General features: G+C 39.2%; 1 protein-coding gene across 1 annotated transcript; it reads left to right on the plus strand.

Moving 5' to 3' along the window:
* Positions 1-50,347: 50,347 nt before the first annotated feature.
* On the plus strand, positions 50,348-53,617 carry LOC143620838 (uncharacterized). Its single transcript, XM_077092434.1, has 2 exons — positions 50,348-51,574; positions 52,123-53,617. Exons 1-2 carry the CDS (start codon positions 50,409-50,411, stop codon positions 53,033-53,035), a joined length of 2,079 nt encoding a protein of 692 aa, XP_076948549.1. The 5' UTR covers positions 50,348-50,408; the 3' UTR covers positions 53,036-53,617.
* The last annotated feature ends 18,472 nt before the right edge of the window (positions 53,618-72,089 follow it).

Genomic DNA, 72,089 nt, shown 5'->3' on the forward strand with positions numbered 1-72,089 from the left:
TAAGAGGGCTCGAAATTGCTTGGATCGACAAGTTTTGAGGGTTCAAAAATGGTACATTAAGAGTTGTAGGACAACACTAAAATGCAAATATAACCATTTTCCTCATTATATGCCACGTATTAGGTTTGGTCCAGGTAAGTTTAAGTTTCGGTGGTCTGACCCATTTGAATGTTTTAGATTACTTTTTAGTTTCATTATGTGTTATCTGATTAAATATGTTGGACGGGTGGAACTAAACGGGTTAGATCGGGGTTGGATAAAAGAAAAGCTTCCTGATTGAGATTTGAGGAGCGAGTCTGGCTGAAGAGTCTTCTGTAAACTTAGCGCTTCCCGGGAGGCAACCCGGTAGTATGTTTTTGCTTTATTTTTGTTTTTATTTTTGGGGTTTCTTGCTTTCTTTTGCTGGCCGTATGTTTTCTGGTTTTTTTTTCAGGTTGCTCCAGGATTGCTTGTGAAAGTTTGATGATACATGGTTTGATTCAAGTGTGGGGAGGCTATTTGCTTATTGATTGGCGCTTTCGTTCATAAGTGACAACTTGTTAGAGAGCACTTGAGTGTGAGGCTTTCGTTCGAATTGGAGGGCACGGGACACGACTCGCGAGGCAATATCGTCATATTTACCAGGGGAGTCTGTTCCACTTTACTTATATTTGAATGTGCTTTAATTTTTGTCTTTTACCTGTCTCATTGAGGACAATGTGACATTTAAATGTGGGGATGGGAAACTAACGTTTTTATTAAAAAAAAGAAAAAAGAAAAAAATTATAAAAATAATATAAAAAAAAGTTTTGAAAAAAAAAATGTCTCGAATTTTTATTGAAAATTTTTGCAAATAATGGAAAATGATAGAAAAATTTGAGATTGGTTTTTAAAACTATTATTATATATGAGATTAAATAAAAGATAACACACTAAGCTTGGGATGTGTCGGTAGGCCCAACTAGCTTTGATATTCCTCTTTAGCAGATTTCTTATAACCAATAATTTGAAAAACGGTGAAACCGAATTTCGATGCTTAGGGAGGATTACCATAATCTAAAAACTTTGAGATGGTAAGACTTAGATGCACTCAAACCAGCACACCACCACATGTCCATCTTTTTACGAGCTTAGAAAATAGTTATATATTTAGGGTGATATAAAAAATATGTTCAAAAAAAAGAAAAAAAATAAAAGAAAAGAAAAAAAAAGTATGTTATGAAAGTTATAAGTATTCCGAAAAGTTGGTCCGAAAAGCAAAAGAAAGAGAAAGTTATGTATTGTAAAATGCCAAAGAAGCATTCTCAAAAATAGAAAAAGAGGCCAAAGTTGCACATACTAGACGGGACTAAGAGTTTATGCGTTGCTAAGGGGATATTGACTCTGAGGTTATCACTATTGGGGCTCAAGGTTCTTAGTCAATAAATATTTTTTTTAGGTAATTTATAGGACAAAGTCCAATGATATTTAGGAATTGCTCGTAAGGCCTTCACATGACCATTCATCCATCAAATTCCACCGAGTGCATCTACTTAGTACCATCAACGAGTCATTGGCTTATGGTGATTTGTCGAGCCAGTTTTCTTCGACTCTAGTTCTTCTAGCTCTCTTTGTCTGAGATGGGGTAGGTGTAGCCGTAGCTTTTGAACTTTAAAACGCTTAATGCAATTGGGGGCTTGAGAGGCTGGTGGCTGGGTTTAGGTGGACAACAATATCGGGAATCGCGGTTTTTTCGTTTATCAATGCTTAAAAATTAACCTATATGTTTTAAAGATCGGTCTTGAATTCTGATTCCATTGCATTATATATTTTTCGAGGACGAACAAGGTTTAAGTGTGGGGATATTTGATGTGGTCTAAATTATATTCATATTATTATACATATTTCCTACACTTTTAAGTGTTTAATTGAATATTATTCATTATTGGTTCATATTTATAGTCTCATAACATATGAAAGGATTCTACGTAATAATAATAATAATAATAAAATATAGATGATAATAACAATAGTAAACTTAAATATAATAATATACATCAAAATAGTCATGTGCAAGTCAACTTCTTGAGATTTAATACTACTTATTATTATCATTATTATATTGTAGGCAAATCACTATTAATAATTCTCTCGACCCAATGAATTGAAGAATATGGTGGCCTTTGTTTAACCCTACAAAAAGGGTATCCAGAAGAAAAGAAGAATATAAGAGATGATTATTATTATTGTTAAGAGGATGTGAGGTTTTGGTGGAGCCGCAGACCACGACAACCTCCATACAATATTATTGTTATTCTTGTTGGAGGTTTGGTAGACGAGAGGCACAGCAACAAATGAAAGAAGAATATTATTATTATTAAAGCAAGAATGTCACTTTTGATTTATTATTAAATGAGTCAAATTGTTTATTTTATTTTGTCTTCGTTCTTGAACATGATTATTGGCTAAACCTTTTTAGTTATCTAGGCTTGTAATGATGTTTTGTTGACTGTTTTGGACTTCTTGGCTTTCAGGTTTTGTTTATGGGATTTTGATTAATTAAAAGTTTTGATTAGTTTTATTGGATGTGTCATGCGTATTTACTTTTGATTTGTGCTTGAATGAATGTTTCACATGTTGCTTGATTGATTGTTTTTCGATTATAGGTTGCATGTTAGGGTTGTTTACTGTGTATTTGCAACTTGTTTATGGTTTATTGAGCTCATTTACCATAGAAACTGATTTTTGGCATATTATTAAAAGTTTATATTCTTACTAGCTTAAATATCCGACAGGTGATAAGTTGTCGGGTTTTTCTGCGTTGTTAGGGTTTTAGGTTATATTATATGACATGAGGTTTGCCTATTTTTGCCTTAATTTCATTGTTTACTCGTATCCTTTAGACTATTCAAAAACCACCCCGTGTACTTAGGTGCATTGAGATAGTGAAACCGACGGGTTAACTATTTCTAGGGTAATTAATCACAATTGGTGAACTGACAGGTGAACCAATAAACCGGTGTTTTTACATGATCTCTAAGATTTCTTTTTCGGTGACACCTTGAGAGTGATTAAGGATCCATTAAGTTTCCTAGAGCTTCATATCTTTAGCTTCCCGGTTCCCAAAACATTTTCCCGTAACCGATAAAAGCCCGAGTCTTCACAATTCGGATTCCTTGCCTAGGTAACTCTTGCTCTCATTTGAATTTGCTAAAGTCTTATTCGGTAATTTAATTTTCTAGTTTACTTTAATTTAATTAAGTAATTAGTTTAATTAATTATTAGATTTTAAAATAAAATAAATAAAAATCCAAAAATATATATTTTCTTAACTATTAATTTAATTAGCTTTTAGGACTAGTTTTGTTAATTTAATAAGTGTCTCAAGGGTTCGATATTCCCGGTCTTCCCATAGCTATTCTACACCCGATACGTTCACTTGCCTGTTGTTAGTAGTTTGGTTTAGGGTATTCTAGGTTTTTATTACTCGTTGTGCTTGGTCATTATTTGCTAAAATTTTATATACCACTTTACGCACATCACCTGCTCTACTCTCTTGGAACTTACTTGATCTGTTTCCGGTTCTGTAAGTACAAGTTCCTCAGTAGCAGCTCCCTCATCCATCACAATATCTATCTGTACATCAATGGCTGTCATTATATATGTCATAACATTAGTTGGTACATCATCAGTAGCAATATCTGTTGTAGCCACTTGATCAGCATTCAGATTTTCCACTTCATCCTCCATATCCTTCTTCTTTCTCAACAAATCATCATCAACATCTTCAACTACAGTATTCATTACTTCATTATGCACATTGTAGTTCTGTTCACCTTCATCATCAGATCTATCACCTTCATAATCTTCATCAAATAGCATCCTTTCACCACTATCTTCCTCATCTTCAGTATCCCCATAGGCACTCAATATGTTTTTCAATCCATCAACATCAACTGCCTTATCAACTGTCTCCACCATCAGTTGCCTCATTATCAGCATCAGTTGCCTCATTCAATGGAATATTCTCCCCCTTTTTGGGGCAGCTGAGGTCTTCTTAACCTCCTGCTCTAGGGTTTGAATTCTTGAAAGTGCCTGGGCCAAGTGAGCTTTTAAGTCATTATTCTCTTTCAAAACCTCCTCATTCCTCTTCCTCAAAGTGGCATTTTCGAACAAAAGATCCAAATTTCTGTCAAACAAATAAGTACTAGAGGGAGGGGTTATTGGTGGTGAGGTAGAGAAAGGTTCTTGTATAGGGTTTGTGGTTCGGTTTGTGGGCTGGGTATGGGGTGGAGGAATTGGGTTAGTGGGAGGGCTTAGGTCTTCAATTACATTTTCACTTGTTGAAGGTAAAGGATTAATGTTTGGTATTGTAAAGGTTTTGGTTTGAATAATTCTGAATGTAGGTTGAATGGGTTGGATGGTTTCAGGAATGTATGGTTAATGGTCATGGGTTTAGGTTAGTGGTTAGGTGATGGTGTGGGATGGGCTTAGGCTTAGGTTATCAGGTGGGGTTTGAGGTGGGGTTTGGGTCAGTGTAGGTGGATTTTGAGGTGGGGTTTGGGTTGGGGTTGGTAGTGGTGAGTGAGGTGGTGTGCTAAGGGTGTGGTTGGTGGTGTTGGTATGGGTTGGTTCTCCCCCTGAACTTGTACATTTTAATCAACCAATGCTCCTCCAGCTCCTCCTTCATCACCATCATCTGCATCTCCTCCATCACTACTGTCATCATTATCATCATCATCTGACTCCATCTCATCCTCATCCTCCTCTAAGGTTAACTCAGGTACCGACATAATGTCAGCATCATGGTTCACCAACCATGGTAATATATCAAGTTCAACATTAGGATTGAACCTTCTTGTGCTACTCAGAGGTGAAATCCTTTTATAGGTGTTCGGATTTTGTAACACAGGTGTTATACCAATTGTAGGCAAACCTTCCAACTCCTGGTTAAATATAATTTGAAGAAATCAAGGATAGGCTAAAAATCTTTTATTTTCATCTTTCTTCAATATGTCCACCATGCCCTCAAAGATCATTCTTGAAAAATTAAATGGAAGGTCATAGACTATGGAAACAGTTGCGTTGGCCAAATCACGACTCATTAGAGTCCATGAACCCTTCATAGGGGCAAATCCCTGAAAAATATGGTGAATTAAAAACCTGTACAAATTTGGGAATATTCCTTTCTGAAATTGTTATTCGTGCACTATCCTTGATATCCCATTGTTTGCTCAAATATTCTCAGTAGATGAGCAGTGTTGAAGTTGATTGGATTGTGGTCGCCACCATGCAACTGGATACATCTTCTAATCACTTGTTCAGTCACACGTATTTCTTGCCCTGCCACGGTAGCATCCAATCGCCTACCGTTCACATCATCATACAATCTAGCTGAGCACCAGAAATCTAGCGAATGATTTCTATAAATGACTGGGCACTCTGTCAAGGCAAAACGAATATTTGATCTTATCATCTACCTTATCATTAGAGCCACCTCCTTATTCTCAGGAGTGATTTGCAACAAGGCACACATTTTGTGCTTGTGTTCAAATGGATATCTCGGATTCTCTTGATCAGCCATATCTGAACACATAAACAAACATATTCAAAGTAGAAATTAGTCCTAAAGTTCACAGCTTTAAGTAATTTCAAGTTATAATTTTGAAGAAGATTAGAAGAGATTTCATTAAGAACCTGTTCTTTGACAAGTTTATAACCTACATACAAAATAAAGAGTTAGTAATCATGAATAATCAAAGGCCATTATCACATAATCGTGGTCGGAAAACATTTAATTGATGCTTACCGAGTCGGATTGTGAGGGCTGACAAATTAGGGTTAGGATTATTAGATGAAAGCGATAAGTCGGTTGGGTGTCTGAAACGAGAGCAAGTGTGGAAGGAGAGAGAAGTGAGAGTGATGAAAAATTTCACTAACTCCCTCTTATATACCTTTTTGAAAGTGGGTTTTAAATGCATTTTATCGTTTAGTGAGTTAATAGCTGTCAAATAGTAACATTATCCATTAAATATATTCACATTTAAAACCTTGCCCGATAAAGTTCATTTAGCAAACCTTGCTCGGAAAAGTCAGTTTTTACAAAGCTTGCTAGGTATATTCCACTTTCTCAAAGCTTACTTGTTTCAGAGTAATTTCAGAATATAAAGTAATTTTAGAAATAAATCTAAGTAAAATGATGGAAGCTTACTTGAAATACAAGATTGCTCAAGAAATAAATCACAAGACTAATAATCAAGTATATATAGGAAACCTTGCTAGGAATCAATTAAGAATCCCAAAATAATATCTCAGACATATTCCTAATTGACAACCTTGCTCGAATGTCTGACTAACTCAAACCTTACCCAAAAATGTATAAACAGTTAACAAAAAATCAGTCAAGTACACTGTTATACATAGTATGCCCGACACACTGTTGAATCAACAAAGTGTGCTAGAGTTGAGTTCTAGTCACAAAGTGTACTCGTAAACAAAAATTTGAATAATTACCAAGTATGTTAAGAGAACACTTGAGGATTTCAATGTGTGCTCGAAACATAAAGTGTTCCCCGGAAACTAGGTTTGCCCGAAAACACTTGTAATTTCAAAGAAACATATTCATATCCACATAATCATTAAGTGTGATAGAATTTAAAGTTTGCTTGTGCATAATAAGACAAATTCAAGAACACACTCAAAATCACAAAGCTTGCTAGAATAAATTCAAACAGTCAAACACTCACATAAGTGTGCTAGATAGTTTAAAAACATTTAAGCTTGCTGGAATAAACATATTCATTCACAAAGTTTGCTAGACTGACTTAAACAACCTATAAAACAGTTAAGTTTGCTAGAATGTTTAAAGATCACAAAGCTTGCTAGTGAACACTGTATATCAAATAGCTTGCTAGAAACAGTTATACTTTCAATCAAGATACAAAGTATGCTAGAAAGTCTTAACTATATGAAAGCTTGCTTGAATAAGTATTCACACATAATCAATTATCAAGCCTGCTCGGAAGGTTGAAATTTCAGATAAAATAGTAAACTCTACCCGAAAAGTATAAAAACTTCAAAGTATGCTCGATACGGATAAACTTAGACAAAAATGACTAAGTATGCTCGAAAAGGTTATAAATCATCAAACCTTACTCGAAAATACATATTCAAACCTTTTGAGGTAAAATGCAACTCTTTTTGAGTTAAACCAATTATCAAACATATTTTTCATTAAATATCATTGTTTAAGAGCATATGGTGCATTTAGAGATCAAATTTCAGTCATGTTTCCTTTCAAATCAGTTTCTTTCTTTTTCTGAAAAGATCTCAAGTATGGGATCATATTGACTAAGAAGCTTTCTCAATACTTCATTCTCAGCATTATTATGACAGTATAGACATGTTAACAGCAGGTCTAGACTTAGCATGAATTTCATTTCTTTGGTGATACGATTAATGTTCAATTAAGATGCATAATACTCAATGGATAACACATATTGTTTTTTGATGCTCCATATCTATTCTCAAGGCTTATTTGGCTTTCTCCAGATCACCCGATTTGACTTTGACCCCCTGGTTTTGGTTTAAAAACTTTTAATGACAGAACTTATGATTTTTTTTTAAAAATTGTGAGCACATAACAACATTGTGTTGTTTATACTATACTTTTTGCTCAGCATTTGTTCTTTGTCATTTTCATATAAATACTTCATTTTGGGAACCAAATACCAACGGGCTCGTGTGTGACTGGATAATCACTTTTCTGCCTATCATTCGGAAAGATTTATCTTGGAACATGCATAGACAACAATGTAACTCCACATAAAGCTTAGCAGTTTCTTTATGTTTATATCACCTTAGATTTTACACATCATGGGAAAGCAACCATACATGTTAATGACTGTACTAAGTGCCTTTTTAGCCTATTAAATCCATATGATTGGCTAAGTAGTCAATGCACTATCATTTCCCATATTTAACATATTCAATCACCCCACTTACTCTTAGCTTCCAGGTTAATGGCTAACCTGACTGTCTACAAGTAGTCAGCAGGACCAAACACATAAAGAAATACATGTCCTTTTGGCTTAGAGCCAATGACATAATTTTAAGTGAAAGAACAAATTACAATTGCCCCAAATGCTTTCAATCTTTGGACTAATGGCTATCCCTTTAAATCTACAAGTAGATGACAGGACCAAACATATACAAGTATATGCTCCTCAGACTTGGGCAAATGACATAGTTTTAAGCAATAGTAATTCTTTTGAGATATTTTATTTGAAAACTTCTTTTAAGCTTCTATAAAGCTTGAACTGAATAGTATTATCATATCTCTACACCATTAACAACTTGCTCTGTGTTATCAAAAATTGTTTTGATCAAAAGTTTTCTTAACAGTTTCAATTGAGAATAACATCTTGACACACAAACACATTTTGACACAAAGACTAGCAACATATTCAAATCATAATCATTATAGACATCATTAAAACAAGCAGACTTCACATCATGCATAGTCTAATTTATCCTAACAACATCATCAGATCAGATTACTCACATATTCAAACATTCAAATATGACATCAGATAAGCATATAATCAAGTATTTCAAATCAAAATACTTATCATGACATTCTACTAGTCAACTGATAAACAAGCATAAGCATTAAAGATACCTAAATTTGCACTATAATCAGTTAAGCGCATATCAGTTAACATCAAAAAGTATCATAATCAAACACACACACACAACATCCATTGAGACTTTGAAAAGATGTTCAGTTTGCTCAACAAGCACACATCATGAATCAGACTTCATTAGAGTTGATCATCCCCAGGGCTTTCAGAAGAAAGTTGAACCTGGTTCTATCAAGTGGTTTTGTGAATAGGTCAACCAAATTATCACTTGTATCAACTCTTTTAACTTCAATTAACCCTTTGTCACTACAATCCCTTATAAAGTGATGTCTGATTTCAATGTGCTTAGTCTTGGAATGTTGTACAGGATTCTTAACAATAAAAGATGCAGCAGTGTTATCAATGTAAATAGGGCTGTTTAAGAAATTCAAACCATAATCCAGCATCTAATTCTGAATCCAGAGGACTTGTGCACAGCAAGCAGATGAAGCTATATACTCAACTTTTGTAGTTGAGATTGACACTGTGGTCTGCTTCTTGCATTGCCATGACACCAATCTATCACCCAAAAATTGACAACCTCCTGAAGTGGACTTCCTGCTCTTATTGCACCCATCATAGTCACTATCTGTGTAGGCAATCAGATCAAATGACTGATTCTTTGGATACCAAATACCCAAATCAGGCCTTCCCTTCAAATATCTAAAGATTCTCTTGACTGCATTCATGTGAGAAACCTTAGGATTTGACTAGAATCTTGCACACACACACACACAACAAACATGATGTCAGGCCTTGAAGCAGTTAGATACATCAGTGATCCAATTTTTGCTCTGTATTCATGTTCATCCACTGGCTCCCCCTTTCATCAGCTATCATCTTTTCTTTTGAATCCATAGGATTTGAAGCAATCTTGAGATCATTACACTTGAATTTGTCTAGTATGTCCTGCACATACTTAGACTGGTAGATGAAAATCCCATACGCCTTCTGCTGAACTTGCAATCCAAGGAAGAAGTTCATTTCTCCCATTGAGCTCACACTGTACTTGGACTTCATTACCTCTTCAAACTCCATACACATCTGTTCATTGGTTGACCCAAACATGATGTCATCCACATAGACTTGCAACAAGAGCAAATCTTTTCCTTTCTTCTTGTAAAAGAGGGTCTTGTCAATAGCTCCCCTTTGGAAACCATTTTCAAGTAGGTGATTTGACAATTCATCATACCAAGCTCTAGGAGCTTGATGAAGTCCATACAAGGATTTGTTTAGCTTATAAACCCTGTTAGGATAAATAGGGTCCTCAAAACCTGGTGGTTGAGAAACATACACCTCCTCTTCTATTTTTCCATTTAGGAATGCAGATTTGACATCAAGTTGGAATACCCTTATATTCTTTGAGGCAACATAAGCTAAGAAAATTCTTATTGCTTCAAGTCTTGCAACTGGTGCAAAGACTTCCTCAAAGTCAATCCCTTCTTTTTGTAGGCATCCCAATTCTACAAGTCTTGCTTTGTTCTTAATCGCAATACCTCTTTCATCCCTATTATTTCTGAAAACCCATTTGGTCCCAATTGCATATCTATTTCTTGGCCTGTCTACTAGTTCCCAAACTTGCAGATCTCTGAATTGAGCCAACTCCTCTTGCATAGCTTCTACCCAACTGTTGTCCTTCAACGATTGAACAATGTTATTTGGTTCTATTTGGGATAGAAATCAGGAGTATAAACAAATGTTTGCAGATTCAGAATGACTTCTTGTAACTCTTTCATTAATGTCTCCAATGATGTTTTCAGAAGGATGATTCTTTTCAACATAAGAGGTTTGAACTATCATATCGGCAGACACAGTAGTGTCAAGATTTGATTCATTGAGATATGGTTCATCAATGACCAGATCAGTTGTTGTATTATCAACTTCAGGTGCTTCCTCATTGTTCTTCCTTGAGGTAGATGCACCATTGTTTCCTAAATTTAATTTGTCAATCAAATCTTGAAACCTTGCTCCTACGGCAGTTTCTTCTTCACCAGTTTGGTTGTTGGGATCTTCCCCATTTTGAACTTGATCATTTTGCACAACTTGATTGTCCTGAGTATTATTTGCTTGATCTTGTACTGGACTTTGATTGTTCTCTTGATCATTGTCTTGAACTTGCTCAACATTTGCACTTGATAGATCCTTTATGAATGTATATTCACTTTCTTTACTTGCAACCTTTTTCCACAATTTTTCCAAATCCAATGTTTTTTTATTTGAATATTCAATCACACTGGTTTTGTTAAATGAATCATCAAAGTCTTCAGGATATATCTTGAAAGACTTGATCAATTTCTCAAGGTCAAACAGCCATGCTGCACCATTAACTATGTTGAACTGATTTTCATTAAAGACTACATCAGATGATTCAATCACACTCAAATGATCTTTCACATATACCCTGTAGGCCTTTGAGTGTGTAGAGTAGCCAACAAAGAAGCAATCCAAGGATTTAGCTTGAAACTTGTTTAAATAATCCTTGGTGTTCAAGAGTGAACATTTGCATCCAAAAGGCTTGAGAAACTTGATGTAGGAGTCTTGTTGTGACTTTTATTAAGAAGTACCATGTTTGGAACATAGCAGGCTGTGTTAATGGCTTCTGCCCAAAAAGTAACAGGTAGATTAGCATCCGCTAGCATGGTTCTTGCAGCTTCAATGAGTGTTCTGTTTCTTCTTTCTGCAACACCATTTTGTTCAGGAGTTCTAGGAGTTGAGAATTGTTGAAGTATTCCTTTTGTGTTGCAGAATTATTCAATAACTTCATTTTTGAACTCAGTACCATTGTCACTTCTCATTACTTTAACCCTTTTATCCAGTTGATTCTCAATTCTATTTACACAATTCATAACCAACTCAGTAGTCTCATCCTTTGTACTTAGGAAATAAACCCAAGTATATCTTGAGAAATCATCAATGATCACCAGACAATATCTTTTCTTCCCAATGCTTGGTACACTCACAGGACCAAAGAGATCCATGTGAAGCATCTCAAGCACTTGATCAATTGATTTGATGAGTTTAGTCTTATGAGAAGACTTGTGCTGCTTTCCCTTTTGACATGAGACACATTTTTCATCCAACTTGAATTCTCTAGAAGGTAAGCCAATGACAAGCTCACCCTTGACTAGTTTGTTCATATTCTTGAGATTGACATGACACAACTTTCTATGCCACAATTTTGACTCATTTTCAGAGGCTTTAGAACTAAAACATGTACCACCCCTTGAAACAGCTTCTTTCATGTTAAGTTCGTATAAGTTGCCATTTCTTGGGGCCATCATCATGATCATATCAGGTAGGATCACAAATTTAGGTCTTAAGATGAAACAGTGTGAGTCATCAAAGCCAACTTTATAACCCTTATCACACATCTGTGATATGCTCAAAAGGTTATACTGTAGTCCCTCCACATAGAACACATTGTCAAATGAGACTTTACCATTTGTCAAGATACCCTTTACAACAATTTTACCTCCATTCTCATCACTACCAAATGCCACTGGACTTCAAACTTCTCTTCATAGTTAACAAGTGACCTTTTGTCACAATTCATGTGCCTAGAACATCCACTATCCATATACCATACTTCATTCAGTGGAGTGGACTGTTCCTGCACATTTCAAAGAGAGTAATTAGTTAGATGATGAACTGCAAGTTGATTCAACTTGCAAATCATCAGAATCAGTAACAATGGATGCATTGGTTGTGAGAGTAATGGGCTTAGGATCTTCGTGTGTAATTTCAATGTTATCTGAGTTATCTGTTTCATGTCCACACTCCCTAAGAGTTTTAACAAAAGGTGTTGTGCTTTGGTAATCATTTACCACATAGTCCTTTGTGTCAGAGTAATCTCTCACATCAATATTCTTCTCCTCCTTAACTTCAACCTTAGGTTTCCAAAGAAATCCTTAAGGTTCAAATCCATGCTTCAAAGGAAACTTTTCATCACCAGTTAGTTCAATTGGTTTCTTTCTAGGAAAGACACCTTTGTTTCTTATCTTTTCATTGTTTGGTGATCCTTGAGAATCATCAGACTTAACTGATTTTGTGTCTTGTTTGAGGATAATTCTCAAGGGTTGAAAGTTCTTCTTGACAACAGTTTCAGATTTCTTGGGAGATATACTTCTTTTGATTGGTTCAGCCACATGTTTCTTTGGTTTCACATCAACTTTCTTTTCCTTCTTAACCTTCTCTGCAACTTTCTGATCAGATTCACTCATAATCTCCTTTCCACACACTTTTCCTTTTCCCAAGTATTCATCATACTTCTGTTTATAAAGCACAAAATTTTGACCAAATTTTGTCTCATTGGGAACATGAAAAGGCTTAAAGTTGAATCTTTCATTGCAAGAATCAGTGTGGTGACCATATTCATCACATTTCTTGCACCACACCTTTCCTTTGAAACTTTCATGAGCACTCCCTTTCTTGAATCTCTCACTTGGTCTAGGTGGTTTAACCCCAAGTGTTTTATGAGTCTTCAGACCATCAAAGTCAATTGAAAAAGGAAAAAACTCTTCAATCTTAATATCTTGTCTTTCAGTCTTGCTCTTAACAAAGATGATTTTCTTCATATTCATAGGCTCTTCATCTAGGATTCCCTTATGCCTTAACTGCCTCTTCTCATATTCTTCCATAGTTTAAACTTCCAAAATATCAAACACTTCATGGCTTGAGAAAACTGGGTAAACTGGAAAGAAGTTGTCACCAACAATTATTTCAGTGACCTTTTTCTTGTTGTCACGTATCCTTTTCAAAATACCCTTACTTGGTGGCCTTACTGCATTATAGCTCACCTTTGTCCTTTCACATATGTCAAAGGACACATGTTCTCTCTTCATTCTTTCATTTTGTTTCTTCATCTTTGGTGTCATAGGTGGCAACAATGGAAGTTTGTCTATTGAGTTTGGTTTCTTCAGTATTCTGTTTCTTTCTGCAGCCTGAATCTCTTCATATGTGATCTGATCACTTAAGTCACTTAAGTCATCTACATTCTGATCATCATAATCAAAGTCATACTCAGAGACTTGAACTATTATTGACTTATCATCTCTTACTTCTTCCTTTACTACAAACTCTCCCTCTTTACTCACTTCAACTTTCTTGTAGAGATCAATGAATTCTTCTTTGTCTTGAAAGACATCTCTAAATTGTTGAAGATATCCCTCTCTCTTTTCTTTGTCAACTTTTAACAAATAACTGTTGTTGAATGGTGGTGGAACAACTTTGTATTTATCTTCCTCTTTCACTTGGTTCAAGATAGTATAAATGTTTCCTGTAGAAACCAAGTTCTTCAGAAATTCATTCTCAACTTGTAACTTGGTATTCTTCACCTTCTCTTCAACAATGATTTTCTTTAAACCATCAATCTCAGTCACATACCTTGACTGAGTCCTATAACTTCTCACACAGTCATCTTCAAGACTTATTATCTTTTCTTCATTAATTAAATCACTTGCTTGATACCCATTAATGATGCTTTGTTTTCTAAAGAATTCACTCTCCAACTTACCTACCTTCATATTCAATGCATCTAATGTTTCAAGTAAATCAGTTGTAGGGAGGGAAGGTACCTGTGAAGAAGAAGATTCAGCCTCATTCTCAAACTTTGCCATCAAAGCAACATTAGCCTGTGTGATGTCATCTACATGATCACTTCAATCAAAATTCCCTGCATGTTGTGCAGCAACAGCTACATTCCCTTTATTTTTGGGTTGATTTTGATTGTTTCTGTTGGGGTTATTTGGAGCAGTTTGAGGGCATTGGATTCTTTGGTAGTTTTAATTCTGAGGCACAACTTGTTGATTATTCATTTGGAGCTGTTGATGGTTGCTGAAGTTGTTGGGATTGTTGTTGAAGTTGTTGTTTCTTGGCTGGTTCTGTTGGTATTGCAGCTGATTTCTAGGTTGTTGGTTCTGGAACTGATTCACCTGAAAGTTTCTAGGTTGGTTACATTCTCTAGCAAAGTGTCCAGGTTTTTGGCAATTGTAATAAATTTCCTTGGACTTATCAAAGCCAATCCTCTCATTTGGACCAGAGACTAGAGTCCTTCCAGCCCTGTTAAACAGCCTTTTGCTTCTGAGTGCAAGCATTGCAGCCTGCCACTTCAAGTCCATATCTTCAAGATCATCAGCATCTATTTGGTCCAAATCATCTTGAATGACACCTGTGTGGATCATATTTTTGGCTACAAATTCAACGTATGACTCTGTGAACATAGAGAACAATGCTTGAGTTTCATTTCCATGACCACTATTTCCACCAGAATAAGGTAAATGTCCACTTGCCATGGAGGCAGAGTCATTGTCATTTATGAGTTGAACATTAAACCTTGACTGGTTTCCTTGGTTACTTGTACTACCACCAACAAATGCTTTAGGTGTATCAACACTATGTTCATTTTGTTCCTCTATGATGGGAATCTGTTGTTGGTTCTTGGTGGACAAGTTTCTCATAGGTGCAATAAGAGCATTGGACACCTGGAAACATGGCTTCTCTTTCTTTATCATTTCATTCTCAATCATCTCTATCTCAGCAGCCTGAAGAACGCAAATTACATCATCCAACTTGAGTTGATCAAAATTTGGTTTTTGAAAGATGAATTTGCTGGTTGTATACCACTCCTTTGGCATTGAAATCAGTAACTTAGTGGTTAAATCTAAGTCGGTCATCACATAATCAGTGGTTCTCAGGCCATTCACAATTGCTAGAAATCTATCAAGAATTGATTTCAATCTTTCTCCATCCTTGTACTTGAATCTCTCAAGCTGTTGTTTGAGTCTTTGTTTCTTGATATTTTTCAGCTCAGTGTTACCTTCAAACATCTCAAGGATTGCAACATACATAGCCTTAGCTGTTGTATGATGTGCAACCTTGGTTAAGATTTCCCAAGACAGTCCCAGCTTGATCATAGCTAAGGCCATATCGTCCACCTTTCTCATTCTATCATGAACAGCAAGGTTAGGATTTGCACCATCTTCAGCTACATATGGACTATTTTCGATTGAGTTTCACATATCAACATTGTTATAGCTCACAACAGCCTCGAACAATACCTTCCACTTGGTGAAATTTTCCTGTCCGTACAGTCTAGAAATTTTGTTAGTGGAAACTTCTTGCTCTTCAAAACCAGACATTTTGGTATTTTGAAAAACAGAAACAGAGAATAGCTAAAAAGAGTAAAAATCGTGTTTTTGAAAATAATCAGATCTAAGAGTCAAATCTTCAGATCTGATGTATCTGGTTCGATTAGAGCAAGATTAAGTAATAAAGATGCAAACTCTAATTAAAATAAGTGAAAGAAGACACCGGAAATTTGCAGATCTAGACGAAAAATGAAGAACAAAGGTGCTGACGTCAGTATTCAATGGAACAGTTCTCTGCTTACGTCATTCTTCGTCTTCAATAAATCAGCAAACAACAACAAATCTTCACCAAAACAGCAACGAACAAGATCTGATACCACTTGTCAGGTCCCGAAAACCGATCACTCACACTCACAGTAATGTCATAACCCACACAATAAATGTGTCGACAAATAGGTTAATGACGGTTGCTATTTTGGGTAAGGACAACTGTTTGTTAACAGCGGAATCAGAAACAAACATAGTTGTTGCTTAAGGATTAATAAATATAACAAACACAAACAATAACTCAAAAGATTTCCATTTATAGGAAAGACTCATACAAATGTTAATCGATTAGGGTTTCTTGTAAGGAATGTATTATCCGTACTAATCCTATGACAGCCGTCACGCTCAATATCAGAAAATATTCTCTTAGGTCTGAAAAGTGTAACCCGTGGTAGGCGTGCCCTAAATTATTCTATATATAGGCCTGCCACCACCTAACAGTTGGCATTCCTTCTAGAAACCCTAATGATTTGTGCATAATCATATTACATATTCAAAAACATTCTAGTTGTAAAAACAGGTCTTCCGGGTAGACATTATGTCAGTTGTCTTCTCTGAGTAGGCTTTGTGGCTTTTGTCTTTTACGAGTAGACCTGGTAACCTTGAAGTGTGCTGGTGAACAGTTCTCCGGGTAGACTTTACTTAGAGTATTTTCCTTAGAAAAATACTCACCTAGCAGACTTCAATCTTCTTGACCATAGCAACCTTTGCTCGATATAGTCCTACGAGCAAACTGTTCTTCATGAATACCTTCAACTCTTTGTTAAATAATAACTTATTAAGCAAACCATAGTGTGCTGGTAACGCTGTTTGAACTGTGATGGTAGCACTGTAGCTTGCTCGGAGTTGAACCTTTGATGGAGAAAGTACTTAGAATATTTCTTGATCACTTTCAACAAGCATGCTCGGACTACTATTTATTAATCAAACCTTGCTAGATCTTCCAATTACTTGGCTTCAAGAGCTTGGTTCAGTCAAGGGTTTGCTAGTAAGCAAATTGTACTCGACTTGAAGAACACCTTTTCTAAACAAAGTGAACCCTGCTCGGATCATCACTTAAGAAGACTTCAAGAAGATAACCTTGCCCGATAGGCAAAATACCTTGCTAGGACAAGTAAAACCCTGCTCGGATGTCCAAGTGTGCTCGGTTTCCATACTTAGCCGTTTCAAAGGAGTGTTGAGAAGATTTCAATCTCCCTTAATCATCCTTAAGTCGTTTCAAGTCAAATTCTTGACTCAACAAGGTACCTAACTACAGAGTGGTCAGAATAAATAATTACTTTACTACCCCAGATATAAGACCAGAATTTATCTAGAGCATATACTATTGCTAGAAACTCCTTCTCGGTTGTTGTGTAATTCAATTGAGCATCAGAGAGAGTTTTACTTGCATAGTATATGGCAACAGGTTTCTTGTCAACCCGTTGACCCAACACAGCCCTGATCGCATAATCACTTGCATCACACATTATTTAAAAAGGTAAATTCCAATCAGGCGATTGCAAGATCGGGGCTTCGACTAATTTCAACTTCAAAATGTCAAAAGCTTTAGCACATTCTTCATTAAAGTCAAATGGGGCATCCTTTAACGGTAAATTACATAATGGTTTAGTGATATCACTAAAACCTTTAATAAATCGTCTATAAAACTTGGCATGCCCCAAAAATGATCTAATGTCCTTGACATTCGTGGGATGAGGTAGAGTGGAAATAACTTGAACCTTAGCTCGGTCCACCTCAATCCCACGACTCGACACAACATGGCCTGAAACAATCCGCTATTGGACCATAAAATGGCACTTCTCCCAACTAAGAACCAAGTTCGTTTCAACACATCTTTTCAATACTCTTTCAAGTTGATTTAAACATGCCTCGAAAGATGTGCCGAAAATTAAAAAATCATCCATGAAAAATTCTAAAGAGTCCCCCCACCATATCGGAAAAAACACTCATCATGCACCTTTGAAAGGTGGCGGGGGCATTACATAGCACGAATGGCATTCGCCTAAATGTGAATGTACCATACAGTCCTGATCTTCAGGATGAATAGCTATCTGGTTATACCTGGAATACCTGTCTAAAAGCAATAAAATTTTTGACCAGATAGCTTTTCAACAATTTGATCGATAAACGGAAGCGGAAAGCGATCTTTCGATGTTGTCGCGTTCAGTTTTCGATTGTCAATACAAATACGCCACCCGGTTACCGGCCGGGTGGCGACCTCGTTACGTGAGTTGTCCTTGACGACTTGGATGCCCGATTTTTTCGTTACTGTCTATGTCTGGCTTACCCACGTGCTTTTTTTTATAGCAAAAATAATCCCAACATCTAACCATTTAAGCACCTCTTTCTTCACCACTTCTCGCATGTTCGAGTTCAACCTCCGCTGAGCATCGTGTGCGCGTTGGACATCCGGATCAGTTAAGATTTTATGCATCACAATTGAAGGAGTGATTCTCTTCAAATCCACTATCGTCCACCCTATTGAGTCCTTGTTTGTAACCAGCACCGCCATCAAAGCACTTTCTTGTTCAACATATAAATTAGAAGCTATAATAACAGGTAAAGTCTCATTCTTACCAAGGAACGCATATTTTAAATGCTTTGGGAGCTCCTTCAGCTCGAATTTTAGTGCCTCCTGCAGTGACGGTTTAAGCCCGATGTCTATTTTCTCGGGAACTGATTCCACCTGAACTGACCACGGTGGACGGTCTCCTCGCACAGCTGCAATATCCAAGTTGTCTCTCCTCCTCTTGCAGGAACTTGGTTGTTTCCACCTGTAACCTGTCAAGAAAAACACGTCTCCGTTGTGCCATCCGTGCTGACGACTGAGTTGTATAGCGGGATGCACTCGCCAATGGCATCAGCCATGAATCACTCGTCATCAACTGGAGAATTATTTCCATGTGTGAAATCATTAATCCTTAACTTACGGTTACCAAATGCAATGTCAACAGTACCATTTCTACAATTAATGTTGGCATTACAGTAGCCAAAATGGCCTACCGAGGATAACCGTGGGTTGTTTGGTCCTTTCACCTAAAACATAATCGAGGACCAAAAATTCAACTGGAAAGTAAAAATCTTCCACCTTGACGATAACGCCAGTCAGTATCCCCCGAGGAAGTTTCGGTGTTTGGTCAGCTAAAACAACCGTGGTGGCTGCTGCCCTAAGCAGACCGAAGTCATGCTGATCGTATAAACTTCCCGGGAGAATACTGATGCTAGCTCCAAGGTTTAGAATCGCCTGTGTCGTTTTAAAAACACCCACTTGAATGGGTATAATGGGCGTCCCCGGATCTTGTAGCTTGGGTGGAAGAGCACCCGAAAGGATTGCACTCACATTATCGGTAAAGTCAATCTGTTTTGGGAATCTTATGACTCCTCTTTTGTATGCATAATTCTTTCAAGTACTTCGCGTAGACGGGAACCTGTTCTATGGCATCTAGAAGGGGAATATTAACTTTAACTTGTGTAAACGTTTCCCACATTTCTTCTTGTTGTGGGCCCCTTTTGGATGCCATATTCTCCTTAGATGGTACCAACAAGGCATCGTGATAGGGGATGATTTGCACCTTCCCCTTGTCCTTAGGGTTGTTGGTGTCATCTCTCAGGACCGGTTCATTTATATTATTTCACTTTATTAGATTCATTTAAATTAACCGGTTCCGGCTCGTCATCACTGATGAGATTTTCATCAATTTCTTCCACCACCCCCTCAACAAATGGTGGTGAAACCCCAAATTTATTATCATATTTCTTTCCATTTCTTAAAATACTTACCTAGTTAACGTGCCTTTTAGAACTCGAGCTGTAGTGGTTAGGGTTGACTGTAGTATCACTCGGGAGTTGGCCCGCATTCTTCTGCAATTTTGCCATATCTGTTGCGAGCTGACCAATCTGGTTTAGCATTGCCTCCGCTGACTTATATCGTAAGTCGAACTGTTTCTTCGTTTCAGTCTGATTATCTGTCATAATCTTCAGCAATGCATCCAGCTTTGAGTGCACCGGCTCATCTGCATTTCCCGAGGACACTTTCTGTTGGCCCTGACTACCCAATGAATTTCCACCACGGTTAATGTCACTGTTATACCCTCGATTCTAATTATACGAACCCTGTTGCTTTAACCGCCTTGGCGGTAATTTCCCTGCGATCTGTTCTGGTTCGATCATTGAAAGTTCGGGTTTAACTGTGTAGACGCGTTCCCGTATCGAAGTTTCGGATGATTCCTCAAGCCCGGATGATAAGTGTTTGAATTAAACCCTTGGCCCTTGGAATCCCCGTAAGCATAGTTAACCTCCTCGGGCTCATCCTCCTCGTCATCATAAAACTCGGGACAATTTTCAGACTTATGCCCGAGCTCACCACATTCCTCAAAAACCGGGAATTTTACTCCAACTTTGCCAACCTCTTTCTTTTTCCCCTTTCTGTACCCGGCCAATTCCCGTTCCAATTCAGCAATCCTTTCAGATTCATTAGTCACTGACTTTACTTATCTGGAAGAAGTATCGTGTCTTCGTCTTTCTGCTGTAGCCTCTGCTTTAGAGTCTTCACACATAAACTCCAGAAAATCCCAATTATCTTCCTCGAAAACAAGGAGTATGTGGTCAATGTAATCGTGCAACTAATTTATAATATGATGAAGTAATGAGTTTTAGTGCTGATCACACAAGAAAATAATTTTGGTTTTAGTAATGAATAAGCAATTTCACAAATTCAAGAAATTAACAAAGATGAATAGTTAGTGACACCTTGCTATAAGGGGATGCCAAATAGTCTATGATTTATAGTTATCGTTAATAAGAATACATTAACGACACCTTGCTATAAGGGTATGCCAAAAAGTCTAGGATTTGTAGATCAACCAACCAAAAGCGGTGAACACGTAAACACATGAACATGTAAGCATAGAACACCAAATCGAGCATTTATTTAAGTAAAGTATACAATAACGTTTGTGGTTTAAGACTCAAGTATAAAGCATTTAATTTAAATAAGAATGAAATGTCACCCCCAAAACGAAAGATTGAAAACGGGGTATGAAAGTATGCACGTTCAAGTAACAAACTTGAAAGATTTGATGATTTGGAGTTTAACCGGAACGATGAGTTTAACGAGCAAAGCCTAGATAAAAGAAAGTCTTGAATTAAAAGGTTGTCTTGAAGGTCTTTAAATGAAATAAATATTGAGAAATGTAAACAATTAAAGTTCAAGGTTTAAAATGTAACTATTTAAGCATTTATAATAATAACCCTTTAAAATGTAAGTTTGCTCGAAACCGGGTTAAAGTATCTAACCTTAATATTTACTTAACCTATGTTAAGTAATAAGGTGGGTAAAATGCAAGAATGCAAGTCCCTTTAGAATAATATACTAAAACGGGTTTTAATGATTGTTCGGGTTGTTGGTTCGGGTCTTGATAATTGGTCAAACCCAAAGTCGACTTTCCAAAATAATGAATGTTATGAGATAACTTGATATAATGCTAAATGTTTATGTTTCCCGTGTATATTTTATTTAATATTTTAATAGTTTTTGTTCGTTGTCAGTCGAGATTTGTATACTACTAACACTTTTATGTTTTGTAGGCATTGGAAGTTGATCGTGATAAAAAAGGGCGAAAAACGAGCTAAAAAAAGCCGAAACGGAGATCCGGAACGCGTCAGGAAGGATCAAAACAGAGAACCGGCCAGACCGGGCCGGTCTGATAGGCCCCCTTGGTGAGACACGCAGCGCCGCGTGGCCAGGTTCCCACATCCTGGTCGCGCGGCGCCTAGGAGTTGCTGGAGGGTTTGTATTTCGTTTTTGCTTTATGTTGGGCCTTGTTTTGGGTATTTAAACATCTTTAACTTAAACCTGAACATAACCTGAAGCCACCAGCCGAATTTGGAGTTCTTGGAAGGATATTTTAGAGTTTTGTGTGGATTTTGAAGGCAAGAGGACAGCCGGTGAAGAGTTACACGTTCACGTTTAGAGATTACGGGTTTTATCGCCTTTAATCTTTCGTTCTTTAGATTTTCACCATGCTTTCAATTTTAATTTTTTTGTTTAAGATAGACTTTGTGATGCTAGGCTAAACTCCATAAACTACCTAGGTCGTGATGAACCATAGTTCGGTTTGATTTTGTAAGGATTTCTTTTCGTTATGGATTTTATGTTCTAAGTAAATTATTGAGTTTGGTTTAATTGATGCGATTGGTTGCTTGGTTTTGTTTACTTGAATTTATTGTTTCACATTGCGCTTGTTGATTGTTTCATAGGATAGGGTTTTGTTAGGTCATTTAGTGTGTGTTCTTGACTAGTTTGTGATTGATATCGATTAAAATCATAGAAACATTAAAATCAATTAAACAGATAAAAGTGAGCTGCTAGCCTAGAAAGTTGTAAGGTGATAGGCTATTGATAGATCTTTGCTTGTCGGGATTGCTAGATTTAGTTCTTCGTAAGGAGTCCGTCTAGATTTGATTGTCAGCTTAGTTTATTAAGTTAATTGAGTCTGCTTTGCTATCTTTGATTTCCGCGCTATAAGGTAGGATTTCTTCATAAAAGATACTTAGACATAAGTTATTAAATAACCGTAAGGAAGTTTAATTCATATAGCTGGTGAGTCTTAAAACTTGTTAGAAATCCATAGGCATCTTCTTGAAGTTCAAGGGTCATGTTCGGGTTTTCTGTCAAGGGTCTATTTCATGATCCCAGTTCCATAACTTGAGTTTTCCATTTAATTAATAACCGTTACTTTGGGGATTCTAGCCTAGGTAGTTATCTTTATCATCTGAATCAATCTAAGTTTTCTTAATTGTTTATTAGTTTAAAGTAATTAGGTTTAAGTTTAATTAATTAATTAGTTTAAGGTAATGATTATGTTTTTATTATTATTATATTTATTAGGCTTAGGCTTTTATTATTTTATTATTAGTTTAATAATTAGTTAATTAAAGTAATCATTAGTTAATCACTATTAAGTTTTAGTTATTAGTTATTTATTATTTAGGTATAATTAGTTTAATAAATCCCCCTCAAATATTATTAATAAATAGTCGTGTCTTGTAGTTGAGTCTTGTTTGCTAGTTTCGTAATTTAAAGACTCTCGTGGGTTCGATATCCAGACTTACTTAGTTGTACTAGAGTCGACCGGTTCACTTGCCTTAGGGTCTAGAGTATTACTTAGTGTCAAGTTTTTGCGTATTTTTATTTGACTACTTTTAGCCCATCAAGTTTTTGGCGCCGTTGCCGGGGATTCTTAGCGATTGTGTTATTTGCTTTATTTGGACTTATTTGCTACATACGTGCTATTTGTGTTATTTTCGTTTGAGTCATAGGAGTCCAATTAAATTTTAGTTTATTTTTTGTTTTAGTTTTTATTTTTAGTCTACTTACTTGGTCTGTTGCGTTTTTTAGGTATATGCCACATCTTTGTTCGCAAGGACCACCGCTGGATAATCTGGATTTTTCCCCGTTTAAAATCGAAGCTAGCTCGTCAGCAGAGAAACCACCATCAGAAGCTAGTTCTACACCAAAATCGTCACCACACAGTTCACCACCAGAAAGTCCCAGAAGTCAACCAGAAGTTCCAATGGCCGACGACAGAACAATTCCTGCTCAAGCCTTCGATGGCTTAACCGGAAACCAGTCATGCATATGTCATGAACAACATCGTTCAAACTAATCAGTTTCATTGGCGTGATGACGAAGATGCACCCACAAACATTTACCGACTTTACCGCATTTTGAAAAATTTTAATTTACATGGTGCTACTGAAAATGCTATTTTCTTCCATCTTTTTTCTTTTTCACTTGCATGTAAATCAGCTCTCTGGCTCGACACTCAGCCGCTGGCACGTTCACCACTTGGGAAGCACTACGTTCTGCATTTATCAAGAGATACTTCCCACTGGCTAAAGCGGCTATTCTTCGTGATCAGATTCACTCATTTCACATAGATCCAGATGAACAATATTGCCATGCTTGGGAGCGTTTTCAGAATTTGCTTGCCCGTTGTTCACAGAATGGTCTTACACCATGGGTTTTCGTGGAAAAGTTTTACAACGGGATGACATATGAAACCCAAGTCGTTTTGACACTGCTGCTGGAGGTAACTTAATGGCAAGGAAAAATGTCACCAAATGTAACGAGTTGTTTGAAAGATTCGCTCAATCGGGGCCACAACGCGGGAATTCCACTCCCGTTAGCAGTACATCCTCATTTTCTCGAGGTGTACACCAGGTTAATCTGGATACTACTGTGGCTGCTGCTTTGGAATCATTAACCCGAGAGTGAAGGAACTTAAGACTAAGGTGGACAAGTGTGAGTTTTGTAGAGGTGGACATGGCACATTGGAGTGCCCGGCGATGAATCAACAAGTCGAGTTTGTTGGTGGTCAGAACAGGTTTTCCAACAATTACAACAACAACAACAATCATAATTGGAACACCTACAAGAACCCGAATCAGAACAACTCCAATTGGCTTCCTTCAGGACGCACCATCCGGCTATCAAAATTCTTACAATCAAGGACACGGTCAGTAAAATAATAATAATAATAACAATGGTACTAATATTCAAAATAATGTGCAGGATTCTAATGGAGGAATGGGACGTCTAGAGGAGATGATGAAGCAAATCTTGGAGAGAGATCAAGTTACACAGAAAAAGTTTTCCGAACACGATTTTCTCTTCAAGAATCAACAATCTTCTTTACTTGACCTTCAAAGGTCCGTTGGTGATATTTCTCATCGTCTCGATGAAAGGCCTCAAGGATAGTTTTCGGGTTCTACTCAGCCGCTCAATTGAAAGCAATTACTACTTGTAGAGGAAGGGTTTTGAGTCCCGAGGTTGTTAAAGAAAGGCTTGGAATTGAAGAAGAGGAAGTGGTAGATGAAGAGATTGAGATGGAGGCTCTGGGTAAGTCACAAGTTAAAATACGAATTATTGAGCCACAAGTTAAGAAAAAGCCGGTTGTATTCCGACCACCACCCGAAATTAATATTGCCCATGTTTCTTATCCCGCTCGTCTCAAGAATCAAAAGTACACGCAGGAATACGGGGGATATGTTCCGACAGTTAAAGATCAATCTTTCGTTTGTTGAAGCCCTCCAACACATGCCAAAATATGCGAAATTTTTGAAAGACTTGCTCAAGAGAAAAGATCGGTTGGGAGAGATTTCATCTATTCCACTTAGCGGGGATTGTTCGGCGGTTGTGTTGAATCGGAACCCGGAAAAGTTATTGGATCCGGGTGTGTTTACAATCCCGTGTACGTTCGGAAGTGATATGATGAGTCAAGCGTTGGCGGATTTGGGTGCGAGTATTAATCTTATGCCATATTCGTTGTTTGAGAAGTTGGAGTTTGGGGAACTTAGACTGACTCGTATTTCGTTGTCGTTGGCAGATCGTTCGGTCAAGTATCCGCGAGGTATTATTGAGAATTTTCTAGTGAAAGTTGACAAATTTGTATTCCCAGTTGATTTTGTAGTACTTGACATGGAGGCCGACGAGAAGGTCCCCCTTATTCTTGGTCGGTCGTTTTTTAGAACGGCTAGGGCTCTTATTAATGTGTATGAGGGGAGGATCACACTTCGGGTTGGTGATGAGAATGTTACTTATGATATTGCAAAGTCCATGAAGCACCCGGGTGATAATGATGATTTTAGTGGTCCATGCCATTCGGTGTATTTTCTTAATTCTTTTATTCCGGGTTTGGATAAGTGTCTTGATTATATCTGTTGAACCGATTTGGTTGGGATGGATGTGGATGAAGAGTTGACGGATATTATGGAGGATAGTGAGGAAGAAGTGGTAAATGATGTTTCTTGGTTGGCGGAGATTATAGAGGTTAGTAAGATTATTTGTGAGAAAGAGGCGGAAAAACCTGCTTCATTGGAATTAAAGGTTCTTCCGTCATATTTAGAATATGCGTATCTTGAAGAGGGTTCGGATTTTCCCATTATTGTTTCTTCTAAGTTGAGTGAGGAAGAGAAGTCGAGCTGATAGAGGTATTGAAAATGAATAAAGGGGCGATTGCATGGAGACTTTCATATATTCAAGGTATTAGCCCCGCTTATTGTACCCATCGGATTTTGATGGAAGATGAGTATAAACCGGTGGTTCAACCCCAAAGACATTTGAATCCAAATATGCAAGAGGTTGTCAAGAAAGAGGTGCTTAAGTTGTTGGATGCCGGAGTGATTTATCCAATTTCGAATTCCCCATGGGTAAGTCCAACTCAAGTTGTTCCAAAGAAAGGGGGATGACAATTGTCATGAATGAAAAGAATGAACTTATCCCTTCGCGTACGGTTACCGGTTGGCCGGTTTGTATTGACTACCGGAGGTTGAATGACGCTACTCGAAAAGACCACTTCCGGTTGCCGTTTAATGATCAAATGTTGGAGTGTCTCGCAGGCCAGCAATTTTATTGTTTGTTTTTCAGGTTATTTTCATATTCCAATCGCACCGAAATACCAAGAGAAGACAACTTTTACGTGTCCATATGGTACATATGCGTATCGTCGCATGTCGTTTGGGTTGTGTAATGCTCCGGCTACCTTTCAGCGTTGTATGGTGGCAATTTTTCAGGATATGATAGAGACGTCCATGGAGGTTTTTATGGACGCTTTTTCAGTGTACGGTAATTCTTTCGATCATTGTTTGGGTAATCTTAAGAGAATGTTGAAGAGGTGCATTGAAACGAAGTTAATGTTGAATTGGGAAAAGTGTCATTTCTATGGTGACAGAAGGGATAGTCTTGGGTCATAAAGTTTCAAGAGATGGTATAGAGGTAGATCGGGCGAAGATTGACACTATTAGTAGGCTTCCTCCACCGACAAATGTTAAGGCTATAAGAAGTTTTCTCGGTCACGCGAGTTTCTATCGGCGGTTTATTAAAGACTTTTCAAAGATCACCCGCCCGATGACCCGATTATTAGAGAAAAATATCCCTTTTGTGTTCGATGAGGAGTGTTTGAAGGCGTTCAAGTTTTTGAAAGATCAACTCGTCTCCTATTCTCGTGTCACCGGATTGGAATTTACCTTTTGAGCTCATGTGTGATGCGAGCAATTATGCGGTTGGAGCAGTTTGGGGGCTAAGGCGTGAGAAACATTTTCACCCTATTTATTATGCAAGCAAGACGTTGAATGATGCCCAAGAAAACTACACCACCACCGAAAAAGAAGTCCTAGCCGTTGTGTTTGCATTTGACAAGTTTCGGTCTTATCTTGTGCTTTCAAAAACCACCGTTTTTACCGATCATGCAGCTTTGCGTTTTGTCTTTCATAATAAAGAGGTGAAGCCCGTCTCATACGATGGATTCTTTTACTTTCCAAGTTTGATATAGAGATTAAAGACAAGAAAGGGGCGGAAAATGTTGTGGCGGTTCATCTTTCCTGTTTAGAGGATCCGAAAAGAGAAGAGATTCGTGAGGAAGAGATTGGTGCTAGATTCCCGCATGAGTCGATTGATTTTGTTACGGTCGAAAAGCAAGGTTTGCCATGGTTCACTGATTTTGCAAATTATTTATGTACGGGCCTTGTGTTGAAAGGGATGACTACTCAACAAAAGAAGTAGTTTTTCCGGGATGTTACTCGGTATGTTTGGGACGATCCTTTTCTTTTCAACATTGGTGGTGACCAAATTATTAGAAGACGTGTGTCGAAAGAAGAAGGGTTGAATATTCTAAAGCATGTTAATGAAGGTTTTACGGGAGGTCATCACGGAGCGCATGCCACGGCTCAAAAGGTATTTGATAGTGGTTTTTATTGGCCGTCAGTTGTAAAATATGCGGTTGAATTTGTTAAGACGTGTGATGCTTGTCAACGCACCGGAAATATTTCATCGAAAAACGAGATGCCTCAAAACCCTATACAAACTCTTGAAATTTTTGATGTTTGGGGCATCGATTTTATTGGACCATTTTCCATTTCCGGTGGTCACAAGTATATTCTAGTGGCGATAGATTACGTTTCCAAGTGGGTTGAAGCCCAAGCATGGGCCACAAATGATGCTAGAGTTGTTATGAAGTTTTTAAAGAAGTTGTTTACTCGTTTCGGAACTCCACGGGCGATTATTAGTGATCGAGGTACTCATTTTTGTAATGTCGTCATGGAGAAAGCACTATCTCGTTATGGAGTTACTCATCGCACCTCTACCACTTACCATCCCCAAACGAATGGTCAAGTCGAGAATGCTAATAGAGGGGTGAAGAGAATTTTAGAGAAGACAGTGGGAATAAGTTGGAAAGATTGGTCGGAGAAATTGGATGACGCGCTATGGGCATTCAGAACCGTGTACAAGACACTGTTGGGTACTACGCAGTTTATGTTAGTTTACGGTAAAGCATGTCATCTTCCCGTTGAGTTAGAGCATCAGGCGTTTTGGGCATTGAAGAAGGTAAATGTTGATCTTACTGAGGCCGCTAGGAAGAGGTATTTTCAAATTCATGAGTTAGAGGAACTTCGTGATGCGGCGTATTCTCGATCGTTGAATATCAAGGAAAAGACGAAAGTGTTGCACGATCAACACTTAAAGGGAGGTAAAGACTTCAAGAAAGGTGATAAAGTATTGTTATTTAATTCTCGTTTGAAGTTATTTGCAGGTAAGTTGAGATCCAAGTGGACGGGACTGTATTTGGTGAAGGAAGTATTCCCATATGGAACGGTGGAGTTAGAGAATACGGACAATAGAACTTCGTGGAAAGTAAATGGACATCGTCTAAAGCATTATCTTGGAGGGTCGGAGGATGCAACCGAGGTGGAGGAAACTCCCCTCGATCCATCGAATTAAATCATCGATGGGTTCTTGAGTGAAAACTCAAGTGTAGAGTTTGTAAAATTTCTTTATTTTATTTCCGTTTCTTTGAGTCACTAACTGTAGTTTTTGTAGTTTGATTGCGTCGTCGAGTCAATTCAAGGAATCATCACCATCATAACGAGAGGTTTTACGAGGATTCAAAGGATGCCATGTAAATTTTGCACGTAAAAATAAGATAAAATGGGCATAACAAAGAATTAGAAATTTTCTAAGGCAAAAATGCTCTAAAAAAACGTCATATCTTTCTGTTAAAAGTGCCTATCGTGCGCGGCGGGGGTTAATCAATTTGGCCGCGCGACGCGGAGCCAGGAAACCTCCCAGCTACGCACGCCGCGTAGCGCGGAGGGGGTAGGCCAAAGAGGCCGCGCGACGCGGCTGACCCACAGACCCCATATCCGATTTTTTTTTGCCTTTTTACACCAAAATATCAAGTTTTTCACCACTTTTTCAAATCCCTCTTTCACCCCCAAACCCTAACCCGTGATTTCTTCATCCTCTCCACCAAAATCTACCAATTTTGCAAAATTATTCTTCAAATCAAACCTCACAATCACCTTCCTATCTCTAATATCATAACCCACCATCAATTTTAACCGAATCTTCACTAATTCTATCACTTGCACACACTTTAGTTCTTAATTTTTGCAAGTTCATCTGGGTTTTACACTACTTCAAGGTATGATTTCTTGTAATTTTTGTACTCTTTGTGTATTATAATATTAGTTTTAGCTTTAGTTTTACTAACTTTGTTGTCGGGTTTTGCTCAAGTAAGTTGTATAAGTTGGTTTTTGGGTGCGGTTTGGTATGGTTTGGTAGTTTATTTGAGTTGTTGGGTGCGGTTGGTTGGGTTGGAATATGTTGAAAATTTATTTTTCGCGGTTGCGGTTGGGTCGGTTTGGGATTATACCGAGTGTATTAAGTGTTGGGATGTTGGACTTTGATGTTTTTAGTGGTTAAAACGAGACGAAAAACACTTTTTATGCAAAATATATTTTACCAAAGTGTGGTTTTCCGCTCGTTTTCGACTCAATTTTTCAGGTTGTTGGCACTTGGGTTTAATTGGGACAATTAAAGTGCCGGAAGGAGGTGATGTTTGTTGAGTCGGTATCAATGTTTTCGGGTTTCCAAACTAGTAAAAGTCTTAAAATGTTGGTTTTCCGTTAGCTTTATAGTAAAAATATACACCGCTCGCACGTATGAGAGAACGTCATAGAGATCAAGATCTAGCCGCTAATACGATACATCAACACGAAATCGAAACTTTAAATATAATACTTTATTGATAATTTAGTGTAAATACATTAGAGAGAATAATAAGTTATGGAGAGGATAACTTAAACTATGTACAAGTTCTCTACTAAATTATGAGCATAAGCTCCCTATTTATAGGCTATTTACAATATACGTTAAATACAAAGACTAAACCGCCTATAACTTATTCGATCGCTACGGACACCAAAACTGTGCACTAACAGACTCCCCCTTTTCCGTAGCTATCGAATACTTTATCCTTGAATACTTTAACTGCAAATCACCAGTCACAAACCGTGCACTAACAACATACTCAGTTTTCATTTAAATTAGTCGGTTTGAATTATTTTGTAACCCGGATTTCCAAATTTAATTTATTTTCAGTTTTTAATGTAAAAAAAGTTTAAAAAAATCCGAAAATTTAAAAAATATTTTGTTTTATTCTTTTTAGTTTATTTACTTACTCCCATGTTTTGGTTGCTTGTTTAATTGTGTTTAGGATGTCGAAAGAGGCGGGAAAACGCAAAAGAGGCCCGGTTCCGCGACCGCAAGGTGAGCCGGACCCGGTTATTTTTATGGAGCCGAGTACTTGTGTGACTGAATACCAAGCCGGACCGATTGTGGCAAATAGAAAAGCTCCAAACCTTATTGATAGTTCATTGCTTAAGTTTAAGGAGAATTCACATGAATATGGTCGATTGTGTAAGCTCATCAATTCGGATCTTCTCACTTTTAAAACTATTGATTGGGATTTATTGAATGCGATTGGTCAAAGAAGGCATATTGAGGAGTTATTGGGCTCGAAATTTATGACTATGCTATGTCTTGACGAACCGCAATACCATAAATTGACTTTAGAATTTTTTAGCACTTTTCAATATAAAGATGGTAATTTTGATCAATTAGATGCGGTGTCGTTCGCATTGGGAAGAAAATTGTATGATATTACTATCGCGAAGTTTGCGGTAGTGAGCGGGTTTTATACGGAGGATGAGGTGAAAAATCCGGGTTTACTGACGAGTATTCGAGGTGCGTTCACGAGTAAACAAGAGGTGACTTTTGGTCAGGAAGAATTGGCTGCGTTTTGGAATAAGATTGCTATTTGTCCGTTCTCGGGATCGATTGTGAGCTCGGATATTCGGGATCCGGTGCTTCGTTTTATTCAAAGGATTTTGGTAAACACATTAAATGGTCATGGTTCGGGCGATAACAAAGTTAACTGGTTGGATATATTTTGTTTGTTGGCGATGGTAGAGAAGGTCCCAGTTAATTACGCGAGTCTTTTGGCAGTTTCTTTCCATCGAACGAGACGTGGTGGAAGTAAAAATAGGTCAAAGCTAGACATGGGCCCATACATCACACTCATTGCTCGAAATTTGGGTGTGCTTGAGAAGTTTAAACCGAAATACATGAGATTGGGACCCGGAAGAGAGTTTGTGGGAGTTAAAGATTTGAGAAAGGCAGGTATTTTGAAGATGAGTGACCCGTTACAGTGGAAAAATGTTAAGTTGGGTCCACAGGTTCATCCACCGACGAACACCGAGGCTTCTGCGTCTATGCGAGCCGCTTTACCTGCACGTCATCAGAGGCAACTACACAGATCTAAGAGACCGGGTGTTCAGTTTCCGGTCAGAGAGCCTCGCCCCGAGACTATTACTATGGACTCATTGTTTGACCGGATGGAGTCCGGTTTTGATCAAATTAGGGGTTATGTGACCGAGCAGCGTGATGAGTTGAGACAGATGATGCAAGAACAGCAGCAGATGATAATGGCGAATCAGAGAAGGCAAGATGAGCATATGAGGTATTTGATGAATGGGTTGAGGATTGGTTTACCTGTTTCTCTCCGACAGCTGGATGTTGTGGGTCCGAGCTGGTCGAGTGCCCCGTGTGGTTCGGGGTATGGTTATAGAGCACCGATTTACAGTCCGGTTCATCGAAATTTGATAATGCAGAGCCATTCCCCTATTATGAGCAGGAGTCGGAGGAAGAGGAGGACGAGGATTGAGCTTGGGTTGACGAGCCAGCATGGGAGTTTATATCTTTTAGGATGTTTTTATTTTTTTAAGATGTTTTTATTTTTTTTATTTTTTTTATTTGGTCTGTACTGATATTATTTTAGACTATTTGGTTGGGTTGGTGGTTTGGAAGTTGGTGGATATGAAAACTTATAAGTAACTTTTATTTTTTAGATATTGTGTTTGATGTTACTTAGGTTTGTTGAGATGAGTGACCGTATCCGTTCAGAAAGAGAGAATGAGTTACCAATTCATGTTGAGCGGTCGGTAAGGAGAGCACCCATGGAAATAGACTGGCACATTGACAGTCTCGCATATTATCAGCTAAGTCTTTTCCAGTGTACTTTGTTTTTATGTTTTTATTTTTATGTCTTTGTTTTTATCTTTTTAGGTTTTTGCTTTTTATTTTTATAATTTTTTCTTTTGTTTTAAATTTTGTCAAGTCGTGTTTCCCGTGCCCGCATTGAGTACAATGTAAAATTTAAGTGTGGGGATGGGACACAAGTGTTTCAGCTAATTTTAGTTTTGATTTCGTTTTTATACTTGAGTTTTTAGTAGTTAAAAATAAAATTAAAAAAAATTGAAAAAATGTTTTAAAAATGTCCCTTGAATATAATTTTTTTTTGCGTTAAAGTGGTAGATGATGATATTTGTCAGAAATTGGTATTTCAAACTACTAATAATATGAGATAAATAAAATAAAGCGCACTTAACTTGGGATGTGTCGGTAGGCTCAGCCTTGAAAATGAAAAGGCAATTTATAAAATGGGTCGGAAATCTCTTGTGGGTAAAGCGTTTTGTCCGTGCAAGATAAGTAATGAAAGGTTGGGCCATACTCAAGCCTCAATTCTTGGTATGAAAAGTGGAAATATTATAAAGTTTGAAAAGTTTAAAAATATTGAATACGTTATCATATGATGCTTGGGTAGGTTTAACGTTAGAGTATGTCGTATAGCCTGTGATATAAATCTTAAACTGCTAGTTTTAGTGTTTTATACATCATTGGCGTATGGTTTCATAACCATAAATCTTGTATTGATGGGATGCCCTGGTTCCAGAGACTATGGTTCTATATGCAGTCTATTCATCCGGGTAATCACAATTCCAAATGGGGTTGTGAATATTTAAAATAAAGCTAAAAAAAGAGCAAAGCCACAGATTTTTGCCACATAAGTCTTTAAACATGATCACAAAAAGTATAAAAGTACAAATACACTACAGACTTAATCATCCACGTTGTTAGCCATGTGGGGTCCCCTTGCTCGTGTTTCATTACCATTAAGAAACGGACCACAAGGGACACGCCACATGTAAGCCCTACAGATGAAATTTTGCATACTCACTTATGGTAATGGTTTGGCGTATTGCTTGATAACGGGGGTATGTCATGTTGTGGGGAACACTAGTTATTAATTAATTGTACCTTAATCGTATCTAATGGCTTCTAGGTATTCTTTGATGCTTAAGCTTAGGTGGATAAACAATACCCTTGATCGTCTTAACTATTCATGAAAAAAATAGAGCAACAAAAGTTTTAAATCTGCTAATTTTGAGGTTTAAGTCAAGTTGGGGTGGTCTGGTCCGGTAAAAGCTGAAAATAAGCGGGTCTTAATTGTGTAAACCACTGAGTAATAATATTGTCGGGTCTTATTTGTCCCGGTAAAGATTAGGGCATGGGTTTAAGTAGACAACAATATCGATAATCGCGGTTTTTGCGTCATTCTGAGCTTTAAAAATTAACCTATATGTTTGTAAGACTATATCTTCCAATTCTGATCCAACTGCATCAAACTTTTTCAGGGACGAAAAAAAAATAAGTGTGGGGATATTTGATATAATGCTAAATGTTTATGTTTCCCGTGTATATTTTATTTAATATTTTAATAGTTTTTGTTCGTTTTTAGTCGAGATTTGTATACTACTAACACTTTTATATTTTTTAGGCATTGGAAGTTGATCTTGATCAAAAAGGGCGAAAAACGAGCTAAAAAGAGCCGAAACGGAGATCCGGAACGCGTCAGGAAGGATCAGACCAGAGAACCGGTCAGACCGGGCCGGTCTGACCGGCCCCCTTAGTGAGACACGCCTCGCCGCATGGTCAGGTTCCCACATCCTAGTCGCGCGGTGCCTAGGAGTTGTTGGAGGGTTTTTTTTCGTTTTTGCTTTATGTTGGGCCTTGTTTTGGGTATTTAAACATCTTTAACTTAAACTGGAACATAACTTGAAGCCACCAGCCGAATTTGGAGTTCTTGGAAGGATATTTTCGAGTTTTGTGTGGATTTTGAGGGCAAGAGGACAGCCGGTGAAGAGTTACACGTTCACGTTTAGAGATTACGGGTTTTATCGCCTTTAATCTTTCGTTCTTTATATTTTCACCATGTTTTCAGTTTTAATTGTTTTGTTTAAGATAGACTTTGTGATGCTAGGCTAAACTCCATAAACTACCTAGGTCGTGATAAACCTTAGTTCGGTTTAATTTTGTTTGGATTTCATTTCGTTATAAATTTTATGTTCTAAGTAAATTGTTGAGTTTGGCTTAATTGATGCGTTTGATTGCTTGGTTTTGTTTACTTGAATTTATTGTTTCACATTGCCCTTGTTGATTGTTTCATAGGATAGGGTTTGTTAGGTCATTTACTGTGTGTTCGTGACTAGTTTGTGATTGATAGCGATTAAAATCATAGAAACATTAAAATCAATTAAACATATATAAGTGAGCTGCTAGCCTAGAAAGTTGTAAGGTGATAGGCTATTGATAGATCTTTGTTTGTCGGGATTGCTAGATTTAGTTCTTCGTAAAGAGTCCATCTAGGTTTGATTGTCAGCTTAGTCTATTAAGTTAATTGAGTCTGCTTTGCTATCTTTGATTTCCGCGCTGTAAGGTAAGATTTTGTCATAAAAGATACTTAGATATAAGTTATTAAATAACCGTAAGGAAGTTTAATTCATATAACTGGTGAGTCTTAAAACTTGTTAGAAATCCATAGGCGTGTTCTTGAAGTTCAAGGGTCCTGTTCGGGTTTTCTTTCAAGGGTCTATTTCATAATCCCAGTTCCATAACTTGAGTTTTCCATTTAATTAATAACCGTAACTTTGGGGATTCTAGCCTAGGTAGTTATCTTTATCATCTGAATCAATCTAAGTTTTCTTAATTGTTTATTAGTTTAAAGTAATTAGGTTTAAGTTTAATTAATTAATTAGTTTAAGGTAATGATTATGTTTTTATTATTATTATATTAATTAGGTTTAGGGTTTTATTATTTTATTATTAGTTTAATAATTAGTTAATTAAAGTAATCATTAGTTAATCATTAATAAGTTTTAATTATTTTTTAGGTTTAATTAGTTTAATAAATCTCCCTCAAATATTATTGTCAAGTTTTAGCGTATTTTTATTTGACTACTTTTAGCACATCATAACTCCATAAAACTTAATAAGAATTAACCAAGTATGTAGTTCTATTGTTTTAGAACTAGCAACGCACGTTAGCGAGTGTTCGGTTTTGTCGGTCCAAACTTTGTTATGAGATCAAGTTTTATCCAAAATTTCCAAGTACTTAAAAAAATAATTAAAATCAATTTAGAAAGTATTTTTAAAGATTTATACAAGTCTTGATAGCTAAAAACACACTTGTGTGTCTTAAGCGAGTGAAAATCAGTTTAGTTCGGTTTGGTTCGGTTTTCATCTCACAATAAGTTCATAGATGCACATGCCAAAATATCAAAGAACTTGTATAATAATGTACAAATGAAAATACTTAAGTTTTATAACCAAAAAGTTAACAATGAAGTCTTTAAACGAAAATTCGGTTTTCGGTTAGGATCTTGGTTTGGGTTAAGACCGAGGTAAGATTTCACACCCATAACCATAGAACTCGTAAAAATGATTTTAAAAACTTAAATCTAACAATAAGCATGTTTAAACAATTATTTAACAAAAACAAGTAAACAAAGTTCGGTTTACGGTTTAGAGCTATTTACGGTTAAACCGAGGCTAGACTCTTAGAATCCATAACCATGAAACTTGTAAATATGACAAATAAACTAAAATGAGCAGAATTTAAGCATGGTTAATATGTATAAAAAAGTTATATAAATATATATATATATATATATATATATATATATATATATATATATCAAGGAATCAAAAGTCCTCCATGTAGCATTGCGTTACAAGGTCCGACACTCCACGTACCGAGACCGGGAAAATGACTACCAAAGATAACAACGGGTGTATATTATATATATGTTGTACAAGCATATTCAAGTATTAGTAAGACTACATAAGCTAATTAAAATGAAAGATTTAACTCAATTTGACTTTTGAAAGTCAAACCTTCAAGAACGCTAAAATAACAACCTTGAATCTTTGTATTTGACAGAGAATTTGAAGATGTAGCAGGAGAAAATGAAGGGAAATGGTGGTGTATATATAGGGTAAGAATAAGGGTCAAATATTGGTGTAAATATCAAGTAACTGCATGCAAAATGGATCAAGACAAGACATAAAAATACAAAATACGAGCTTCTGATCTGGGTTCTGGTCGCGATATGCGACCCCTTGGGGTATCCCCCATCGCGTAGCGCGATGGGGTTGGTCACCAGATTTTCCAAACTTTCAAAAATGACAGATTTAGCCCCCGAAGTTCGTTTTAAGTGATTTTAACGTGTTTTAAGAACCGAAAAGAATGTTTTCAAGACCCAACAAGTGTAAAACAATATTGTAACATAAAATCCATCTTTTTGATTATATCATAAGCTTTGGTTTACAAAACGGGTCGGTTTACATAATAAATGGATACAAAACGAATACTAATCGAGACCCGAAATTGACGAATGTCACAGTATCCCCTACTTTAGGAAATTTCGTCCCGAAATTAAGACGAAGATGACGATACAAAACAGGTCAGTTTTTATTGCGTCTTCTCGTTCCCAAGTGAATTCCGTGCCACGCCGTGATCCCGATTGAACTTTGACTAACCAAATACGACTACGCTTGGTTTTCTTCACGTTGCGATCCATGATCTCAACGGGTCGTTCAACCATGATCATTGACTGATCGACATGTACTTCGTCGAAAGGTATATGGAGATTACCCTCGGCTAAACACTTTTTAAGACTCGAAACATGAAATGTCGGATGAACACCGACAAGTTCTTCCGGTAGTTCGAGTCGATAAACTACCTTCCCAACACGCTCAAGGATTTTGAAAGGACCAACGAAACGATGAGCTAGCTTACCCTTCTTTCCGAAACGAACTACCCCTCTTCCAAGGAGATACTTTCCATAGGACAAGGTCATCAACATTAAATTCGATTGGTTTTCGCCTTTTGTCGGCGTAACTCTTCTGACGACTACTAGCGGCTAGGAGGTTCTTACGGATTTAATCAATCACGTCGGTAGCTTCGTGGACCATTTCGGGTCCCGTGATTTGAGCTTCACTGATTTCGTTCCAACTAATCAGGGAACGACATTTACGACCGTAAAGAGCTTGAAAAGAAGCCATATCAATGCTAGAATGATAGCTATTGTTATAGGAAAACTCGATGAAAGGAATTTGAGAATCCCAATTCCCACCGAAATCAAGAACACACACTCGTAGAATATCCTCGAGTGTTTGAATCGTACGTTCGGATTGACCGTCCGTTTGAGGATGATAAGCGGTGTTAAGATCGAGACGTGTTCCCAAAGTTTCTTGAAGTGAACGCCAAAAATGGGAGGTAAAACGAGGATTGCATCGGAGATGATAGATAATGGCGAACCGTGTCAGCACACAATTTCTTGAACTTAGATTTGAGCAAGATACTCGACAGAATACTTCTCGCGGATCAGAATGAAATGAGCAGATTTGGTCAAACGATCGATGATCACCCAAATGTTATCGTTTCCTTTTTGGGTGTTGGGTAGTTTAGTGATAAAGTCCATAGCAATGTCTTCCCATTTCCAAACGGGAATCGGTGGTTGCTCGAGTAGACCAAAATGTCTTTGGTGTTCGGCTTTGACTTTTAAGCAAGTAAGACATTTTGATACAAACAACGCTACGTCCTTTTTCATACCTGGCCACCAAAAGGTAGCACGAAGATCGAAATACATCTTATTCGCACCGGGATGAACGAAATACCGCGAATTATGAGCTTCGTCGAGTATACAAATACGAAGGTCATCGCGATCGAGAACCCACAAACGATTAAGAAAGCACAAGAGGCCATCGGGTTTGGTTTCGAGTTGAAGTTCGGCTCCACATGACATTTCTTCGTACATGTTACCTTCTTTAATGGAAGTACGTTGAACTTGAAAGATACAAAGTTGAAGATCGGTTTGAACAACAACGCTTAAGAGCAGAACGGATTTAACATTAACTTGTCTACTTAGGGCGTCGGCGACAACATTGGCTTTACCGGGATGGTAGCGAATCTCGCAATCGTAATCACTAAGTAATTCAGCCCATCGTTGTTGTCTCATGTTGAGATCTTTTTGGTCAAAAATATGTTGAAGGCTTTTATGATCGGTAAAAACCACACATTTCGTACCATAAATGTAATGTCTCTAGATTTTGAGAGCGAAAACGACGGCACAAAGTTCAAGATCATGAGTCATATAATGCTTCTCGTTGACCTTTAGTTGCCTTGATGCGTAAGCGATGACTTGACCTCGTTGCATGAGGACACAACCAAGGCCTTGATGGGAGGCATCGCAAAATATAACAAAATCGTCGTTTCCATCAGGAAGGGTTAGAACATGAGTATTTCAAAGCAAGTCCTTGAGAGTACCAAAGATTTCCTCTTGCTTCGAACCCCAATCGAATGGTTTCCCTTTATGAGTGAGGGAGGTAAGAGGCAAAGAGATCTTGGAAAAATTCTGAATGAAACGCCGATAATACCAGACCAAAGCGTGGAAGGATCGAATTTCCGAGGGAGTCGTTGGAGTTTTCCAATCCTTAACGGTCTCAATTTTAGCGGGATCAACATGAATACCTTTGTCGTTTAATGTGTCCTAAATATTGAACTTCCTCGAGCCAAAATTCGCATTTGGAGAATTTGGCGTAGAGTCGTTCGTTTCTAAGGTGCTCGAGAATGGAATGCAAACAATGCTCATGTTCGGTTTTGGATTTAGAAAAGATAAGAATGTCATAAATAAAGACAATAACGAATTTATGAAGGAATGGTTTGCAAACGCGGTTCATGAGGTCCATAAATACCGCAGGTGCATTTGTTAACCCGAAGGGCATGACCAAAAATTCAAAATGTCCATATCGAGTACGGAAAGCGGTTTTAGGAATGTCTTCTTCACGAACACGCAATTGATGATAACCCAATCGAAGATCGAATTTTTGAGAAACAATTTGCGTCTTGAAGTTGGTCGAATAGGTCGTCGATTCGTGGCAAAGGATAACGATTTTTTATAGTGAGATTGTTAAGCTCTTGGTAATCGATGCACATACGAAAAGAACCATCTTTCTTTTTCACGAAGAGAGCGGGAGCGGCTCAAGGAGAAGAGCTTGGACGAATGAAACCTTTATCGGAAAGTTCTTTGAGTTGGTTCGACAGTTCTTGCATTTCCGACATGACTAAACGATAAGTAGCCTTGGCCACGGGCATTGCGGCGGGCACAAGATGAATTCGAAATTCAACCGGATGAACGGGTGGAAGACTGTTGACATCATCGGGAAAGACATCGAGGAAATCACGAACGAAATATCTTGGATGTTCCTTTCCTTTTTGTCTTTTGTCACCACGAGAGCTAGAAACGGAACATACTTTTGGCGTAAGTACTTTTGCGATTGGGAGCACGACATGAGATTAAGTCTTCTAGAAGTTGTGTTGACGAAGACTTTAAGAATTTTACCGTTGACAAGCGGAATGCGAATGAATTTATCGAAACAAACGACTTCAGCACGGTGCAAAGATAACCACTCCATGCCTACTATGACATCGAAACTTCCCATTTGCATCGGGATGAGATCGATGGAGAATTTATGCTTGGAAAGAATGAGAGAACAATCGCGATCGACAAAATTGATAGTAATGGAATTGCCATTGGTGACTTCAGCAGAAAACGGTCGGGAAAGCTTGGTTCGAGGCATAGCAAATTTAGACTCAAATTTCAAAGAAATAAAACTTCTATCGGCACCAGTATCAAATAAAATAGAAGCCAAATGATGGTTCACCAAAAACATACCGATCACAACATCGTTTTCCACTTGAGCTTGATTTGCATTCATCATAAAAGCTCGCCTTTGATTTCCATGGTTGACTTGAGGTGCTTGCGGGGGAGGAGGAGGAGGTGGTGCTTGTATGGCTTGGATGGGTTGGATAAGTGGTGCATTGAGTTGAGGAAGTTGGGGTTGGTAAGTTTGAACTTGGTAGGCTTGGGTTTGGTAGTAAGGTACAGTAATGGTTTGGTTAGCAAAAGCGAGGCGAGGACAATTGTTGCAGAAATGGTTAGGGTCGCCACAATTGAAGCAAGATCGGGGTTGTTGGGATTGGTTTTGTGGGTAGGGAGCATATCGGTTTTGGGAATTTTGGGGGATGGTTCTTGGTTGGTTAGGTTGGGTTCGTTGTGCTGATCGGCATGTAGTGTTGAGATGACCCAAACGGTTACAAATGGTACAATGGCGACAGGGCACGTGTGAGGGGTGGTGATGTTGGCAATTGTTGCAGAGCGGCGAGGTACCGGTATAGGGTCTTCGGGTTTGAGGTGGAGCTTGGGTTTGTTGTTGTGGTTGGAGTTGAGTAACGGCGAAGTTTCGGTAGTTAGTCTTGGGTTTCTTTTTGTTGTTGTTGTTGTTGTGACGGGATGAGTTGGAGTAGTTAATGGCTTGTGGTGCGGGTTCAACCTTGGCTTGCGGTGCGGGTTCGGGCTTGGCTTTCTCACTTGACTTCTAAAGGGTTAGGGTACCCGCCTTCACATGATTTTCCGATATCGCACCGGCTAGAGTGATGGCGTCCTCATGGTTCACGGGTTTGCTACTCATAAAAGAGTCCCGGATTTGCATCGGTAGACCCCCAATGTAGTTGTCAAGCTCACGCTCAGCCGGGGTAACCAAGTGAGGGACGAGAATGCTAAACTTGTGAAAACGGAGTGAATAGGTGGCATTATCACCACTGTCTTGCTTGAGGTTTCAAATTCCTCCTCGAGCTTTTGGAGCTCGTGTTTAGGACAAAATTTCTTCATCATAAGTGCCATGAGGTCGGACCATGGGAGAGCCATAGCCGTTTCCGACCCTTGGAGGTGCATGAAACTACCCCACCATGTTAGAGCGGTTTTTCTAAACATGCTTGAAGCGAAATTTGTCTTTTTCGCATCGGGGCATTCGCTGTGTCAAAACACGTTCTCCATTGACTCGAACCATTGCAACTCGAATTTTCCAAAATTTAATATTTATATTAAAACCCGACCCATTCCGATGCTCGGGAAATTTTATCACTTTTACCGAGTTAATTAAATTATCATTATATTATTGTTTAATTAATTTTATAATATAAATATAGTTTTCTTACTTTGACAAAAACCACCCAAAAACCCAAGTTTAACTCCAACTATTTCCATCCTCAAACTTTAGGGGCTTAAATGCAAAACTTAATATAACCCATTCAAAAATATGGTTAGCCCGTATCTTAACCCATACCGTTTAACCAATCCGTAACCCGTACTCGTTTTCACAAACCTGATTTCAATTGGGGTATCTTGGACCTCAATCTTCGTAGAATTTATGGAAAGATGATCAACATTCGCGTTATACTTACCTACTGCGGCTTAAACAACTTCACCAATGTGTTAAACAAATCCGGAATTCGTATTATTGTTAACCGACCCTAGCCCTAGATTGTTTTACAAGTAAACATTCATATACATCCAATAAATTCATCCTTTAGCATCCTCAACTCGTCGCCGTCCAAAACCCCATAATCAATTTTATTATCATCAGCCTCTGGTACACGTTCGTTGCAGGTTTTAGCCGTCGCTATTATGCACGTCGTTCATCGGCCATACAATCTCGTTTAAGGTAATTAATTACATGATTAGGATCGTAATTAATCATTCTCTAAAACCCCTATGGTTAATTAACTCAAAACATATCGGATTGAACGAGATTTGATTGTTAGGGTTCATGGTGTTCTGGTTCACGTCTAGTTTTGTATATAGATGTTCAGTTCTGTACTTTCACCACTTAACACCCTAGCTCTGTTAGCTAGGGTGGTGGTGTTGTTGGTTCAGACCCCTGGGGGGCGCAGGTTCGAACCCCCAAGCCCGCGTTTTTTGTTCTTTTTTTATATATATCCATTTAAACCTATATATTAACATAAATAATCAAATAAATTATTTTATAAATATTTAGAAACTTATTATTAGTTTGATATATTGTTACTGATTGATATTTGTACTTGTGTATTTATATTTTGTATGGATAATTGTTATTTGAAAATTTATTTAATAGATATCGACACTTTTAATAATGCATGATAGTAACCTTGAGAGCTGTGACAATCAGTCCGTCCCGGCATTTCCGCCGTAGGTTGGGGTGTGAAAGATATCTGTCACAACCCAACCTACGGCGGAAATGCCGGAGCGCGAACTGATTGCCACAGCTCTCAAGGTAGTATCATGCAATATTTATATGACAATATCTATTAATTTTATTCAATTTCCAAATAAATCAAATACAAAATACAACTCATTAAACAAACAATAAACACCAATTTAGTTCTTGATTTTATCTTTTCTAACATAATTCTTCACTAAATCTTCACAAAGTCTTGCAACTAATTCAAGCAATACCTGCATATGCGTATAAAATAGAATTTTGTCAACAACACATGTTGAGTGAGCAACACACCAGTTTAAGTGTACATATAGTATAGTATAGTATAAAAATAAGTATTTGCAACAAGTCATATGAGAATAACAAATTAACCAAATGAGCAAGTATAACTGAGATGTCGAGAAGCACAAAGGCTAACGACTAGCATATGATCATACTAGACTGATATTATGTTGGACCTCTCCGAATGCGAAAGCATACAAAGCAAATAAGCACATAAACAAGTAAGGTATAAGTTGTTAACACATAAGACAAAGTTGCAGTTTTAAGTATAAGTATATAATGAGAAATATATTTACACATATGTCCCCAAAACGTAGAAAATAAGTAAAATAGGGGAATTTGGTACTCACCTTAACAGACGGGCGAAGGTGAAAAGAGAATATTAAAAATAACAACCGAGGATTCACGCGTTGACGATAAAGCCTAATAAGGATAATAGAATACGAAGATACTAAGTTAATGAATCAGATATGAGAGTTCGATAACTATAATTTTTATTAAGTTATATTATTAGTTTATAAACCCTTTAAAAGTATATTATAATATAATATTTTGTTATATAAAAATATTATATGAATAAAATACATCTTAAAAAATTATTAGTTTGTTAAAGTATATAAGTAGAGATAAAGTTTGTATATATATATATATGCTAAATCAATTAATTTACGTGGTATTATATATATGTATATATACATATATGTATATCTAAATACACATATGCATACATACACGAACGAAAAGATGCGAGAAAACACAAGTATCATAGTCGGTTTTTAATAAAATGGTTTTAATTAATTACTATTATTAATATTATAGAGTTATTAAGTGTTTAAAAAAATAATTAAACAAAAACCCTAAAAATACGGGGTGGCAGGGGGTCGAACCCACGACCTGCCCCCTGTGACTCAATTGAATTAACCAGTTGGGCTACCAGACATCTGCAACAAAACACATCTTCGAATAGTAATATACACAAGCAGTTTTAACCAGTTTTGATTATAAACCCTAACATTCTTTGATCGCAATCCATTGCTCTTCGTTAACCCTAAACTTAATTACTCGAAGTATTAATGGATGTATCGATTAAAGAATGTTAGGGTTTATAATCAAAACTGGTTAAAACTGCTTGTGTATATTATTATAAACCCTAAATTTCTTCATCATAAGTGCCTTGAGGTCGGACCATGGGAGAGTCATAGCAGTTTTCGACCCTTGGAGGTGCATGAAACTACCCCACCATGTTAGAGCGGTTTTTTTAAACATGCTTGAAGCGAAATTTGTCTTTTTCGCATCGGGGCATTCGCTGTGTCAAAACACGTTCTCCATTGACTCGAACCATTGCAACAAGGTAGTCGCACAGTTCATACCCAAAAACTCGGTTTGGTTGGCACTAGTGAATTGCTTATACGGGTTTGGGTTCAACGGGTGCAACAACAGGTGGAGGTTGGGTAGATTAGATTTGGGTTACAAGTTTGGGAATCACAGCGGCCATTTGTTTGAAGATGAAAGCAGCCATACGTCGGTTGGATTTCTTGCGTGAATGACGGCTTACCGGAGGCATGCTAAAATTTATAAAGACATGGAATAAGTTTGAGGTAAAAACAAATGAATATGAGGGTGTATATAATAAAATAAGATTTCAATTTTTGATTGTGAATCCTATAGTTAGTGAGGAGAAGATGTTAGTGTTAAATAAAATATAAAACTTTGTATATAAATAACAAAACCGAAAACAAACGTAAATGATTTTTTTTGAGAGGTTAAAGCTTAAAGATTTGAGATTTTGAGATTTATAGAGTCGAAAAATCATACATGAACCACCATGATTTGATATTCCGACACTAGACTGACAGAACTCCTTAGTGTTCTTGTCACACCCCGACCAAAGGCGACGGAACATGCCGGGATGTAACGATTGCCATAAGCGCATGACATTATTTAAAGCTACAATATTTAACAAACCCATTTTATTTCACAACATCAAAATGTCACATAACAATATTCATAAGACAAATATAACAAAATATAGCAAATCATATATTGTTCATTTTGCTAATATCCTAAAGGTCTTGATGACGTTTTCTCCACACTCCATAATCAACCTAAATGCAAGCCTGTAACATTTCATAAAATAAAGTTTATAAACACAAATGTTGGTGAGCAATTCATAGTTTTGAGCATATAAGTATATAATAAAAAAAAGCCACAATCTTGTAAACGAAACAATAAATAATAGCAATAATTTGGATAAAAGTGAGGTCACTAATAAGAATACATTAGTGACACCTTGCTATAAGTGGATGCCAAATAGTCTAGGATTTATAGTTATCGTTAATAAGAATACATTAACGACACCTTGCTATAAGGGGATCCCAAATAGTCTAGGTATTATAGATCAACCAACCAAAAGCGGTAAACACGTAAACACATGAGTATGTAAGCATAAACACACCAAATCGAGCATTTATTTAAGTAAATGATACAATAACGTTTGTGGTTTAAGACTCAAGTATAAAGCATTTAATTTGAATAAGTATGAAATGTCACCCCCAAAACGAAAGATGGAAAACGGGGTAAGAAAGTACTCACGTTCAAGTAACAAACTTGAAAGATTTGATGATTTGGAGTTTAACAGGAACGATGAGTTTAACGAGCAAAGCCTAGATAAAAGAAAGTCTTGAATTATAAGGTTGTCTTGAAGGTCTTTAAATAAAATAAATATTGAGAAATGTAAACAATTAAAGTTCAAGGTTTAAAATGTAACTATTTAAGAATTATAATAATAACCCTTTAAAATGTAAGTTTGCTCGAAACAGGGATAAAGTATCTAACCTTAATATTTACTCAACCTATGTTAAGTAATAAGGTGGGTAAAATGCAAGAATGTATGTCCCTTTAGAATAAAAATACTAAAACAGGTTTTAACGAGTGTTCGGGTTGTTGGTTCGGGTCTTGATAATTGGTCAAACCCAAAGTCAACTTTCCAAAATAATGAATGTTATGAGATAACTCAATTAAACTTAATAAGACTTAACCAAGTATGTAGTTCTATTGTTTTAGAACCAATAACGCACGTTAAATAAGTGTTCGGTTTTGTCGGTCCAAACTTTGTTATGAGATCAAGTTGGATCCAACATTTCCAAGTAGTTAAGAAAATAATTAAAAATCGATTTAGAAAGTATTTTTAAAGATTTATACAAGTCTTGATAGCTAGAAACACACTTGTGTGTCTTAAGCGAGTGAAAATCGGTTTAGTTCGATTTGGTTCGGTTTCCATCTCACAATAAGTTCATAGATGGTTTCCACATGCCCAAATATCAAAGAACTTGTATAATAATGTACAAATGAAATTCTTAAGTTTTACAACCAAAAAGTTAACAATGAAGTCTTTAAACGAAAGTTCGGTTTTCGGTTCGGATCTTGGTTCGGGTTAAGACCGAGGTAAGATTTCACAAACCATAACCATAGAACTCATAAAAATGATTTTAAAAACTTAAATCTAACAATAAGCATGTTTAAACAATTATTTAACAACAACTAGTAAACAAAGTTCGGTTTACGGTTTAGAGCTATTTACGGTTAAACCGAGGCTAGACTCTTAGAACTCATAACCATGGAACATGTAAATATGACAAAAAAAAACTAAAATGAGCAGAAGTTAAGCATGGTTAATATGTATAAACAAGTTATATATATATAGGATCAGGATCATGAGAGAACCTTTTTTAAATTGAGAACTATGAGAACCATTTTGGACCATAAAAAACCCAAAAATAAAAAAGTACACAAAAATCAAAAAAGTAAAAAAACCAAAATTCTTATTTTATCATCCCGGTTTCATAAAAAAAATCGGTTTAGCTAAATTATATACACATATGTATATTATATACATATATGTTACATGATTTTTTTGTACACATGTGTATAATTTAAGATAAATGATATTGTACATATGTGTATATTACGTAACTAAATATTATATAAAACTATACATATGTGTATAATACGACATTTTTTTTAAATTTTTTTTTTATTTTTTTAATGAAACCGGAATGAAATATAAGAATTTTGGTTTTTTTACTTTTTTTACTTTATTAAAATTTTTATTATTTTTTGTTTTATGATTTTTTTTAAATATTTTTTTAAATGTGTTTTTAGTGGTCCAAAATGGTTCTCAAAGTTCTCAATTTGCAAAGGGTTCTCTTAGGATCCTTACCCTATATATATATATATATATATATATCAAGGACTCGAAAGTCCTCTATATAGCCTTGCCTTACAAGATCCCACTCCACCGACCGAGACCGGGGAAGTGACTACCAAAGGTAAAAAGGTGTGTATATTATATATATGTTGTACAACCATATTCAAGTATTAATAAGACTACATAAGCTAATTAGAATGAAAGATTTAACTCAGTTTGACTTTTGGAAGTCAAACCTTCAAGAACACTAAAATAACAACCTTGAATCTTTGTATTTGACAGAGAATTTGGAGATGTAGCAGGGGAAAATGAAGGGAAATCGTGGTGTATATATAGGGTAAGGATAATGGTCAAATATGGGTGTAAATATCAAGTAACTACATGCAAAATGGATCAAGACAAGACACAAAAATACAAAATACGAGCTGCTGATCTGGGTGCTGGTCACGATACGTGACCCCTTTGGGTATCCCCCATCGCGTAGCGCGATGGGGTTGGTCACCAGATTTTCCAAACTTTCAAAAATGGCAGATTTGGCCCCCGAAGTTCGTTTTAAGTGATTTTAACGAGTTTTAAGAACCGAAAAGGATGTTTTCAAGACCCAACAAGTGTAAAATAATATTGTAACATAAAATCCATCATTTTGATTATATCAAAAGCTTTGGTTTACAAAATGGGTCGGTTCACATAATAAATGGATACAAAACGAATATTAGTCGAGACCCGAAATTGACGAATGCCACAGTTTTCAACCACATTAGGATGGTCGGGAGTGACCTCAGCAGACACAAAAGTAGCAGAAGAAAAATCTTCAAGTGAAAGAAACTCCAGGGAAGGTGAAGGTTAAACCTAAATAATGAAAGAAGATTAAAAACAAACATATAACATACCTTTATAATCCATAAAAATATTGGGTTCGTTGTGAGGGCTAGGTTACTTGGTACTAAGGCCCAGATAGACTAGAAACTCCTCCGAAAAGGTTCAAAGTTCGCAGCACACCAATCGAAGGCTTTTGAGGATGGTAGTATCAAGTTCCTCAGCTTTTGGTTCATGGGTGTTCAAAGTACGCTCATGGTTCCTCCACATCGGAGGAAAAGGTAGGATGGAGGATGAAACAAAGAAAAACTTGTAATTCCAAGAAAAGTAAGGCCAACGGTGCTTGAAATCAAACTAGGTTCACAACGAGTCTTCTCTACCGTGAACCAATTACCATTTTTTTCAAGTTGAAAAAACCTACGGTACATGGGTAAAGAAGGTTCATAACCAAGAGCACGAAAAATAATTTCGAAATGCAAGATCCTTGCAACACCAACAGGAACCAGTTGACCAAGACAAACACCGTGACACTCCAACAAATTGAGAAAGTATTTAGAAAAAGGATATCGAAGGTTGGATTGGTCAAAATATCAAGTGTAAAAAACGACTTTACCTTTGGGACGGCTTGAAACGGGGGTGGAAGGATCAGCTAACTCAGGCTTGAGATCGGCCCCAATCCCATATTCTAAGCAAAATCGATCAAGCTTCGCTCGAGTAAGCTTCAAAAATTGAGTAGCCATATCACCCTTAGAGCCCATAATAAAAAATAAGAAAGGGAAACGGTTCTTAAAGAAGCAAGAAAAAAGGAAATCACCGGATGAAAGGAGTTATAATGGAGAAATAAGAGGCGAAAAAGATGGAGAGTGGTTTCATTGTGGTCTTATATGTAACTTATAGGTGATTTTTTGAAATTCATGTCCCCAAGGATGGGGATAGGTAGAAGGTCAGGGATTAACCAAGCCACAACTGTAACAACCAGCTCTCTAATGACCTTTTGACGCAGGGGTCTAATCAGTCAGATGCAATAGGTAGCAGCCGTTAAACTGGTATAAGTAATAATGACCTACATGTCATTACGAAACTTCCAGCTTCCGCCTAGAGGTTTCACAAACGAAATAGTAAGGTTGTGTAGCTCCTAGCTTCTGGACCACAAGTTAGGAAAACATTTTCCAGCTGTTGGGCTTCCCCATAACGAAGCCCAACACAACAAAATGGGTAATGCGTTGGTCTATGAAGAGGCATGCCGCTGAGCCCAAACGCATTAAACACCCAGGAGGGCATAATGAAAAAGAGTTTAGTTACAAGCATTCATCATTACAATCTGAATACTTCTGACTGGGGGCCTGATGGCGTGGACACCCTTACCCACTCAAAAGCGTAACAAATAAAGAAGCAACTCACAAGCTAGGGAAGCTTAGGAATAAAAGAATAGCAAACATAAGTTGCTAGATGGGGAAGTTTGACTCTTGCCCAGCAAGATTCTTAAGTTGATTAAGAAGCTCATGCTGCAGTAATGTTAGAAAAAGTCATAAGTGACCAAAAGCTGACGTCTGCCATAAAGTAAAAGTAACTATAAGACAAATAAAAGCTGAGAGAAGGTTAGATGGAAATGACATGCACCCAGTCCACGTGAGCTGACAAAAGAGATGACCTTTTCCATTTAAGATGCTTCAGTTTCCTTAGAGAAGCTTCCGATTGCCTTTAATTAGAACATTTCACCAAAGGTACATTCATTCTCATTCACCCTATTTTCTCTCTACTCTCTCTTCGTACTTATCATTTATTTCAATCAACATATTAGATTACTTATTCTCACGTCAGAAGTTGATCACATGAGATCCCTTTATGCGGTGAGACTAACCAGTGGTGTTTCTTCTTTGATTATTTACACGATAGGAAGATTCGATAAGCACATAATCTTGAACCGTCATGCTATCATTGTTTGCTATATTTGTCCAATCCCTATATAGGATGACAAAATGAGAATCTTGAACATTTAATGAACCTAGGACACCTTTACCTTTGAAATAATTATTATAGTTGACCGTTTCAGTTACAAGAACATCCTACAAATTGTCTAGCAGGTACTAAAAATAGAAAAATAGTCTAATAATTAGAAAATCAAATATAAAACAAAGTAAAATGTTGTAAAGAATATCTATTAAACTAACAATATTTTTAATAATAATCAATATTATCTACTCATAAATAATTAAAAGGTAATCAATAAATAAGAAAGAAAGATAATTTAGAAACGTAACGTCCGAAGTTATCATACATCAAGCCGCGTCGTATTTAATAAAAAATATCATAACGTATAAGACAGTTGAAAAGTAAACTTGACCTTCCATCATATAATTTTAATATTTAATAACACACACAAACAAACAGCTGCAAGCCAGCCCACATTTTCATTTTCATTTCCCCCAATGGAGCAAACCCTCACACCACCACCGCCACCGTCTCTCACCGCCGTCTCCATCGCTCCGGTTCCAGTTCCGGCAGCCACATACCCCGATTCTCTAGACTCCTCTCCTCACTCCCGCAATACCGATTCATTCGGAGAGGACAATATTTACCCTAGCAACGGCGGCACTACGGCGGCGGCGCAGCAAACAGGTTTGACTAAGCTCCGGCTGATGTGCAGCTACGGCGGACACATAGTCCCTCGTCCACATGACAAGTCTCTCTGCTACGTCGGCGGCGAGACTCGTATCGTCGTCGTTGACCGCCACGTCACTCTGTTTGACCTCATCCAACGCCTTTCCAAAACACTCATCCGATCGGCTTCATCTTCGAATTTAGCATTAACACCTGCAACGGCGTCGTTTACGCTCAAGTACCAGCTTCCGTCTGAAGATCTGGACTCGTTGATCTCCGTTACCACCGATGAAGACCTCGAGAACATGATCGATGAGTACGAGAGGCTTAACTCATCCGCACACGTCAGCAAGACGTCACGCCTGCGCTTGTTTATGTTTCCGAATAAACCTGATTCCGCCTCTTCGATCGGATCGCTTTTGGAAAACAGCGTTAAATCGGAGGATTGGTTTCTGAACGCCTTAAACGGATCAACTTCTGGATTCTCGGACACGTCATCGGTGAATTGCTTATTGAATCTAGACGACGACGTTTCGGTACCGGAGAAAAAAGGTGGGATCGGTAAAATTTCAAAAGCGAATGGTTCGGCTCAGGATTTACATTCTGTTCCCGATTTGGAACGGACGTCGTCGTTTGGATCCGCTTCGTCAGCTCCTTCGTTAGCTAGCTTGCCACCTATTAGAGTACATGTGGATGATAACATTAATAATAATCAGAAGGAGAGAATAATTGAGGAGCAGTTTTCTCAGATGTGTGTACATCAACAACATCAGAAGCAGCAGGACGATGGCGGTTACGTTGCTGTGCCTGCGCCTGTGGTTGTTACTGCTGTGCCGTTGAGCTCTAGTTCTACGCCGGTGGCTGCGGAGTACGCTAATCCGGTTTTCTCCGAGGATGAGAGATCGGATTATCTAAAGCAGCAGCAGCAGCAACTACAATATCAGCAAAAGCAATCCTCAGGTTTTGATTTGGCTTCTTCGGATTCGATTTCGAGGTACGTGCAATTTTAAAATTCAGATTATGAATTGTCTATTGTTTATAGAGACAATGCATATCAAGTGTTTGTGGAAATGCCTAAGTGAAAATTTCTGCTTTGAGTTGAGATTTGTTTATGTACGAAGCAATTTATAGTTCGTAGACAATACATATAGTGGAAATGCCTAAGTGAATAATTGTGCTATGAGTCAAGATTTATGTGTGTATTGAGTTATATATAGTTCATAGACAATGCATATCAAGTGTTTGTGGACTATGAGTTGAGATTTGTTTATGTATGATGTTATCTATAGTTCATAGGCGGTGCGTATCAAGTGTTTGTGGAAAGGCCAAGTGAAAATGGTTGATATGAGTTAAAATTTGTTTATGTATGAGTTTATTTGTAATTTATAGACAATGCATATAAAGTGTTTGTGGAAAGGTGCTATGCGTTAAGATTTATTGATGCATGATGCTATATGTAGTTCGTAGACACTACATATATTGTGGAAATGCCAAGTGAAAAATATTGCTATGAATTAAGATTTGTATATGTATGAATTGCAGTGATGGTAGACCAAAACCAGCCATGATTTATCAGGATCAATTGGGTCAAATCCAAACTTCTAATAACAACAATCGACCAACCGATCTGAATAACATTCCTGATCAAAACACTAGAATTCAAATGCTGCAACAACAACAGCAGCAGCAGCAACAACAACAACAACAAATTGCAGATTATTTAATGTCAATGTCAAATGCACAGGTTGATCCACAACACGCCCAATTGCACCACCAGCAACCACAGTTAATTCATACAGCCGTTCCACCACCACAGTACATCCAGCACCACCCACCTGGTGCGGTTCCCGTGCCATCTTACTACCAGATGTACCCACCTCCGAGCCAACACCCTCACCATCTACCCCTTGACCAGCAGAACTTTGTGTATTATATGCCTGCTAGACAGGCTCCTCATGGTTACAACTTGCAAATGCCGCCGCAATCTGCTGGTTATGCTGATGTGTCCTCTGCAACTGCCACCTCTCTTTCCCATAATCAAGCACCACTACCACCACCTGTTTACACCACCAATAGGCCGCCTGCACAAACTGCTCCTAACAGTGAGTTACCTGCTGGAGTTTATGGAACAACAAATTCTGGTGCTCCTCAATTTGTTCAAGTTTCTTCTAACCAACCACAACCTCAACCACAATTACGGCCACAATATGTTGGGTATTCACAGATTCACCATCCATCTCAGTCTGTTGCTAGTTCTGCCTCTGGTGCTGGAGCTAACTATGGATATGAATTCACTGATCCTGCGCAAGGACAGCATATGTATTATGCAGCACCACAGCAATTGCCGCCTCAATCGGCTGCTCAATTTCAAACCGTGACTGCTGACTCGGGCTCTTATTTTGCAACAGACCATACTGCAAAGCAGCAACAGCATGGGCGAACTCAACAGCCTTAACAGTTGATAGGTGAGGTTTTGGGAAAGTTTTGCAGTCAAATTGGTTATTGTTTTTGCTTTTATTTGTGTTCGTGATCATATTGTGTATTTGTGTGCTGGATGCTGGTATGTGTTATGTTATAGGTTATATTGTTATAAGAAAAAAATAAAAAATATGTTTTTTTTTCTTTTTTCTTTTTTACTTGTGTATTCTTCTGTTAAAGGATATCTACTACTGTCATTATATGTCATGTTAAATACAATATCTTACATCTATCTGAATTTTGTGTTTTTTTCTATTTTTTTGGTTATGTTAGATTTCATTTAGTTTTTAGGAACATATATTGTCGGTTATAGATATTGAGAATTATTCCATTTAATTATGTAGCAGTGGGAAGGCATATTATTGTTAAAGTAATGCCTTAGTGGTTATTATTATACTGTTAAGAATTTTTCTATTGAAAGCAGAGTATTGACTGTAGAATGCATGCTAAGCTTTTAGCCTTGAAACTAAATAACAGTTAACATTATGCTAACAAGATCTCTAGGCCTTTATTTTGATGTATAAAATGCATTATTTTAGGGTTATGTGATACTAAAATCATGAGTTGAAAATGCCAACTAACATGTTGTGGGCTATTGATAATTTTGGAATTAAGAGCTTTTCTGCATTTACCTGAGAGGCTGATATGATATGTGTATATATGTTGGTAAGTTTAGGGTCAACAACTTGCTCCTTAAGTTAACATAACCATTGAATAGATGGAACCAACTTCTATATGGGTCAAGTCCATATTCTAATATTATGTGCAATCATTGATGATTGGGACCTAAGTCCGTAGTCTAATATGGTAGGAGTGTTTTATGTATGGTAGCCTAGAACATTTTATGTTCTCTATGGTGTTGCATACCACAGGCACATCATCAGGATATTGGTGTTACTGTGGTTGTGTTTACTGTTAGTAGGTCAGAGTCCGGTATTCTTTAGCACGACACTACCGGCAAACACTTGGATTAAGTTGAAAAATAAGTGGTATATGAAGAACTTAGATTTTGGTACATATAAATCTTATTTAGAAAAAAAGAACCATCAACCTTAACGATTTAACTTGCAACCTTGTACCAAGGGTTGTTCCGGTACTTGGAAGCTTTTCAAAAGGAAGTTTTCGTTTTTAAGGAGCCTCTTAAACTCGAGAATGAGCTATCATCCACATTCACGACTTATTTATTTTTGATTATTTGTTACAAATAAGGATGTGAGACTGTAGCAATGAGATATGGTTGGTAACATTTGCAGCACCAGCACGAGGACGGTGGCCGTGCAATGTTTTTTAGGCTGAGGCAACAAATCGGCTAAAGTTAATCGGTTGAGAGGGTTGTGATCGTTACTGTACAGCAGGCTACTCGCTCGTGGTACTGAACGAACGGTGATTGGATGGTTTATATGCGCAAGTCACTGATGACAAGAGGTAAAACATTTAAGACCTGAAAGATTTGGGTTATGTTTTACAATAGAAAGAGAGTAATTGCTTAAACATAAACTCATTGTGAGACGTCTCGATTATAAAACGCATAGGTAACGGGAAGTTTATGTAGAATTTGTGAAAGGTTGGTGGTAGTCAACGAAAGAAGAGATGAGGAGAGATTCTATATTGTCGGCAATTCCTGACACGACCCGAACTCGATACGAAAAATATAGGTTTTGGATCGACTGATACGTCTGTTTTTATTAAAGAGGTTAACCCAAATACAAACTATTAAAAAGTGTGTTGACTTGCTAAGCTGTTCAAGAATTTTAAAGAAGTTAATTTTTTGATTTTAAATATAAGAGATATTAAACTTTAAGTTGGATACCTAGATTTTTTAATTTTTCATATCTATTAACTTGTAATACCAATTTCTTTTTAAGCTACTTTTTTTTTGATTTTAAATATAAGAGATATTAAACTTTAAGTTGGATACCTAGATTTTTTAATTTTTCATATCTATTAACTTGTAATACCAATTTCTTTTTAAGCTACTTTTATTTATTTTTCACTTCAAACATTTTTATTTTACTAGTTGTGTGCTCGCGCGATGCAGCGGGACGTGCACACAACTTTGTATTGAACGCATTGTCTGTGTTGGGACATACGTCATCTGATGATAGTGCGCACGTAGCCTAGAATTAGACACGTAACTCATGCAAAGCCAATTGCGTGTAATAGAAGATTGCACACTAACCAGACGGGAATGTACGTTACAGACATTAAAGCATGCTTAACCAACACCACACGTGTAATTCATGCCGATTAATGGTGTAGGGTGTTCGGTTGAGCCCTTACCAATATTGGGTTAAGTGCGTTACGTGGGGTTGGACACATGTTTATCGGCCCCGGTACACGTAAACAACCGGATCTGCGTAACATGTAACGAAAATCAAAAGGCAAACCTGAATATATATACAGTAATTTGAAACAAATCATTTTTTTAAACCAACCCGTTCCGACTCGACATCATTTTGACCTAGCCCCTTTCTACTCGAACCCGAACCAAATTAACAATTTTTTTGTATTGACTCGTTCTGACCATAATGTACTTTTACAAGTGACCCGAGCTCGCCCGACTCGACATGTTACCGGTTTTAAATGGTAAGCGCGCACCATGCTAACTTTTAAAATTAAAAAACTATAGCAATATCATACTCAAATTAAAGAGAATAAAATGCTCGTTTTTATGATGTAATTTTTTTGAAAAAATATTAACGTGTGAAAAAGTTATGGTCGTTAAAAAGTCGTGGGGTAGTTAGTTTTGAATTAGGGGGCATATGTGTAACTATGAATAAACTTTACAAAAAAAGTAGTGAAATTGAGGGATCAAAGTTATAAGTATATTTTGAAAAAAATGAAAAGACTTAATTAACCCATTATGTGTTGTATAAAAAGTAATGAGTTTGGTACCTCTTAAAATTTAAGACGTCCCTAACTCATGTTTTATATATAGTATAGATTAGTTCTAATTGCTCCGTTCTTTGATTTTTTTTCTCATTTGTTTGTTCTTATCTTAAGCTACGTAGTTAACCCAAGTTTATTAGAGCATGTTTGAGATTGAGTTTGAAAAATGCTTATTGGCTTATTAGGCCATGTATACTGAGCGAAATGGGCGACATTGGGGTGGAACACCCCCCCCCCCCCCCCGTGGGGGGGCGAAATTGGGGCGGAATGGGCGGGAGCTTGGGGTATATGTCGCCGGGGATTTGTTTGGTTTTATTATTATTATATTACTAGTGTTATATATATATATATTATATTACTATTTGTAGCCCTATACCATAACACCCCAAAACAAATTCCCACCACTTTCTGACTGGGCGCTACATGGCGCAAAACGTCTTAATTTGTAGCCCCTCCACTACGCATAGCCTTAGTGTTTTCAAAAAGCAAATAAGTTAAAATGTGTTTAGCAATCAAAAAAATATTTCTTAGTTTAGCTTCTTGATAGGGTTAAAAAACAGTTTTCAAAAAGCCCAAAATACTGGCTTTTCAAAATGGCTTGTTGAAAAAACGAATAAGCCAATAAGCATTTTTCGAACTTAATCTCAAACACAACTAAGACTGAGAGATCAATACAAACTAAAAAAACTTAGGTTTATCACATTACTAAAATGTTTTACATGAGTAAAACTAATTAATTGTTTAAATTGTTTCTTAGTCACCGGGTATTACTCATATTCGTATATGACGTAAAATGGGTTGACCTGAACACGACATAAATTTAAATAGGTTGACTCGACACAAATAAATATATTGGTTGAGTTGGGTTAGGTTATGGTTGAAGAATCTTAACACACTAACCTAACACGATTTGTCACCTTGTATTTGCTCCTTTTAATGATTTTTGGACTTGAATACACCCAAAGTTATTTCTCTTTAATGATGCATGTAATGAACGTTTGCTTCTTTAAAATGCTATGTGCATGCGAATGGTTGAAGGTGCAAAGTTGCTTAAGGCTATGTGTAGTGAAGGGTTATAAAATAAGGGAGATTTTTGACACATGGAGGGGTGGGGGCAGGGCCGGCCCGTTAGCTATAGCAACCAAAGCTAGGGCTTTGGGCCCCCAAAATAAAAAGGCCCTCAATTTTTAAAAAAAATATAAGTTATGTATATATTAAGTATTCCTATTAAATTAAGCATATTGTTGTTGTCCAGTGGTTAAATCCCCATTTTCATTCCCAATGGCCCCAGGTTCGATTATGATAGAGAGCTTAATTTTATTTCCATTTTTACCAATGTTTTATTTCTACAATCAGTTTTTGATGCAGCCAACAAATTAGTTAAAATCAACTTTTGGTGAAATTAAATAATAATTGATTCGAACGAATAGGACATATTAGACGTGCACAAAATAACCTGTTTGGAACCGAATCGGTGGAACCGACCCGGAACCGGTTCTAACCAAACCCGGAACCGGTTCCGGAACCGAACCGGTGGAACCGACCCAGAACCGGTTCTTAACCGGGTATAGGATTTCTTCTCGGAGCCGGTTCCGGAACCGGAACCGACCCGGAACCGGTGGAAAAAACCCAGAGGAACCGGTAAAAACCCGAAAAAAACCGGAGGAACCGGTCAAAATCCGACCCGGAACTGGTCAAAACCCGGTCAAATACCCGACTATACCCGGAACCGGTTCCTACCTGAACCTGGTTTGACTTTTGTTGACCAGGAACCGGTTCCGGGTTTTTTAAATACCCGATTTTGTGCACGTCTAGGACATATGCATGACAAGATCTGAATTATATTTAACATATGTAACATTACATGTTAACTCATCAGTTAGAAATTTTCTTTGTTCTTTATGCGATTTGATTTTTATAGCTTAATTGCATCTTTTTATTCAAAGTTCTCCTTAATTTTCAACATAATCACACAATAGTGTAAAATTAAAAATTATAAGAAAGAGCCTCATATTTTTACTTCGCTTTAGGCCTCCAAAATGATTGAGCCGGCACGGGGGGGGGGGGGGGGGGGGATATGTAGCATAGGGAGGCGGTGTTGCAACCCATATAAATTATATAATATTATTACACATGCACAAGTAGGTGAAATGTAATTGCCCCCACCACCCCCCACCCACCCACCCACACACCCCTTTACCTCAACAAATCGACCATTTGTAGTCGGAGGGGCGGTGTTGTTACTATTGTAGATCATATCGCCTAAAACTCCACTTTTATCGCCCCACTACACATACTCTAGACAAATGTTTTCCAAGTAAATAGGCATGCTTTTCTAGTTTTCTTGTTATGGGTTTTCTGAATCACCAGTAACTATTGAATGCATTATGCATGTTCCATTGTTTTATGATGATTTATTTTGCTTGTTTGTAAAAAGTAGTTTCGTTAATGTGAAATTACATGTAAGGGGTTAAGTGGGGACAATGAGGTGAGGTGCATAGTTTCATAGGGTCACTGTGTTCGATTGCTACAAGACATAAGGTCTTACGTTGGCAAAGGATACTGAAGAAGCGTGGATCGACTCACTGGTAGACGATTTACTTTCCTCGGGTGTGATTATGCTATTTCACCGATGGTTTCTCTTGGATCTGGGTTCTTCCACCTACAAAATGAACAGCACCGTCAACTTACCCCTCAGAAAGGGACAGAGGGGTCCTCTTTGGGGTAACCCTCCGGTGTGAGAATAAGTATTTGTGGAGAAGATAATAATATGAGAGTAAGGAAATCTGGAGAGTATTGCTTAATAGCTGAATACTCTGTGATTGTATGTTATCAGGTGATATTTGATGATCATTCCTTGTGGAGTTGATGCTGTATTTATAGTGCTAGGGTTTCCACTGATTGGGCTCAGACCCAATTAGGGTTTTGTTGGCCTCCTCCAATTGCTCTGCGCCACGTGTCCTCTGGGACACCTGGTGCTTTCTCATTGGTTGTAATCACGTGGTAGCACATGTGTCATGCTGAGTTGTCCACCTTTCATTTGGCAGCTGTCAACATCAGCATATTCTTATTCCTTAAAAAGATACCTTCTGGAAGGTTGTCTGACGTGCACAATCAGGGTTGCCCTAATCCTGATTTGGATAAGGACGAGGTTGATTATGTGCATGTGTGATATGCGCCAATCCTGAGGATGCGCGAGGTCTTCTCTTTATTCTCACGCGCAGATGTTTCCTGCGCAGATGTGATATGCACGAGCATGTGATATGCGCCGCGCGCTGATGCGCCGCGCGCATATGTGATGCGCGAGCATATGTGTGCCTGGGCATATGATGCCTGAGCATGTGTGGTGCCTGGGCATATGATGCCTGAGCATGTGATGCATGAGCATATGTGATATGCGCCATGCGCATAGGTTTTGGCTTTGTGCCTTCATAATGTCTTGATTTCAAGCTTCTTGTCTATATCTTGTGGGTTGTCCCGCCTTGCTCAGTGTTGAGGCGGGTACATACCTCTTCAAGCCCCCCCAGTCTAATGTGTGTCTTGTCTCGCGCGAGCGAGGCAAGATAGATATTAGACTTAACAGTTTGGTCTTTTAGTAGGGGTTTTGTCTTTTTCTTCTTCTCACTTGTCATTGCGCGAAATTCTATCCTCTTGGTTGCAAACGAATCGTCCCTGGACGTGGTTGGTTGTTGCTGACGTGGGCCAGTGATGGAGACGTGTCAGGCCTTTCGTGTGCTCGAGGTGCTACAGTTGCCTTTCGTGTCCCCTCACATGCCGTCAGGGACACGTGTCGCGCTCGCGTTGGTCCGTTCCTGCGAGTGGTGGCGCGTGAACTCTGGCAGCAGCCGTATTGTTTCCTTTCACGTCCCCTCACACAGTGTCAGGGACACGTGTCGCGCTCGCATTGGCCGAGACCTGCGAGTGGGGGCGCGTGAAGTCCGTTCAGCACCAAAATTTCTCTCTCCTGTGCCTATAAAAGCCAGGCCTTAGAGTCTTTTTATCCTTCATCTTCTTGTTTATTCTTCTGAGCTTTTCTTTCTTTGTCTTCTGATTATCTTTGTTCTGCTTCCCAAATATCTGTTGTTCAGAAGCATCATTTGTTCTTTGTCACCGTTGTATGTCTGATAGCTCAGACAACACAATCACCCCCATACATTGCCGTAGAAAATCGTTAGTAATGTCTACATTGAAGAAGACCGGCAAGGGGAAGAAGGCTGCTGAGGGCTCATCGGAGGAGGTAGGAAGGACCAAGGCGGTGAAGAGGTGGAATGAAATCCCCTGCAAATTGAGGCAGGCTGATCTTGACAGCCTTATCGCCTCTCAGGGTTTTCCCACCCTGTTTGGCTGCATGTTGCCTGTGGCCGGGCAAACGGCGGCGGACCCGCCTACCGGCTATATATCCCTATATAGCCATTTTTTCACCCACTGCAACCTTCGTCTCCCGATGACAAGGTTTGTGGGTGCACTGCTGCAGTTCTATGGGATTCATATATCCCAAGTCCATCCGTTTGGACTTGTGCGCATGACTCACTTTGAGTTCATGTGCAAATCCCAGCGCGAGGAGCCCACCCCTCGGCGCTTTCAGTTTTTTTACAAGCCCAAGATCCAAGACAGTTGGTTCTCTTTTGTTCCTCGCAGTCAGAAGGTGAAGTGCTCCACTGTTTCATTCAAGAGCCGTCATGACTGGTCTGAGAGGTTCTTTTACATAAGGGCTGGTGTGATCCCCATCCGTATGACCATGCGCTCGATTTCTTCTGCGCCTGCGGATGTGGGTGTCCTCAAGAACCCAACTGGCGCCTGGGTTAATAAGCTGACCGCTGAACCATCCCCCGCCAAGAACATTTGTGAGGAGGCGCTGGTGGGGGTTGGTATGAGCAAGAGGTGGGCGGACAGCGCGCTTGAGCCCGTTATCCAAGTCGACGGGTTATGTAAGTTTTATCTCATTGCTTTACTTCTGCGCGAATATAATTCTTTTTGCTGAACTCATTTGACTTGTTTTGTGCAGTCACCAAGGAGTATATCCATGCTGCCTATGATGAGCACATGGAGGGTGGATCCGTCGCGCTGGGTGCTGGGGAGGTAGGCTTCCCCGATCGCTTTGATGACATGTTCATCCCTGTTGATCTGGGATTTGTCTTCGACAGCGATGCGCCTGGTAAGCCTTTGTACTTATGCATTTTCCTTTATAATACCAAATTTTGCTAACACTTCTGTTGCATGTATTGTAGATGCGCTGGAGAACTACGAGCTGGAGCTCGCGGAAGAGGAGGAGGAGGAGGAGGCGCCCCAACTAAAGCGTAAAGCTAAGGGGAAAACTGGCGCAGGGGCCAGTAAGAAACAGAAAAAAGATGTTGCCCCTGTTGTTCAGGACCCTCCTACTCAGGCGGGGGGATTTGGGAAAACCCAGGAGTTTACCACCAAGGTTTCCTTGTCTTCCCTGCCTATAAAAGTGGGCAGACCTCCTGTCCACCTGAGGTATGGTGCCACTACCTTTTCCCTTCGCGCGGCGGAAACGCCCGCGACAGGTAAACTTTGCTTATCCTTTATGGTTCTATGAGCGCGATTCTGATTGAAGTACTAATGAATCTTGCTCACTCAAATGTTTGTAGAGCCGGCGACAGCGCGACAAGATGCCGAGGCTGCGCCGGAGGTCGCTTCGAAGTCCCCCGTTTTACCCTCAAAGAAGGGTAGAATAGACTTCATGGCGATGTTTGCTTCGTGAACGGAGTTGCGCCAAGGTACGTATTGCGCTCTTTTTCCTGACTTTCTTTTAGACCAAGTCATGAACCATTTTTTTTTTTGTTGATTTTTTCACAGAAGCTGTAGCTGGCGTACAGGCTTCTGGCGGCACTCCTGGCGCCGGCGCCAGCGCCGTTGGCCCTGCTCCTGCTCCTGCAAGCGATGAATCTCCCCTCATTGGGATTACTAAGGAGCAGGAGGCCGTTTTGCGCGCCGACCTGGCGGCGCCGAGACCTCCCTCACCTCCTCCTGCGCAGCCCTCCTCGCGAGACCGATTTTGATTCTAGGTCGCAGGAGAAGAGGCCTATTTCAGAGGAGGATGAGGAGGTTCATGCTGAAGACTCCTACGACGCCCGCGCCAGCCCTGCAGCGCCACGAGGTTTCGCGGCGGAGCCATCTCGTGGGGCTGGCGCTGACTTTTCTGCTTCGTCCCCGCAGGTATAGTTTCTTTTTTGCTCCGCTGCGCGGACTTCCATCTTAATGTTTTGATAATTTAGACAATTTCTTTGTTTTTTGCAGGAAGCCGATCACACTTATCGCCCGAGATGGAATATAACTGAAGACAGCACCTTTCAGTCCATGGGTGTGTGTGCGGAATTCTGGGCTCATGCTGTGCCTCCATCTGAAAGGAGGTTCCAGGAGGACCGCGCTCGCGACGACCTGCTCAATGATCATATATTTGCTGGGTCGGCCTTCATTGCTGCCTCCCAAGAGCTTCGATCTGATTACGTAAAAGTACGTGATGCTCTTGCGGAAGCCAAGCAAGAGGCTAAGGTGTCTGCTTGGTATCTTTCTGATGCTCGCGAGAGAGCTGAAAAGCTCCAAGCCGAGCTCAGTGAGAACAGAGCCAGTGCCAACAGCGCCTTCGTGAAGCGCGGGCATGAGCTTCAGGCGGCGCGAGAGAAGCTGCAGGCGGCGGAGGCGGATGCGGCCAAGTTCGCGCGCAGGGCGCGCGACTTGGAGTTAGAGGCGGAGGCGCGTGACCAAGCTCTTGTCCAGTCTATCACTGAAAAATCATCACTGGAGAGTGAGGTTGCGCGCCTGAAGAGGGAGCTGGCGGCCGCGCAGGCCGATAAAGATGAAGCCCAGGTGACGGCGGCGTCTAGCCAGGAAGCACTTGATGCTGCGCGAGCGGAGAAAGAAGAAATCTTGGCGGCAGCAGCGTCTGACAAAGAGGAGCTGAAAAAGACTAAGGAAACTGTTGAGTTATTAAACTCTCAGGTTCCTTCCCTCGAGACGTCTGTTGCTGGCCTCGCGCAGGATCGCCACTGGCTTATCTCACAGGGCATGACTCGTTGCGCTTTCGCGATGAAATATTCAGACGAGTTTCAGGCCCTTGTGATGGACTGCAACGCTGCCGCGCGCTTGGTGGGCCGAGCTGAAGGGTTCACGGATGGTTACGAATATGGCATGTTAAAGAAGAACCCATCCGAGTACCCTTATCAGAGCAACGCTGCCTGCGCGGAAATGGCCGCGATGGGGGAGAAGTATATGAACACTCCCATTCCCATCCTTGCGCAGGTATTTTAACCTTAATGAGATTATCTTGACTTATTTTCTCAGTCTTTTTGTACTCATATTTTTGCTTATGATTTGCAGATATCTGCGCTTGCTGACCAGCCCGATCTCGTCGCGCTAAAGAAATTACTTGACGAGTGCGAAGGGGCTGGTGGCGACGATGGCGCGGAGAATGCTGGCGTTGCTAGCGGCTCTGGCGTGGCTAAAGGATCCGCTCCTGACACTGTCATGGTAGAAGACTCCATTCAAGATGAAGAACTTGACTATGGTCAGTTTGGAGATGATGAGGAGCAGGCTGCGCCAGATGCTGAGGGCGATGATGAGGATGATGAAGAGGCTGATGTCAACGTGGAGACTTGAGAAGCCCTTCATGTTTTTTTTTTTTTTTTTTTTTTTTTCTGTATTTGTAGTTTGTATCTCATCTTGTAGACTTGTAAATTTCAATACTTTTGAATGAAATTCTGTTTTTCCCTTCTTCGCATCTTGCGCATTCCCCATTCATCTCTTTATATAAGATATGCTTGCACGTTGGAATAAGAACAAGGTTGTAAGGAATTTGTTATACTTAACCCTTGTCATATTGTAAGTGATTTTGCCATATCTTGATTATGTTGACACGTGTCTTGGCGCTTTCATTATTCCTCTTTTGCGCGACGTTATCGCGCGTTTATGGAATTATGAGTTTTTTAGCGTTACGCGTCAGTGTGTTACTCAGATATCCATTACAATTTTATGCGCGACGTTGACCTGAGACCTTAACAACTATGTTTTGGCGTTTGCTTTGCCTTAGTTGTGTTTAGGTGTTTTATGGTCAGGCTGCGCAGTATGTAGGATGGATGTTGTGAGTGATTTGAGCTAAGGCTCACATTATTGGGCTAAGGCCCTGACGTTTTAGAGTTAAGACTCTTTAACGCGTTTGCGCATGTATGTTTTACTTCGTTTTATTTTATTTTGATGTCAATACAATGTTGTCGTATTGCTCAAAATTAATAAAGGGAAGTGTGAAACATGTATGCGAAAGGTAATAGAATTGGGCTAAGGCCCTGACGCTTTAGAGCTAAGACTCCTTAACGCGTTTGAGCTTGAAGCTCGCGCATGTATGTTTTACCTCGTCTTATTTCGTTTTGATGTCAATACAATGTTGTCATATTGCTCAAAACTAATAAAGGGAGGTGTGAAACATGTATGCCAAATGTAATAGAATCTACATTATTTGAAGATAGCGCGTATCATTATTCATGATGGCTTAAAAAGCCTTGATTACAAACTTGACATTTACATGAAACATTTTCTAAGCTGTGCCGCGTTCCATGCGCGCGGGATCTTCTTTCCATTCAAATCTTTTAAAGCATATGCGCCTTTCCCCATTTCTTCTGAGATTTGATAAGGTCCCTCCCAATTGGGGGACATTTTTCCCGGGGGTATCGCGCGGCTAGCTTCATTGTTTCGAAGGACAAATTCATTTTTCTTGAAGTGGCATTCTTTCACGCGCTGGTTGTAATATTTTTCCAGCTTTTTCTTGTACTTGGCTTCACTGATGATAGCCGCTTCTCTGCGCCCTTCAAGTAAGTTGAGATCCAACCTCCTTTCGCGCTCGTTATCAGTCTTGTTCATCATGAGCACTCTATGGGATGGGCATCCAATTTCTGCTGGAATCATTGCCTCTGTTCCATAGGTTAGGCTGAACGGGGATTCGCCATTGCTGGTTTTGCTTAATGTCCTGTGTGCCCACAGGACATTAGGTAGCTCTTCAACCCACGAATGGGATTCTCCCTCCAACCTTTTCTTCAGCCCATTTAACAAGCTTTGATTCGCGCGCTCCACTTGGCCATTCCCCTGAGGGTGATATACCGAAGTGAAGATTTGGTTGATGCGCAATTCCTTGAGCCAGCTGGATATCTTCTTGTCAGTGAATTGCTTGCCATTATCGCTCACAATTTCCATGGGCAAGCCAAAACGGCATATGATGTGGCTCCAGATAAACTGCTTCATCGCTTCGGCTGTGATTTTTGCTAGTGGCTTGGCTTCAACCCATTTCGTGAAATAGTCTACTGCCACTACCAAAAATTTTACCCGCCCTTGCGCTTGCGGAAGGGGACCCACAATGTCGATTGCCCATTTGTGGAAAGGCCATGCAGAGGTCACTGGAATTAGGTTGTTCTTTGGCCGCATGGTGTTTGGCGCATAGCTCTGACATGCTTTGCATTTTTGGATCTCTTTTAGAGCGTCCAAGTACATGCCAGGCCAATAGTAACCTGCTCATTGCCTTGGCAACCACCATGCGCGGGCCAGCATGTATTCCACAGATTCCTTCATGTATCTCTCTGATCACATAGCTTGCTTCCTCAGCATCTAGGCATTTCATGAGCGGCCCAAGATAAGAGCGTCGATATAATGTACCATCAAGCAGTTCATAATTCTGCGCCTTGTGTCTTATCTTCCTCGCTTGCGCGCGATCATCTGGTACCTTTCCCTCCTTCAAGAATTCCATTATTGGAGTTATCCATGATGAAGGGGTTGTATGAGTTACCAGGACAGACTTCGCTACCACCGACGGGTTGCTCATTACTTCTACCCTGACATCTTTGCCAAAGTGATCAAAACTGGTTGATGCCATCTTACTCAGCGCGTCTGCAGATTTGTTTTCACTGCGCGGAATATGAATAATTCTGAAGCAGTCAAATTGCTCGATGAGCTTTTTCGCCTGCTCTAGATATAGAGGCATGGTGTTCTCCTTGGCATCATAAAGGCCATTGACCTGTGCTGCTACCAAGTATGAATCAACATTAGCCTCTAGCTTTTTAACCCCGAATTTGTGCGCGATGCGCAGGCCAGCCAGCAAGGCTTCATACTCAGCCTCATTGTTGGTGCTTTTGAAGTCCAACCTGATGGCGTAAGTATATTCATGATTCTCTGGATCCACCAGTTTTAGGCCTGCGCCGGACCCTTCGCTGTTTGAAGCTCCATCAGTGAACAATCTCCAAACACTTTCTTCATCGCTGGCTCGCGGAGGGTCTACCTCGCGCTGAGCCTCTTCAATTTTTCCTTCTGGGACCTCGGCAATGAAATCAGCCAAGATTTGTCCATTTATTGCTGGACGGGGCTTATAGGCGATCGTGTGCTCGCCTAATTCCAGCGCCCACTTTGTAAGCCTTCCCGAGAGCGCGGGGCGCCGCAAAACTTGCTGGATGTTGTAACCAGTCAGAACTTCAATGGGATGACCATTGAAATATCTATGAAGCTTGCGCGACGCGTGTGTTAGTGATAGAACTAACTTTTCCATGATGGAGTAGCGCGTCTCAGGATCTGTCAGCACCCGACTCACGTAGTATATTGGCGTTTGGATTCCCTTGCGATCCACCAATAGTACTGCGCCGATGGCGCGCTCTCCTGCTAATAGGTATAATGTCAAAGTTTCACCAGGAAGTGGAGCTGTGAGCGCTGGCAGATTTATCAAACACTCTTTTATCTCCCTGAAAGCTTGCTCGGCCTCAGGAGTCCATTTGAATTGGCTTTTCTTTAAGCAATTCCTCAATGTGTTGACAAATGGGGTAGATTTGGTTGCATGGTTCGCGAGGAACCTGTTGATCGAAACCAATCTACCATTCAGCTTCTGGACCTCTTTCATGGTGGATGGCGAAGGCATGTCAAGGATGGCCTCCACCTTCTCAGGGTTCACCTTGAAACCATCCTTGGTGACCATTACACCTAGAAATTTTCCCTCTAGTACGCCGAAAGTACATTTGCTCGGATTGAGCTTCATGTTAACTTCCTTTAGGCGCCCAAGGGTTTCTTCGATGTCTTTGAGCATTTGCTTTTCCTCCCTGCTCTTGATCACCAAATCATCCACATAGACTTCTAGGTTTCTTCCGATTTGCTCGCTGAAAACGGCATCCATAAGTCTTTGGTAGGTGGCGCCCGCATTCTTCAAACCAAAGGGCATTTTTGTGTAACAAAAAACACCCTTGTCGGTTCTGAAGGCGGTCTTGTCCTCATCTTGTGGTGCCATTTGAATCTGGTGATAGCCCTTGTAGGCATCCAGGAAACATTTGAGTTTGAATGGCGCCACGGAGTCCACCTTTGCATCGATGTTTGGTAGGGGGTAACAATCCTTTGGGCACGCTTTGTTGAGGTCCTTGAAGTCAATGCACATCCTCCATGACCCGTTACTTTTCTTTACCATCACAGGATTGGCTACCCATGTCTGGTATCGTATCGGGAGGATGATGTTTGCGCGCAGTAAATCCTCAACCTGCTCATTCATGGCCCTCGCTTTCTCATCCCCCATGATTCTCTTCTTTTGAGCAATTGGCTCTACAGACTTGAAGGTGTTTAGAGAATGCTGCGCCAGGTCTCGCGGAACCCCAGTCATATCAGAGTGTTGCCACGCGAAGACCGACATATATGCTGTGAGCAATCTTTTCATTCTCACCTTCGTGTCGTCTGATATCGTTGCGCCAATTGTGATCTTCTGCTCCGGGAATTTTGGGTTGAGAATCCATTCCTCTGGCGCGTTGTCTGCCATTGGAAGTTTCATTCTCCCCTCCCGCGGAGTACTTGTCACTGCGCACAAATGATCTCGGTATACAAAAGTTACACCTGTTGGTGTTGGGAACCCCAACGCACCGTGCGCTGGCGACGGTATAGCGTTAAATTGGGCAATCGTTCCTCTACCCAAGATCATATTGTGGCAAGAAGTGGTGGGCAGGACCAAGAAGTTGACAACTTCGGCTCGCTTGTGTTTCTCATCCCCCATAGTTAGCTCAAATTGTATTTGACCTAGGAGATGAATGATTTCATTTGAAACACCAGAGATTGGTGCATTCACAATTTCAAGCCTCGCTTGGTCTGCCGGATCCAGTTTTCTGAAACATTGCTCATACATGATGTCTGATTCGCTGCTAGTGTCCACCAGGACCTTTGACACCTCGTAATGAGCAATGTGTGTAGTGATAACAAGAGGACTGCTGATGGAAGGGCCTCCCCTGATTCTTGGGAAGATGACTTGCTGCTCGCGCCAATCTCCTTGGATTTGTGCGCTTCTCTTTCTTGATGTCTGCCCTTGCCTTCCTCCCTCGGCTACACAGATTCTTTTGTACTTTTTGCTGGCTGAGGCTCCTGATTGTTCATCATCTGGTCTTGAGTTTTTCACCATGTGAGCCAGCTTGCCTGATTTCACGTCCTTTTCAATTGCATCCTTCAAGTGGTGGCATGCATCAGTGTTGTGCCCTGTGGACTTGTGAAATTCACAGTACTTGCCACTGTCTGATGGTCCCTTGTAGTGTAGTGGCTTGGGGCTTTTGAATTGGACATTCTCAGTGTTTAACACCTGTGAAGGCGTTTTAGTGAGGGGAGTCCATATTCTTGGCAGAGGTCTGCTAGGATCTCTGCCGCCTTCCCTCTTGTCACCCTCCCCGCGATTACGAACATCTTTCTGGGGCTGGGGTGAGCTTGGTTGCGCTTGCTTTTCTGCGGAAGAAAAATTGGTTGGTTGCAACCTGGATCATACAGAGTTCTGTTTGCCCCTCTTTTCTTTGCTGCACGGTGACTCAGCTTGATGCGCTCTTTCTCTTGCCCTATCTTGGGCAATTTGTTTTTCATTCCTCGCAAAAACTCGCGATGCTTCCATTAACTTGGCCCACGTGGTGGGCATGCCATCTCTGCTTACGAGAGCTCGGCGGAGTTGATCACTGCGCGCACCTTGTATAAAGGCCACGCGCAGTAGTTGTTCAGTGATCCCTCCGATCGCCAGAGACTCCTGATTGAAACGAGTGATGTAGTCTTCAATCGTTTCATCATTCCTGTGCACGCAGTGCATGATGTCATCAGGGTCGCGCGTGTGTCTGCGCTGCTGTACGAAGTGGGCTTGGAATTTTTCCAATAGTTCCTCGAACCCATCAATTTGCCCAGTCGGCAAGCTTTCAAACCAGACACGCGCCGCGCCCGTTAGGCAGCGAGCAAACATGTGACACCATGTTGGCATCGTCCAGCTCTCTAGGTTTCCCGTGTTGTAAAAACCTTGCAAGAAATCGTCTGGATCTGTTGTGCCGTCATATTTACCCAAACCACTTGGCATCTTGGTTTTGTGCTGGATGGGAGCCTGCGCGATGCGCGCAGTGAACTTTGAATGCTTTACCAAGATGGCTGGTCTGTACGGTGTGGTTACGTCCACTTGCCCTCTAACTGGTGGGCTGTACGGCATGTGCAGATCCAGATCGGCTCTGGCTCCAGGCGCCATGTTCACAGGCGCGCGGAGCTGTGAGCCTCCTGCATGAGTATCTCGTGTCTTCCTCATGCTGTGCACTTCTTCATCACTGAACTCAGTGTGTGCAGTGTGAACATAATGTCCTTCTTCCGGCGCGCGCGGCCTTTTTGTCCCATGAACAGTTTGCTTATCAAGCGCTTGCCTTTGTGTTAAGTCGGCTAGCTTTTTCTATTTGACCATCTCATTATACTTGTCCATCAGACGCCGCTGCTCGTTTATGAGCCATTCTTTAGGATCATTTGTTTCATCTTCTGGACCCATTGGTCCTTTCTGTTTCGCGCCGGCAAGATTTTGTAACGTAAGATCGTCTGGAGGAGTTTCAGTCTGGTCATGAGGAGTTGTGATGAAAGGACGGTTACTGGTGGCGCGCGTAGAATCACGCGGCGCCCTCAGAAACTGTTGTCCCTCATTAACATCCTCACGTTCAATATCCTCCAGAACTTGATCAACGTTATGAACGCCAGAAACCATGGTGAAAATTGGTTTTTTTATAGATCTGATGAGATCTTGTTGCCGTTGTAACAGTGGATGGCGCCAATGAAGAAGCGTGGATCGACTCACTGGTAGACGATCTACTTTCCTCGGGTGTGATTATGCTATTTCACCGATGGTTTCTCTTGGATCTGGGTTCTTCCACCTACAAAATGAACAGCACCGTCAACTTACCCCTCAGAATGGGACAGAGGGGTCCTCTTTGGGGTAACCCTCCGGTGTGAGAATAAGTATTTGTGGAGAAGATAATAATATGAGAGTAAGGAAATCTGGAGAGTATTGCTTAATAGCTGAATACTCTGTGATTGTATGTTATCAGGTGATATTTGATGATCATTCCTTGTGGAGTTGATGCTGTATTTATAGTGCTAGGGTTTCCACTGATTGGGCTCAGACCCAATTAGGGTTTTGTTGGCCTCCTCCAATTGCTCTGCGCCACGTGTCCTCTGGGACACCTGGTGCTTTCTCATTGGTTGTAATCACGTGGTAGCACATGTGTCATGCTGAGTTGTCCACCTTTCATTTGGCAGCTGTCAACATCAGCATATTCTTATTCCTTAAAAAGATACCTTCTGGAAGGTTGTCTGACGTGCACAATCAGGGTTGCCCTAATCCTGATTTGGATAAGGACGAGGTTGATTATGTGCATGTGTGATATGCGCCAATCCTGAGGATGCGCGAGGTCTTCTCTTTATTCTCACGCGCAGATGTTTCCTGCGCAGATGTGATATGCACGAGCATGTGATATGCGCCGCGCGCTGATGCGCCGCGCGCATATGTGATGCGCGAGCATATGTGTGCCTGGGCATATGATGCCTGAGCATGTGTGGTGCCTGGGCATATGATGCCTGAGCATGTGATGCATGAGCATATGTGATATGCGCCATGCGCATAGGTTTTGGCTTTGTGCCTTCATAATGTCTTGATTTCAAGCTTCTTGTCTATATCTTGTGGGTTGTCCCGCCTTGCTCAGTGTTGAGGCGGGTACATACCTCTTCAGATACCACTGCCCTTGGCGATGCTTTGTCATACATGGGAAATGGACAACTTTCATGAAGAGTTTTTGTATTTTTTGTTTTCCATGAAACGTATCATGGAGTTATGAAATGTTTTATGGTGCACTTTATGAAATGACGTGTTCAATGGTTTCAAAATTGACAAAATGAAGACTTACTAGTGAAAGTTGATAATTTTATGTTGTGTTTCAGCATAGAAGGCGGGCTATAGTCACTGGCGTCAATTTTTTTATTATGAAGGGCGGAAATTTATAGGGGTTATCTGTTTATCATTATATGAAAAAAAGTTTTTAGATTGGTTCGGGTGGGGTCATATTAAAAAACATAATAAAACCAAATTTTATTTAATCAACAAAAGTCAAACGTTATTACAAATGCATAATGAAATTTTAAAATATAATATTTCAACAATCGTCTATTCATACAAACAATATTTTAAAACTAAAGTTTATAACTAGTTTAATTTTTTAAACCCCCTCAATTAAATTAAAAAATAAAACTAACCATCAAATGAGGGACTCACCGAAACATTTACCTAAAGTTAAAAGTCTGTTCGCAATTTGGTCTGTGAAGGGATCTGGTGGTGACGAATAGGGATGGCAATGAAACCCGAACCCGATGAGAAAACCCGAAACCCGACATAAATGGGACGGGTAATACCCGACCCATTAGGGTTTGGGACGGGTTTGGGATTAGTTTTAAAATTTTTCGCGAGTTTGGGATGGGTTTGAGATTTCTAATATACCCGATTACCCGACCCATTTACCCGATAACATAAACCCATTTACCCGATTATATACCTGATGTACCCGATATAGCTTTTATATTATATATGTACTATATTCCAAATATATTATTTGTCAAAACTTGTTTATGCTAATTGTTTGAGATATTTTATCTTTATGGTAACCATTTTTGTAATCGATTAGTTATATTTTGTCAAAACCCTGCGGGTTTTGAGCCGGGTATACCCGACGGGTAGTATTTCAAAACCTGATAGGAAACCCGAAACCCGATGGGAAAACCCGAAACCCGACGGGTAATTACCCGATTAAAACCTGACGGGTTTGGGACGGGTTTGGGATGAACTTTAATAACCGGGTATGGGTTTG

Source organism: Bidens hawaiensis, unplaced genomic scaffold, assembly GCF_021521415.1.
Source record: "Bidens hawaiensis isolate Kalapana, Puna unplaced genomic scaffold, B.hawaiensis_p1.1 tig00000296_1, whole genome shotgun sequence".
Classification (NCBI taxonomy): domain Eukaryota; kingdom Viridiplantae; phylum Streptophyta; class Magnoliopsida; order Asterales; family Asteraceae; genus Bidens; species Bidens hawaiensis.

Coding starts and splice junctions, on each gene's coding strand:
- LOC143620838 (XM_077092434.1), top strand. CDS start 50,409: ATGGAGCAAACCCTCACACCACCACCGCCACCGTCTCTCACCGCCGTC. Junction 51,575..52,122: donor TCTTCGGATTCGATTTCGAG/GTACGTGCAATT, acceptor TATGAATTGCAG/TGATGGTAGACCAAAACCAG.